The sequence below is a fragment of the Megalobrama amblycephala genome, linkage group LG13, assembly GCF_018812025.1.
Source record: "Megalobrama amblycephala isolate DHTTF-2021 linkage group LG13, ASM1881202v1, whole genome shotgun sequence".
NCBI lineage: Eukaryota > Metazoa > Chordata > Actinopteri > Cypriniformes > Xenocyprididae > Megalobrama > Megalobrama amblycephala.
Genome location: NC_063056.1, coordinates 9,982,600 through 10,054,688, shown reverse-complemented (window position 1 = coordinate 10,054,688; position 72,089 = coordinate 9,982,600). Strand labels below are relative to the sequence as shown.

Genomic DNA, 72,089 nt, shown 5'->3' with positions numbered 1-72,089 from the left:
CTGCTGTCTGGGTTTAAGTGTGCTTCAGGATCTATTGACTCCATCTTTAGTCAATAAATTATGCCCAGGTCGGGCCCACTGCGGAGCCGAGTGCTGAATACGTACGTGATGAACTTCACCTGCATCTGTGCTAGCTGTCCTGGATGCTGGTGGTTTTGCAGAAGTGGTTGTTCAGTAAAAGAAGAAAGAAAGAAAGAATTTCATCTGACATTTGCATGACTGCCAGTTTTTTTTTTTTTTTTAATACATTGGACTGACCGTAGATATGCATACTGTAGATGCCTCATTAGTTGCTGTTTCTAATGGACCGCTATACCGCTAATCCGTCCTCCATATTGCAACCGTCAAAGCCAATCTGTGAACTACGGTGACCAAGAGAGCTCAACGCGCTGCAACTAAAGAAAACACATGCAAATGGAAAAAAAAAAAAACACCAGCAAATTAAGAAATTACCTTTATCAGTTTGACAACATGTGCTGCAAATAGCTACTCACAACACAACCAAAATACAGAAACTTGCTGCAAATAGCATGGAAATGTTTCAAGGGGACCCCAACAAGTGACGAACCTGGTTGGGACATGCTTTTAGTTTAATGTCTACTCGTCAGTGGTGTTGTCGATGACCTGAAATGTGAGTTTTTTGTTTTGATATTGTATTTTAACATCCTGATCATATGTGCGTTGTGAGTATTTGAAGCGCATTTCTGTATTTGGTTGCGTTGTGAGCAGGGCCTGACATTAACTTTTTTGCTCACCTGCCACTGTGGCTAGTGATTTTACCAAGTTACGAGCCACTCAACATTTTCATTGGCCACAATTTTGACATCGATACCATGGGGAAAAACTGCCCTTTGGATATTTTTAATATTATCTCATAATTTGGTGACCTGCTGTCACTTTATACTGTTATCCATTATACTGTTACACATGCATTTTCTCAACTGTTTACTTTCATTTAAAACATAACTGACTGTTTACCGACATTTTGACAGTATTTTGTGTGAATTTGACTGTTTAAGTGCAATAAGCAGCTAAAAAGAATTAAGTTTAGTTCTTAGAGGCGGCTTTATGTGCGTGCACTTTAAGTGTAAGCACAAAATCAGCGGGAATGAGTAAAATTATGCACAATATGTGCAATCCCATGCCAAAATTCTAGCTCTGTAACACCAACAACTGGAGCAAATGAAACGAGTGAGTGAGGGAAGGCGGGTTTGTGTGTCAACTCGCTGTCGGAGAGATGAGAGAGCGAGAAAGAGCAGCTGGTATTGTGTATAGCGGAAAATGGGTAGCGTATTATTAGTATTGATATATATTGAAAAATCTGTATTTTTGACAACACTACATTGCCCTTAGTTTATTATTTCAGATGCCATTTTAAAAGACTACAATTGAAAAAATGTATAGGCCATGTTCACACTGTCAGTTTTTGGGAATGACAACCGCATTTAGGCCTACTTACAGGTGTGAGTCTTGAAATGTCTCGTTCAAACAGCAACTTGCACCGAGAGTCAAGCCTGCATTCTCTTACTAGTAGCCATAGCGATGATGACAAAAGTAATTTCAAAGATGGCGACGTCCATAAAACTGAAAAGTCTTATCACTTTTGACAGGACAGAGTCCATCTGAGCCGTGAGTTCATTCATCAAATCTTCATTAACCGACAGCAGCTTCAAAATAAACATGCGCTAGCCGGACAGCTATAACCGTTGCACTCGCATCTCACGTCCTTTTTAGCTCCTCGCGCTGACGCGCATTGATACAGAAAGAATTTGAGTCGCGCATGGAATACAAAACTGATGGGAGCGGCTCGGGTGGAGAACAGTGACTGGATCTAAAACCTTCAGATGACACACAGCTCATCTCTCCCTCGCTGTAAGTTACCAAAAGTGAAAGCACACACACAAAATCCCTTAGCATAGAGGCTCTCTTGTACTGAATGACGTGACAGACAACTAGTTGTCCAGTGCGGTTCCGTTCACACAGCGCGAATATTTCAAGAATGCGGTTGTGAGTCCTGAAAATTTACGGGTGTGAGTTCGGTTATAGAATGCGGTTGTCATGCCCGTAAATGTAAACGTGTGTGAACGTAACCATATTAAGGACTCAAATACAAGACTGACAACCGTATTCTGCTGCTGTTTGAACGTGGCCTTACAGACCTGTAGCTCTGTCCCTTTTCAGCGCTGTGCTCGTTGTCTTTTGACTTCCGGTTTGTATTTCCACAGTGATCTTACGTATTTATGAATAAACTGCTCGTTTTAAAATCTTCCCGGTCTACTGACATTTGCTTTAAACATAACACTGCTCATGATAACTTTCATTAAATGTACAGAGCTACTGCAAAAACGGAAGTTCAAAGACAATTTTATAAAGATGGCAGTGCGCTTGTTTCTCTGGTTCATATGGTCTATATAGACCTATAAAATTCAACCCACCAAAGTGGCTAGTAGGAGTGACACGCCAGTGCTGAAATACACCCGCATTTGGCGGGTTGGCGGGTGTTAATGTCAAGCCAGTTGTGAGTGTTTGCAGCACACGTGTTGTCAAACTGATGAGGTTGTCTTAATTTGCTGGTGTTTTTTCTGTTGTTTTCTTCAGTTGCAGCGTGTTGAACTCTCGACCACTGTAGTTAATAGAAAGTTGAATATGTGCATCTGTAACCATAGTATGTAGTATACATGTATGAATATCTATATCTGCAATAGACTTCAATGGATGATTTTGGTAAACTAACACAATACAAGAAGACAAAGGCATTAGCTTGCATTATAATGTTACCGTAGTTTAAATGGTTATCCCATTTCTTCAGAAATTTAAATCTCAGCATTTTTTTTTTACAACCAGAAGCTGCACAATGTTGTGGCATCTTGGAAAACCAATAGAATTTTTCCATTGACTTTTGAAATATGGACACAACTTTCATGAATTTTGAAGTGTAAATGCAATCACCAGAAATAAAAAGCTAAATGTAGGTTACAAACAAACAGTCACAACGGTCACATTAAAGGTGATAGAGAGGATTTTTTCGTCAACTGAGAATCCAAAGACTGTTACTGAGTTTTTGAAATGAGCACATGCGTAAGAACAACCCCCCTCCTTCACAACACATTTCAAAGGAACGCCTCCCAAAACTCGTAAACACTCGTATTGGAACACGAGTGTTTACCACCAGCATTCGCTGTGTCGTGTTTTTTGGATTCATTATGTCGGACTCACCGCAACTCATAATCTGCAGTTGTTACTCCTGTCTCCTGACAAAAACATTGCATGCGGCGCCTGTGGAGTGTGGAAAGTTACTGGAGAGCGCAGCCGCGCTCGTCTCTCAAAAGGAACGTTACGGCAGTGATTGACAAGCCAGAGGGCCAATCCGCGCACATCTCTCACAAGGAACGTCACGGCAGTGATTGACAAGCCAGAGGGCCAATCGTTTACGCAATGATCGCGTAAACGATTGGCTGATGTTTTTAAGGCCCTACCTCGTGCACAGATGATGTATATTAATATTATTACTTTCAGTGCACCTAATAAATAGTCTTTTATCAGTTAGTAAAGACAGTTTCAAGTAATATTGCAAAAATGTATAAAACAAAACATCCTCTTTAGCACCTTTAAGCATCCGACAACTCTTATGGTGTTCACACCAGACGCAAATGAAGCGTGAGCGCGAGTGATTTACATGTGAAGTGAATGCAAAGACGCGATAGACATCCTGTGGCGCAAATTGAGCATTTCGAGTGAATCGCGCGAGTTGAAAAATCTGAACTTTGGCGAATATTCGCGCTGCGTTAACCAATCGGGAGCTTGCCCTAGTAGTGGCATGATTACGACGTAGCAGCGAGCGGAGGCAGAAATCCAAAACAACAATGGAGGACAAAATCATCATCGCTGTATGTGGATACCTGGAGCTGTACGATACATCTTCGAACTTTTATAGAAACAGGAATAAAAAGGATCTTGCTTGGAAGAAAGTGAGTGAGGAGGTTGGACAATCTGGTAAGTTGTAAAAAATGCTATATATATATATATACATATTGAGACTACATGCTAGCTAAAGCCGGCAAATTGAGCTTATTTGCCATATTTTACAACTACTTTCACGCTGACGAGTTGATGTGTTTATTCAGAAGTGTGCAGAAAGAAGTGGAAGATTCTGAGGGACACATATTTAAAGGAGAGGGAGAGCCTCTCCCATGACGCAAATTCAAGTCTGTTGTGAAGTGAGTTTCACGCGCGAACGAAGCGAGTAAAATCAAAGCGTCCAACTACGCACGAATAGCAAAATTTATTCGCGCAAGTTGCGTCTGGTGTGAACGCCCCATTAGTCTTTTCGGTCAAAAAAAAAAAAAAAAAATCCCTGAAAGTTTGTGTTAGAATAGTTTGTGTTAGAATAGTTTGCAAGAATGCGATTAACACATCAAGGCTATGAAAGCTATTAGTGAGTAGATGAGTTTCCTTTTTCAGCGTGATGTTTAATGTATGATAACCTCTATAGTCTCATTTAGACACTTGTTAGCAACAGCCTTTTTCAAGACAAGTAAAAGCTATGAAAAAAAATCACAAAGTGGTTTTACTGATGTATTTTATGTTTTAGAATAAGGCGTTGAAATAGCTTATATTAACCATGGACTCTATTTCAGGCATTTAACCCCAAAAAACATTCAAAAAACCAATCGACTTCATGATGATGGAACCATAAGTGCTAAAATGCAACTTGTTTCAGGGTTTTGGCCTACAAAAATACGTCATCCCTGCAGCACTCTATAGAACTGCAGGGATGGCTGGTCTCATCTGATTCTGGAAGGCAAGTAGAATTTGGTTTGGTTAGTACTTGGGTGGATGGGAAAAAAAAAAAAAATCACACCTGAGTTAGAATCTTATAGTCACCTCAGGACAAAATTACAAATGAATCCCTCCACATTACAGTAATGGCAGCCAGATCTACTGTAAATGTACTCAGTGAAGAACAAGAGATATGTTACTGTTTTATTAATCATATAGTGTAGAAAATGCAGGATGAGGCTGATTTGACCATCTTAATCAAGTAAACAGCAGGGAGACGGGCCTCGTGGGAAAATCGACTTGTGATATTTGAGAATAAAGGCGTATGCTAACTGCATTTTAGCTTCTGTATATTGGGATTTGTTTATCTGGTTTTGGTGTCGTTATGAGGAAAGGCACCGTTTTTCCCCAACTATATGCTAATATTGATGTTTGATTCAAATTTGCCTGTGTTTACTCGAGAGTCACTGTGTGTTGATATCCTTGTTAAAAAAAAAACCCCACATGCTAACACTGGTATGTGAACATGATTTTATCATTTACTTTATATATGCATGAGTAGGCTAGATACACAAACTTTGAGTGTAAATAATGAATGTTGCTATGTATTTAGTATCGGTCACACCCATTTTAGCTGTGTCTGTTAGATTGATTGATGTAGGTCATGCGTAAAGCCGTTTTATACTGCGATTAAGGTGAATGTTTAGTGTAATAATTATTTTTAAACTAGTAAACTTTGGCATGTGACTCATCCTTAACTGTTTGTGCTACAGACATGAATGATGCCTCAAATATGCTGCTTGATGAAAAAATTTCTTTATTACCCACAAAGCAACACCCTGGCATCATGGCAATAAGATTTGCATGAGAAAAAAACACTTACACTTTCACTGAAAATATAATAATAGTTTTAATTGTTGTATGTAACCGGTCACGTCCAATAGTGGCAAACACATTGCCTCTGCTCTCAATCTCAAAATCATTACTCTCTTTTGCTCTGTTTTCCTTCACTTTTACTCTTCACCCCACACTTTCTCTTTGTCCAGTGATGGCAGCTCATCTCCGGTGGTTAGCGAACAGCCGGCTTCGTCCGCTCTCACTGATTGCATGAACTGTGAGGATTAATGGACATTTATATTTCATTAAATCCAATGCTTGGTGGAGAATAATGCATCATTCACCGATATTGAAACATATGTCAACCCTATCCTCTTACCCATAATTCAGTTAGACTCAAATGTGATGATCAAGTGTTATTACAGCCCAATATATCATCTCAAACAGGCCAGCGGCGTCTGCATATTTATCCGATGAAAAGGAAGCGATTGTGAGGGTTGTGACTGTGCTGAAGCGTCTGCGTCTGTAGCTCAGCGTGTTGAAGGAGCTCATTACGAGATGAGTTAACTCAGGTGAAGGAGAGAGCCGTGAAGTCCACACGGGCCGTACGCTCAGGTTACCTGAAACATGTACGCTATAAGAGTCTGTTAATATTTATTAACATAATCAATTCATGAGGGTTAGACCTATACCTTAAGAAACAAAATACATTTATTTGAGCATTTTGTCAATTGCTCACTCGCATGTTGTTCTAAACCCATAAGACTAATGGATAATTTACAAAGCATTCAATTATGAAGAATACCTTTTTCCACTATAAAGGACCTTTTGTGCAATGGAAAAATTTAACATCTTTTCCTTTCACTTCATAATTGTTGAAGTCTCAGTGTATTTGAACGTGGTGTTGGTGATTTTTACTGGATGTATGTTCTCAGGTCTCTTCTAGTTCACACAGGTGTCCTAGCAAAAGAACCACAAGTGTAATGCATCACATTAACTATCAACATGATCCACTAACCACAAACACACACGATACTGACTGTCTTCGTGTTCAACACTATACATCTATTGGTTTAGCATTTCAAACCCAACAAACTTTTGTCCAGAGTTTAGTTGACTAAACCAAAACCATAAAAAAACATTTTCCTTTCTTGAAAATAATAAAACTTAAAAGGATAGTTCACCCAACAGTGATTATCCCATGATTTACTCACCCTCAAGCAAGTATATGACTATCATCTTATAGACAAACACAATCAGAGTTATATTTAAAAAATACCCTGGCTCTTCCAAGCTTTAAAATGGTAGTGAAAGGGGGCATGTTTTGAATCCCCCCCCAAAAATGCATCCATCCATCATGAATATAATCCATATGGCTCCAGGGGGATAATAAAGGCCTTCTGAAATGCAGCAATGGGTTTTTGTAAGAAAAAATATACATATTTAAAACTTTATAAACTAAAATAACTAGTTTCCACCAGAAGTCTGTACGCATACTGCGCAAGTCGACTTACGCCACAGGAGTAACCCCTGATGCAGTGTATGACGCAGGATGTAGGAGTGTCGTAAGCTTAGATATGTGCAACAAACTGAAGCTCCTCTTCTCATTTATCGAAATCCTCTGACATTTCTATTTACTTCTAATTTGAGACCGGTGTTTTGTTTTGTTTTATCCTCTGCGTTTCCTCATTCGTTATTATGTCATGCGTCGGGACAGGGGTTACTCTTATGCCGCAAATCGATGCATACGGCTGTTTGCCGGAAATTAGTTATTATAGTTAATAAAGTTATAAATGTGTATATTTTTCTTTAAAAAACCCCCCATCGCTTCACTTCAGAAGGCCTTTATTAACCCCCTAGAGCCATATGGATTATATTTATGATGGATGGATGCATTTTTTTGGGGGCTTCAAAACACAGCCCCCCCATTCACTCATATTATAAAGCTTGGAAGAGCCAGGATATTTTAAAACATATCTCCGATTGTGTTCGTCTGAAAGAACACGATGCTTTAAGACCTGGGGGGGTGAAAACTTTTTGAATTTGAAGATCAAGGCAAATTGTACTTAATTTGTCTTCCGGGAAACATAAGTATCTTCTGTTGCTTCCGAAGGGCAGTACTAAATGGAAAAAAAGTGCATTGTGTTTCCTTCTGGAGCATCAGTGAATTTTTGAATCTTTTTTAATAGTTGTGTTTGAGTCCCTCAGTTGTCCTCAGTGTGAAAAGATGGATCTCAAAATCATTCAGTCACTGCTGGAAAGGTATGCAAAAAATCCTTGAAAACTGAAGAATCCGCAGGACCTGGAGGATTTTTCTGAAGAACAGAGCTCAATTTAACTGCTCAGGACAAACAAGGGACTTATGAACAACCATCACAAAAAAAAAAAAAAAAAAAAAAAAAGTCGTAGATCATCCAGGTAACCACACATAGTATTAAGAACCAATGGTTACCAAACATTTGAACTGGGTTATTTTAATAAATTCAGCTATTTTTTTGTTTGTTTGTTTTGTGCATTATATGTAAACATCTTTTATGTAAAATATCTTACTCAGGACAGTACTAAATAAAAATAACATGCATTTTGTATGATCTCTCTTATTTTGTTAAAGTTATTGACATTTTCACAGATTCTGCAAGTGGTTCCCATACTTTTTCATGCAACTGTACACCTAGAATGGCTTGAGGGAGAGTAAATCATGGGATAATTTTCACTTTTGGAACTATCCCTTTAAGCTTATTTTATTTCAGATAATTGGCAACAAATTTCTCAGTTTAATTTTATGTAAAATAACTAAAACTGACATAAAAACTATATAGACATTAAAAATACACATTTTATTAACAAAATTATTAAAATTAAATGAAAACACACACACACACACACAAAAACTAATTAAAAAAGACATATATTAGTATCTCACTGATACTGTGCTAAAATAACTCTTTTATGTGTTTTTGACACAATACCAGATCAAGTGACATTTTTATTTTTAAATTTAAACGACATTGATTTGTAATGCCCTTATAGGGCACTTTATGTAGCTGAATACAGTCTTGAGTAACTCCCCTCGTGAAATGTTGTTCTGTGTCCCATTCAAACGAAAAGCCAAAAGGCTCTCGTATGACTGCTGCTCAATATTCACCGCTGCCTATGACACTTTTCAGCGTGGGCAAATGAGATCCCATCCGCTGAAGAGCTTGGTTTTGGGACAATGGGCCCCAAACAATGCTTACCTCACCTCCATTTCCAGAGCGAGAGGACGGACTATGACAGCCAGTCAGTCTGCTGTCAGCTTGTGTTCAGTCTGTCACACTACACTCACCTCCTGCTGTTTCCAGTAATCAATACAGGCCTGAAATCACCTAGTGCTCTCCACCTCCCACACTAGCTGTTTTGTCCTGCTATCAATAATGAATTTCGTTCCCCCTTTCTAGTCCACACACCGCCGACTCCACGCAGTCCTTTTTGCCAAACACACCGCGTAGGCGCACACACGCACACTCTCTCTCACTCACACAACATAGAGTCTAACATTTCTATTGCATTTGCTAATCATTAATCAATAATTCAGGGCCCCTCTCTGGTGGTGAAGAGTCTGTGCTTCCTGGAACATATGGCAGAAGGGCAACCGAGTTCAGGTTACAGCCTCATCTTATCACAAAAGGCAGCCAGGGAAAACAAGATGTTTAAAGTTGTTTTTCTTTCATTTCTCTCTCTCTCTCTCTCTATGTCGCTTTTTCAAGAGCTGACTTTTGTTCCTCAGCTTGTTAACATTAATGACCGCGTGACTTCAGTGGCTAAAACAGCCAGTCACAATTTGTTGAATTAGTAGACACGATGTTTATCACACAAGGCACTTTTCATTTCCCGCTCATACTATGCAGTACCTTCATCTTAAAGGGATAGTTCATCCAAAAATGACAATTTCGCCATCAATTACTCACCCTCATAAGACACCTTCTTCTTTGTTCATCTTCTTCCTTGAGCTTCTGTTTACCATATGTGATGCGTTATCTTCACTGATCAATGTTTAGATGTGAATAAAGGCCTAAATTACATTTGTTCATCATAAAAAGTGAACTTGTCTCTTCAAAAGACTTGAGTTAAACCACTTGATTCATATAGATTTATTTTGTGACCTCTAACATTTTGAAGAGTCAGCGTTTTGGGTGAATAGACTTTCAGTGGAGGGACAAAGATTTCTTAAAAAAAAAAAAAATAAAATAATATATATATATATATATATATATATATATATATATATATATATATATATATATATATATATATATTCATTTGTTTGTTCAAAGATGACCGAATGTCTAATGGGTTTAGAACGACATGAGATTGAGCAACCAATGACAGAATAATCATTTTTGGGTAAACTATCCCTTTAAAATAAAGTTTCTAAAAGTTTTTTTTTTTTTTTCCTCGCAGATGCCATAGCACACTGTAAATCCTAACACTCAAAATAATTAATTGGTTTGAGTATGCAAACCCAAATTAAACAAACTTTTATGAGTATTTAGAACTTTCTTTTTCTTATAAGTTCACAAAACTGACACATTTGAATTAATCTAAATTGTTTCATTGTTTTGAGTTTTATGAACTTGTTTCTTTTAATTTAGAAAAACTTAAAATTACCTGAAACTGGACTGGGATTGCCACGACACTCGAAAGAGAGAATTAATGCTAAGATTAAGTGTTTTTGTTTTGTTTGTGGGGGAGCATGGGCTTAATTTGAGAACAGGTATTTCATAAATGTTCTATATTGCCATACTCCTTTTTATAGCTTGCTAAATTTTGTAGCACGCCAACATATAGCAACATTGCACTTGGGGCGACCCGAGTTCAAGTACTGGCTTGCGGACCTCCCCCCCCCTCTCTCTCATACTTTGCTTTCTGTTTGCTTATATAATATAGTTCAGATTACATGATAATTTTAAGGTTAATGTATGAATTAGCTTACTAAAACATTTCAAGTTAAGAGCAATTAAAATGTATGATTACAAAATTGAAATCTACTAGTTCTGCTTACTTAAACTTTGAATTTCTTAACTTAAAACATTTGATTTTACTGATTACCTCTTTTTTTTTTTTTTTTTAATTTTGCCTACCTATTCTGGTTTACAGTGTATAGAAGAACCATTTTTGGTTCCCAAAGAACCTTTCAGTGAACAGCTCTTAAAAGAACCATTGTTTTCTTAGTGTAAAGCATATTATAATAATCTAAAGAACCCTTTTCTGCTGTAAGAAGCTTTTTTGGAATGGAAAGTTTCCATGGATGTTCTTCATAGAACCATTGATGCCAATAAAGAACCTTTATTTTTAAGAGTGTTCTGTTTATGAAGTGAATCACAATAAGTGTGTGTTAAAATATGTAGCTTTTATGTTATCGCTCATTTCCACAATCCGCCGGCGTCTCATTTTTCATCCTAATGTCTTTGGAAAACGTGACCTAACTCATTTCGGCAGTCTGGCGGAGCGGATCCATCTCGCGTGCACTTGTAGCGCGTCCCGTCCGTCCCGTGTGCGGTCTGGAGGTGAGGCTGACCAGAGCGCAGCGGCCTGGGGTTTTGGCTGGGAAAGCTTTACATATGGACGCCTCTGTGGGCATCCATCCCTGGTGAAGGATGGCACCTTTCACACTCACCCATGACCTGCTGGGCTGTTGATAAATCGAGGATGCCACTGTAACATTCTCACAACCAGCCCTGCTCTCGTTCCCAGGGCAAGCTTTTGTTGTCCCACAAAACAGATTCCATATTTGATGATGAGAAAAGACTTCCCACACTTTGTGACCAGTGAATTTCTGTGATAGTTCCATGACCTTTACAGTTGTTTGTAATTACTGCATAAGGATTTCTGCAGAAAATGCAAGGTGAATTTTCATGTGTTTGCCAGCTATCAGATTATCTTTTGAATGAACTCAAGAAACATGTCTTATTATTATCAGTGTTTTTTCAAGATTCTTTTGAAAGTTCAAAAGGCCAGCATTTATTTGAAATAATCTTTTGTAACATTATGAATCAATCAAATTGATCAAATGAATGCATTGTTGAATAAGAGTATTCATTTCCTTCCTTACAGTCAGTATATGTTTCATGTAATGAGGCACTGATTTTGGACTTCCCGAGTCACATTTCTGGGGCGGTGCTAAAAATCAGCCAGAGGGATGATTGGAAAAAGCGCATATGACACCAAATCCCCTGTTATTTTACTTATTTATTTTCCTTTCTTCTGCACCTCTTCGCTGGCTAATTCTAATGAAGAGGCCTCCGATGACTTCATTTGCGAGGGAGTTAATTGGTTTTGGTGCTTCCTGCTGGAGTCAGTCCTGTGTTTCGGAGGCGAGTGGCTGGGCGTCTATGTCGCCCCTGTTAGCTCACACTTTAATTAGATCTGGCAGCCACCACATAATGATAAATGCTGCAGAGATGAATGGAAATGCAAATGCTGTTGAAGTAGCCCCCGCCATCATGGCCCGCCATCATTAACACTTTCCTGCTGTCAAATCTATCATTGTCATGTGAAGGGAGGGGTGCGTGTCCCGCTGTAGCTCGGCTGGGGTACTTAGAGTTAAAAGTCAGAGAGGATGGAGGATGGGAGGAGAGATCAGCAGCACAATGCCACCCGAGTCAAACAGACCATGGAGGCTTTTCCGAAGACTCCCATGTTGCTATACACTCTTAGAAAAAAAGTTCTATATTGAACCCTAGGGTTCTTCCCTCAGTTTTAAAGAACCCTTTATGTCAAAATAGTTCTATATAAGGAGAAATGTCTATGTCATGTTTAGTCCAAATTCTTCTAGTGAGAAAGTATGTTTACAAGCTGTTTAATTAATACAATTTAATTAAAATTAAAAATGAATTAAAACTAAATCTATAAAATTATCCCATGATGGAAAACCCTAAAAGGTTCTACATATGAAGCGCCTGACATTGTACCTTATAATACCTTTTCTGCTATATCTGTAGCAATGCTGGGCAAATGATTAATCGCATCCAAAATAAATGTTTGCGTTTACATAATATATGTGTGTGTGGTGTGTATAATTATTTTGTATATTTAAATACACACACATACATGTGTATATATTTAAGAAACATTTGCATGTATATAATGTACATATAGAAATATAAATATTTGATATATAAATATAGCAATTTTTTCTTAAATATATGCATGCATGTGTGTGTATTTATATATACATAATAATTACACACAGCACAAACACATATATTATGTAAACACAAACTTTTATTTTGGATGCAATTAATTGCGATTAAATGTTTGCCTAGCATTAATCTGTAGCTCAGTCGCAAACATAAACGCATTTGCTGTGAATATTTTGTTTCTGGGTTACAGAAACAGGCAGCAAATTCAAATTAAGATTTAAATGATTGTCAATGTGTACTTATTAGCAGCAATGTGGGTGTTGATGGTTCGGACAAAAACTACTCCAGTGACATTTTCATCTGTATCACTTTTGAAATCCTCAATATTCAATAGAGCTCTGCTCACTCTGAACATTCATCAACCAGGTGCATCATGGGATACTTTTAACACATTTATCTACTAAATAAAGAAATAAGAAATACACAATTTGTACTGTAAGGAAACTGATTCATAAGCAAATTTTTATTTATGTACATAACTTCAATTGTTCAACACAGTTTCAATCGCTGAAGCATAATGCTACTGTATCAAAATTGATGTGCGAATTGATGTGCGACATGCCTTCTGTTGTCTGATTGATAGTTTATATTTTTTTTACAAGTAAAAAAGCCTTTTTAGTATAGCCTAATTGTAAACACGTCCATCTTCAATTCGTAATGCTGATTTTTATAAAGAAAATTTAAGAATAACTTTTGTTAGTAATATTTCAACATAAACACTTACTGGACTGAAGCTTTACTTATTGTCTATACATCATTTTTTAGAATTTTCAAGTTAAAATGTGAGTATCAAATATGATGCATCAGGCTTTTGAGGAGCGTTTATTTGTTCATCTCTCAATCATCATTGTATTACATTATATGTTTTACAACTTACAGAGCTTTGGTCATAAAACTAAGCATTTAAATATCACTTTACTAAGACATGACAACTAATGTTTAAATGATTTTATGTTAGTAGTCTGCTATACTGTTATAAAGATCTCACTGATTTAGAAGCAATCAGAATTTCATCATACTTTTGGCTATATAAATATCAACATCTGCACCAAATATATTTTTGCTCAATTTGGGCCCCAAAATAAAATTGACATGTTTTTCCTCCTTAAATATGAGCTCCATATTCTCACTAAATCATACTATAAGAACTATTAAAGCCTGATGTATCAAATATGCTACTTTTTTTTTTTTTAGAACAAATGCTTTTTAAGATCACATGCCAGTGAAAAACAAGAAACAGTTGATTTGCGAGAAGAGCAATCAGGTTTATTTTCTAAAATGATTAATTTTTGAATGTAAAAATAAATCTGAACACCTCAACATTGCAATAAATCAAGGTCAAAACAACAGCCTTTTAAACACTCAAGTCTCAGTTAAGCTCAAGTGCTCACAAAGGGGATAAGTGGACCAACTTCCTTCAAAAAGGTCTCCTAATTATAACAGATAAAAAAAATAATATTAAGTAAAATAGTCAAAGCCCACTTGCACTGTACGTGCTGGTTTCGGCCTCATCACCGGCTGCAGTCATGTCCTCATCTCATATGAAACACCTGCGGTTCACAACTACCTGCTAATGCACTCACATTTGTGTAAATTAACCTTGTTGACAAGTTTAGGTGAGTAAGGACAAAATGCTCAAGATATAGTATCTTCAATGCCCTGTAGATAGCGATATCGCTTCTTTTGTGGCAGAAATAATCTGCTGCAGAAAAAGTTAGGTGTCATGCAAAATGTAAGGAATAACTGCATTACCCATTACAAATGTATTGGAGTAAAAAGTACATATTCAAAAACGTAGTCAAGTAGAATAAAAGTTACAAAAATCTTTGATACTCTGTAAACCTACCAAGTAGCCAAAAAGTATAGTAACTAATCACATTTACTCAAATACATACACCACTTCTACTCATGCTGGTTTTGTGGTGGTAGAGCTCAATGCTCACTGATATACAAGTAGTTCTATGCGTCTGATAAAACACTTCCACTCATGGACGACATGTTTCGCCTCATTACGGAGCTGCAACAGTGACACCTTAGAGCTGCGCTCGTGTGTTCAACATGCAGGAACTGCTTTACCTCGATGAGGTGGAGTCTTTGATTACACACACACTGTGTGAGTGTGTGTGCGTAAGATAGTAAAATGGATTGTTTTAGTTGTGGGTGTGCATGTGTGTTTGTAAACGAAATACTGCATGACTTTTATTATGCATAGATATTTACTATATATATATACATACAGTATGTGCTTATATAGACGCTGTATGCTTTTGTATATGTGTGAGTGTGTGCACGTAGGCACAGATATTAAATTATAGGTCACGTGTGTGTGTGTCAGGTGTGTAGCGTCTCCTCTCATTGCCTACATTAACTATAACCTTGCCAGTGTTGTCCTACAGGCCACGTTAGGCAGCAGCCACAACAACAAGGGCAACTGTCACACTCGATGGCTCCTCTTCTTTTTTCCCCGCTAAATTATTTACAGCTCAGTGTCGGACAAAGCTGCCCTGGCTCTACTGTCGCATAAAAGAAACCGCTGACAGATTCAGAATGTTCTTTTTTTTTTACCCTCACAATGCAATTAAACATTTGTCAAAGTCAAAGGAACTTGTTAGACAAACAGTGGTATTGTGAATGATTCTCTCTGTGTGAAATGGATTTAATGACAGACAGTAGAGATTCTTGATTCGATGCAAAGATGGTTGCTTAATATTATAGTTATCATATGAAGTGTGTGTGTGTGTGTGTGTGTGTGTGTGTGTGTGTGTGTGTGTGTGTGTGTGTGTGTGTGCGTGTGCACCTCAGAGGACGCTGCACTCATTTGCAAGGTGAACCATATGATCCCCTCTTACACATGCTGTTCAAATAAATATTGCAGAATAATGAACATGACATTAAATGGGTTAGAAGTACTGTGCTTAATGTATTTAATGTATTAGATAAATTATTCAGTTGTATTAGGAAACATATTAATTAGTTGTACTTAACATGTACTCCTTCAATTCAGAAATAATCCAGGTCTTCATCACTTTATCACTTTTTATATAAATTCATAAGTTGTTCCAGTGTCCTCGATATCAGATTCCATCTTAGTCTTTAACTTTCAGAAGCCAGTTCCTTAGTGATATCAGCCAAAAGGAAGTGAAATGATTTTGGAAGGAAACAGCATCACAAACATCAACTTTTTATTTCCATCTCATTTTCTTGCCATTGTTCAAATAATAAAGTTATAATTATTAATGTTAAAGTTTGGGCAGTTGCACAATATAAATCACATACAGTTGTTTTATCACTATTGCACATTGTTTGATTAACGCTTTTTTTTTTTGTTGCCTGAACATGGTGAGCATATTGTGGAGCTGAGACATTTCTTGTGTTGCTCTGGGTTCAGCCGGCCACAGAACATAATGAGAATGCTTAATATCACGTCGCCTGCTGGGATGTTGTAACTGTAGCCTTGTTGGAAATGTTTCTAAGCGCTGAGGAACATGTAGCTACTGATGATTTTGCTCACTGCTGGTAAGTGGTTCCCTCTGCAATTATTGGAGCCAGCTGGTACCGCTGCTAACACCATGGTTTAATCATGGTCGGCAGACGAGAGATAAATAAAAGAGCACTGACATGGCCGTCCCTTCCGGCAGCCATTTGCTCGGGGAACATTCAAAATAGCATGTTTGTTTTGATTTTACCGCAGCGTAAATGTTAAGGAATTAACGTCCAACACAACCAGTCAATAGAGACACTAAGTGTGAACAGGCTACGTTACAGATTGGCATGAGAAGGGTTTAATGGCCGATCAGAGGAGTGCTACTTTCACATTCAGACCTATTTGCTACAGCTGCCCTTCGCAGCCAGACAATGAGATCATCTAATGAGGAACCTTATTTGTAATCAAATCTGTCATTAACTATTCATTGGATCAAAAGTTCAGTGGCCATTGTTGCTGTGTCAAGTAGAGCTTTAGGGCCTTACGGGATGAAACTAAATTAGAGTGGGGGGGGCGAGTGCTTATAAATAATTTCCGCCAGACTGCTCTGCTTACCACCGCCTGTCCAGGTGGAGGTCACCGCGGTGACTAGCAGGGAAGCAGCTTAGCATCACTCACTGGGTAACCCAATCACCGGCCGTGCCCTGGCAGACTGGTCCAGGCCTGGAGCCATACGAGACCGATTAGCAATATGCGTGGAGCGTTATGTCTGTTGTAGCTTTGACGCGGATGATTGTGCGATCGAGTTACTCCTAGACGTGTGAGAACGCTCTTCTGAGTCTTGACGTGATTGTGAATTATGGATTATGGCACTTGAATCCTTTTCAATGAGCCTCTCAAATAGGGTGCACTTGATTCCCTCGCTTGGATCATTCTTTTGTTTGTTTGTTCAAAGTTATCTGGTCTTTAGTATCTGCCCAGTAGCACAAAAACATTATACATAGTTTGATTTTTTTTTTTTTTTTTTAAAAAGGAAGGGTAGGCAATCCCGGAGAGGCTAGCAATAGCAAGCTAGCTTTGAAAGCATGAGATCCCACCTTCCGTTCAGAGTGCTCTCTAAAGCCATGTCTCCTTCAAAGCACATGAACGCACACAGCAGAGTCTGCAAAGATTCACGAGTCTGCAAAGCATCACAAAGTACCACCTGACTGCTGCAGATTAATTTCACTGTTGATAGTGTTGACATAGAAACACATAAATCCGAGTCTGAGGACATACGAGAACTGAGGCTCATCTGAGGCTCAGAGTACGAGAACGTCACAGGGTGCCATATCGTAATTGCGGTTACGACATGGCATGAACGCAGCATAAGCTCGTTGGGACCAAATGCAATGATTTTTTTGGTCCTGAGACTTCCACAAAAGATATATATATGTATACTAAGAATTAAAAAAAAAAATAAAATAAACATTTTGAAAGTTCAGAGAACATTCGGAAATAATGTTTTCATAAAGTAAAGGGAACATTATCAAAACATTCTTAGAATTTTTTTTTTTTTTTTGTTAACTGAGTTGGAGGTTTATTGGGTAATGTGACAGCTTGTGTTTGGTGTGCGTCTGATGAGTTTGAAGTGGGCTGAGTTGAAGGAAGCATTTCCGGTGTCAATATTTAATGGTGTGCTCCGCGGAGGTTTGCTGTAGTGTGTCCTGAGGACAAATAGCCTCCAGCAAAACACTATCCGCCCGCTACAATGCTCCTGTCCGATCTGCTCGGACACCAGCTCCACTCAGACTCATAGTAATGGCCTGCTGTCAGAATGCAGCAGGTAAATTTGTAGTAACTGGAACAAATGTTTAAGGCATGTTGACAACTTTTCAATGTCAAATCGCACCACTAGGAACCTGTGCAAGATTGCAGCCATTTTGAAGTTTGTTTTTTCAGGTTTTTTTTTTTTTCCAGCTATGCCAATCATCTGTGTTTATACTGTAGCATGTGTATGGATGTATAGATTATAATTGTTTTAAATCACTTTTAAATTGTTTTTATTTAAAATGTGAGTATCAACTTGAAAGAAACCAACGTTTTACCTTTGGGGGCTTTTTGTACAATATAAATTCATATTCCATTTCTATTTGATTGTTTCTGGGTTTAATTCATGTAGTAAATAATTTTAGAAAATTGACTGATTTGATCAACTAACTCTCGATAGTATATTAGTAGAGTATGTGCTTAATATTTGCTAACATCCCCCAATAGACATTCCACTGACTATAAGTAATTTTGCAAGTACATGTATTGTAGAAAACCCCTTTTTCTACTAACCCTGACCCTACACCTAACAATCTACTAATTCTCAACTAATTACTCTAACGAGATACTTTAGATCGAAATTTGTTGCCCATTCTCAATGAGAAAGTGCCCAAGCAACATCGCTCAGCAACATTGCCCGGCAACATTGTTCAAAAAGTTGCCCCGTGTACCATCACCTTTAGTTGACATGTAGGTGCAACGTTACACTTTTGGTTCCTGCTGTCACATACTTCTCAAATATGTGACAAAAGATGCTTTTCTTTGTTAGCTCAGGCTGTGTTGTCAGATACCTCATGAATTGCTTAATGTCAAACAACCCCTGAAATATTGCAGGATGAGACACAATTACTTTAGATATCTTAGGGTGACCATATTTTGATTACCGAAAACCAGGACACTTGGCCCGGCAATGAGATACTCAAATGATACTCGAAGTTTACTCAAAGATGCCTTATTTCAGCACATTTAAAGTATGCCTCCTCTGTATGGATAGAAAATTGTTATATTACAAAATACTATCTATAACCAAAGACACAAATTCAGATGGTTCTCAGAGGTTACTCAACATGTTTTATTATGACAAGTTTCAAAAATAACGAATGAAATAATGATAGAAATAATGTCTCTTCTGTATTAGAAAAATAAATTAATAATAAAAAACAAAAAAAAATACCTCTGCCATATTAGCAATCCAAGTTTAACAAAAATAGCTCTCACAAACGTACAAAAACTAACTAACAAAAAATATCTATATCTTTAGTTTTCTTCTTCATCCTCGTTTTCCTCTTCATCCTGTTTTTCTTCCTCATCCTCCTTGTTTGCCCATCTACATTTTGCTGTAGAGCTGATCTTTCCCAGCAGATCTTTTTGTTGCTAAACAAGCATGAAAGTTATAAAGAAATGTATATAGGCTTATCAGCTGTTACATCGCAAGGTACAAAGGAAGAGCACAACGAGCTGAACTCATTGTAGACGACAGCTGAAGGTTGCTCTGCTGTTACACGAAGTATCTGTTATTCAGTTACAGACGACTGCACAAATCGTGCATACTAATGAAAACATATAAACTGTTACCTAGAAGTAAACAACTGTAGTTTAGGCATAAGTCAGCCGTGACGCTGAGAATATAGTTACCTTTATGGAATAATCCACTAATGTCTTGAGATACAATGTGAACTAATATTCTCAGTTGCACGTGCAATCGCGCATGTCTGCGAAACTCATTTATATTAATGTATGCTCCGCCTTCGGAAACCGAAAATCTCGTAACACCGGTCAATTTAATGGCCCAATGAAAAACAATGAAAACCATGACATTTTCATCACTTTATAAAAAACAACCAGGACGGCCAGGACAGTACGTGAAAACAGGACATGTCCAGGGAAAACAGGACGTTTGGTCACCCTAAGATATCTTATTTAGATGTCTGATGCTAATGCTATGCTACAACCACTAGCTCTGTTTTCCCAGGAATGAAGGTTAGAGTTATTGCATCAGAACTGATGACCATCCTAACGTGTTCCTATACAGGCTTCACACCAACCCAAGACCTCCAACCCCCACCAGGTGCGTTTACAGTATACAGACTGGCGAGTGTTTAGCCCTCAGGACACGGACCAATAGAGAAGGAAACACAGCTCAGCATGTTTGCTGGAAATCCAATTATTTGTCCAAAGCTTTGAATTCAAAAGTAGATCTGAAGTCCTAAAGCAATTATGACTCACTTGGAGCCAGCTGAGAAGGTGTAAAGGCCAGCAGCTATAGCTGTATTGTTTTACCCATTTTTATTCACACTGAACGATTATATTCTCGCTTTCCTTCTCCTTAATGTCAATGCTTTGTTTAGCACATAAAGTTTGAAATCAGGTTGCAGTGCTGTCAAGAGGGGCTATTTTCAGAGACTTACCAAAGGGTCAGGGCTTCAGCAGTTGATGTCGGCAGACGGAAGTTGCAATCATCTTTTCTATACTTTTCTATGACATATATATTCGAGTGAACCGGCTACTTGAACTAGGAAAAGTAAAGGCGGGGAATCAAAATTTAACAGATCTGGTCTGGAACATTTTTGCAAAAAAAAAAAAAAAAAGAGGGAAAATATTCCATAGTCAAGATCAGCCAAGCTGACAGACTCCTATCCAAACAGACTGAGTGTTGTAATAAAATCAACGGGTGCTTAGTTCACCCAAAAATCATCTTTTACTCACCCTCAAGTTGTTCCAAACCTGTATGAATTTCTTTATCCTGCTGAACACAAAGAAAGATATTTGGAAGACTGTCAGTAACCAAACAGATCTCGCCCCCCATTTACTACCATAGTAGGACATATAATAAATACTATGGTAGTCAATGGGGGGCAAGATCTGTTTGGTTACTGACATTCACACCAAAAGCAAACTAAGCACCCATGAGCAGAAATGGCAGCAGGAAGGTTTTGGGCTTCCATGGATTGCATGCACCAGCTGAACCGACAGCATTGAGAGTAGGAATGCTGGCGAACAGCACTTTCCTGTTATTATAGACCTCCTTGGCTATCATGTATATAGTTTTAGAAATACTCAAAATTTTTACTAAAAGTTTTAGGCATAAAATCTTTCAGTGGAACAGTTGACGTTGTTTGCATAAATGCAAAACTTAAAACAGCAGTTTCAAATGTTCATATTAGGAGTTTAACCTTTCCTCTGTTACCTGACCTCATTTCTATTTCAAGTAAATGCAGGTTGAGGTGAAAGTAAAGCTGAAACTCAAGCATGAATTGCTGATATGCCTTGGAGGAAGTATGGGACCTGCTCCTCTTCACTGTAGGGTAAAATCAATAGAGTCAGCCGTACAAGGACCACACCGATGTTCCTGTAATGAAGCATTCGCTGTGTGCGTTAAATTATAATGCTCTTATTTTGGAGCCATCTCCCTGCAGACATCCTGAAGCCCATGGTTGTCTTTTCATAGTTCATAGTCACATTTCATCTCCCTCTTCTTGTAACTTTTTGGGAAAGAATTGCACAGCTATATTCTGGACAAAGTTTGAGGTCTTTGTCATTTTGTACTGTTTATTCTGCAAGGGAAGATTTGTGAATATTCTAAAAAGGTTTGTTAGAGAGAGACTTTCATCACTAAAGTGAGACCAAGGACCTCCTCACAGATCACAACATGCCTGCACTGTATTTCACTGTATTTTAAGATTATCAGTCCATATCATCATCATCATATAAACATATAAACTAAAGCCTTAATTGTTGGGTAACTTAATTAAAGTTAAATGAAAACCAATTCAATCATGACGACTCTCTGAATAGTTTTATCATGTTATTGAATATGGCTATGTTAATGTATTTGGACTTGGAGGAATGTGGCAAGCAGGGCAAGGCTAAAGAGCGTCACCTGCGTGCCACACCGGTCTCGAGTCTCACGGAGGAGCTTTGGAGGGATAAAAGGAGGAGTGATGACAATGAAGGATGAGAGTCCGTGAGGTTTTGTTGTTTGTTTATTTTATAATTAAAGTATCTTGTTGAACGTTTGCTGGTTCCCGCCTCCTCCTTCCCTGAGCCTTTAACTTTGTTACAGCGACCTAGATCTGCTACACTGCTGCTGCAGAGCACTTGTGGATGTGCTACTAGTAATAAGTATGAGGAAGATGTGCTGCTGCTGTATAAATCCCGTAGCAGATCTAGCCAGGTGGAGCTGGGGTGGTGGAGGGTTTCAGAATGACTCTGATAGTGTGTTACATGACTGGCCTGCAGCAAACAATGAACCAAACAATTTAAATGTTGATCAAGCAATCTCATTGGCTGCCGGATTAGCAGAGGCCAATCAGCTTGTGCGATGTGGTAATGATGTGACTGTTTGCAGACTGCATGTAAAGGACCTATCAGCCTGCGCCCTCTAGAGTTTCATAACTAAACTAGATATTTATTCAAGTTAAACTAAAAGCATTCATTCAAGTTAAATGAACACCAATGATTTTAGTTCATTTTACATGACTTATTTTATTGGGGTTCACTTGTTCCAGTTTTGTTGAGATAACTTGTTTCAATCACGTAGAACCACTGTCCATGATTAAATCATGATCAGCCAAAGACCTTTTTTTTTTTTTTTTTAAGTGCAGCTCCATGTTGATTTTCTTGTACACCTTCAACTGTGTTTGTAATTCAGTAATGCAATCAAAAGTGGCCTGTAACTCCACTTGTTACAGCTTTCTCAAACATGTGTTTGTGTTTCTCAAGTCAAGTGTGTACTTGACTATTTGAGTATCAGTGAAGGGACTTAAACAGCATCTAAAAGGTAAATACTGATCTTAGATTGGTGCAAATTACACTTTGTTTGTTCAACGTCATTGTGATTACAACTTAAGTACACTACTGGAGTGAACAAGAGTGATGAGCGGATGTGAGCCCTGAGGCCTGTGAGCTTTAGCCTCCCTATGACTGAAGAATTTGCATATCTGTTTAAGGTGATGGAAACCCTGAATGCAGTTCCTCTGAAAGTCACTGGAATATCATGCAATCAGTCAGTGTGACACACCAGACCGCATCAGAATGGAATGAGCTTTCCTACAGTACCTGTTTAACCTTGTTTTCATGCCACAACAGCATAAATACACGTTTCCATTGATTCTTAAGCCAAATACACAAAAACACATCCTAACATCTACATTAGACACTAATTGATCAAAACTCCTGTGAGCACATGCATCACGAAATGTTGTAGCTGTGAGTGAATTGGCATTGTTCACGTGTACATTTAGGCTTAATATGAAATGGCAGCACTATGTTAACCCAACTGATAAAAGAGATTTAATTATTAATATCAAAAGCATATTAATGCTTCAGCATCAAACAGTCCTTTAGTTTCAATAATTCATATGAATGTTCTGTATCCAATAGAATATTCATGTACAAAGATACATCACATGTAATTAAATCATCAGGGTCAGGCCAAATTCAGGAGAATGAGACTTCAGAGTATTCTGGGAAATGAAGTTCTCTTGTTTCACTTGTGTTGCTTCATATTTTTGTGGAAACCGTGATTCATTTTTTTTTTTTTCAAGATTCTTGAGTAATTTTGATGAATAGAAAGTTCAAAAGAACAGCATTTACTTTAAAATCGAAATCTAAAAAAACCCCCAAACTTTTCATTATTAATATCATATAATGTTACTGGAATATTCTGAAATCTGAAAAAGCGAAAAATGTAATTTATTATTAAACACTGCATTAATTTCATTCCATTTTTTATACTTACTTAAATTCTACAAATCCTGTTTGCTCAATTCAAATTCAGGGATATATTGGTATTTTAAAGCACATTCTCATATTCAGTGCACAACCCTGTGAAGCACAACTCTTCTTCCCCCTCCCTCACACTGATTAATATACATTTTTGGCAAGAAGGAGTCTCGTTAACATATTATAGTTGCATAAGTCAGTGTTGGATGTTGGGATGTTGTGCCGTGGTGTGGATGTGGAAGTTTGCCGGCGCACAGGTCAAAGCAAAGGCAGCAGCTACAGCTCTGATCTCTCCGCCGCTGAGTTCCTAAACAGCAGAGAGACGCTGACCGCTGTGCAAATCATAAACCTCTCAGTTTGATGATCAACTGAGCAGTAAATTAATTAATCATCATTTTATGCCTCATCAAGCACTTGGGCGAGTCGCGCCACAGGGGCTCGGCCCAATTAGCCAATGGAGGAGCCAATTGTTTTGTTTAGCTAGGTGAGCACTCGGGTGGTTGGGGGAGGCTGCATTTTAACAAGCTAATAAATATGTCATCCGTCTGTGTCAGTGGAGGAATGCTGGCGCACCTGTAAAGGTGGAGGTGGATGAGCTCAGTGGGACGGGACTCGGGCCCCCCACCCGTCTCTCCGCGGCTCGGCTCGCTGCGTCCACAAATAATGTGCTTTTCCAGCAGTATCGGCGGTGACCTCCCTCCTGCGGAGCCTGCTGTGACGCTCGGGCTTCAGCGAGCGAGTGACTTTTCAGAGACGGTTCCTCTTTCTCTGGATCTGCTATGCAAATGGCTCAGATTAGTTCCTCCAGCTGACACTTGGCCAAGGTTATGTGAGACCTGGAGAGAAAGAGAGAGAGAGAGAGAGAGAGAGAGAGAGCCATGCTGGATCACAAAGAGTGAGAGTGACATATTCACTAGGAATATACTGAGTTGTTGCAGTACAATGTCGCCTGAATACAAACATTGTAATATACAGGTTGACTGTGGCTGTGATCACAATATTACATGATATAGGTCTTATCTTTACACATGATTATTGTGTTGTGATCACTTTACAGCAAAGAAGGAAATGATTCGGAACCGGTTCCACAAGTGATGTGCTTCTCAGAAACACTCATAAATCATTCTTAATCTCATCATTTCATCAGTGAATCATTCCAGTTATACCCAAGTTTTGAGTTTTGTTTTTAATACTTGCTTCTTTAATAGAAACCATAGTATTGTTTTTGTTTACTGTTATTCCATTTATTCTTCGTGAGGTGTAAGACCTGCTCTTTACACAACAAAACCACAGCTGATAAAATGCCTGTTACACCAGTTTACAATATATCCAATTCACACTACCGTTTTTATGGAAGCTTATTTCCGCTACTGAATAAAAAATAAAAAAAGGTAATTGGGACTTTTCATCTCGCAATTCTGACTTTTTTCTCAGAATTGTGTGATATAAACTTGTAATTGTGAGTTAAAGTCAGAATTGTGTGATATAAACACATAATTGTGAGTTATAAAGTCAGAATTGTGAGATAAAAACTCAGAATTGGACTTTATAACTTAAAATTGCAATTTTATTCATGTGATCAAAGCTAAATTTTCAGCATCATTACTCTAGTGTCACATGATCCTTCAGAAATCATTCTAATGTTGATTTGCTGCTCAAGAAACATTTTTTATCATTATCAGTGTTTTATTTTTATTCTGAATTTATTCTGAATAATTTAATGTTACACTATGTAACTTTTTTTGTTCAAAATTAACCAAATTTAGTGAATACATAATCAATCCTTCTTACAAAACGTGTTTTCGTCTTAACCTGATTTACTATGGTAAGCCTATTATATGTGTTTATATTTTAGATCTTAATGGATGGTTTTCTATTGAATATTTTATGAGCTGTAGGAACCATATTCATCCGCAGTCATGCAGAGCCAAAGCACAACCAAAACAATATTCTTCCGCAAAATGCATGCAGTTTGTTTTTAAAATCGCTACATTGTGTACCTTGCATCCTTGCCGAAGAAAAGCATTAATTAAAAAAAAAAAACATGCTGACCCCAAGCTTTTTATCATTCATTCATTCATTCATTCATTCACAGCTTTTTTGACACTTTTATTGATATAGCAACAAGATATGTGTAACTTAAATTGCATAATCTGAATGAGCACCAAGGCTTAATGTGCCTAAGGTGTAATACCACTCAGCTACAGCTACAAAGCTTGCAGTTTCATTTATATTTTCACATATTGTAAAATATATAATTTACTGTTGGAGCTGTGTCATAGTGCGCAAAGAATAAGAGACATGGATACAGTTTCAAATCTGATGTCCTACATGTCCGGATAACCGTATGGTTTTTGTAGCAAGAATAGTAATCAGTAATTGCAAGAAAAGGTTGTGGCCTGTAAAAAAAAAAAAAAAAAAAAAAAAAAAAAAAGAAAAAGAAAAAAAAAAGAAAGAAAAAAAAGAAGAAGAAGCCAAAAAGAGCGGGATTGCTCTTGAAATGCAAGCAGAACGATGTGGGAATAAAAACGTGTAACTCGGCGCTGTGCTCTGGGTGTCTGCTGAAATTGAAGAGAAGAAAGAGTGACACAAGGGGCCGTATCATCTCTGCTGTGTAGGCCGGAGCTGGCAGCAAACCTAAGCTGGCCAAAGCTTCTAAAAGCCTTAACATTGTCACTACAAATTTCTGTGCTCATGACAGAAAATGACATTGTGTGCTCCAGCCAGAGGGAACCTGGAGCCATGCTACAGGCGGTGAGGGATAAGCAGATGTTACTGCCCGAGGAGGGGCTGGATTGTTTGCTTCTCCAAAGGGCCTGAGGGAGGAGGAACCATTGAAAGCATGCACGAGGAGAGCCAAAACAAGAGAAGGTAACCTTGCCTGGAGTCCTCTTCACTGGAGTGTGTGCACTTACAATATTCCACCTTGTGTCTTCGGTGCTCGGCTGACCGTGCTGTCAAAACTGCTTCTGAGATGGAGCGATCCCCAGAAATCCCATGTTTCTTTGCAAAATAATGACCCTGAAACAGATTTTTTCATGTAGACTCCTGGTTTTGCATTTGGACCCAAATTTTATGTTGGACATCAAGTGGTGACATCGAAAATAATTATTTTACAAAAGTAAACAAAAATCTCCTTACATACTATGTATTTTTGTCTTGTTTTCCAATACAAACACTATCTACACAACTAAAAAAGGAAAACTGTATAAGCGTTTTGGCCATTCATTTACACGACAACAACATTTTGGGGGCCTGAAAATGCAAACTTTTGAAAACGGGATTCAAAGTGCAAGTTTTGAAAACTACACCATTATCGTCTTTTTGTAAACTACAAAAAAACGCAATTTTTTGAAAATGGTGACATCATGCACATGCGTGTTATGTGTTCGATCTATAGCTGCGTAGTGTTTCTTTACAAAGTGACATCGGCAACTACTGGCCTGGCAGCAGTATACAGCGTTTTCAATCATTTTCGCGGATCCGTGTGAACGGGGATCATTTTCATAACATTGTCGTCTGTATGCGAAAAACACAAAGGAAAAACTTTTCCGTTTTTAGTACATTGTTGTCATGTAAACGTACCCTGAATGTGCTGTTGAAAGTGGATTGGACTGAGCACCACAACACACTTGTAGCCAATCAGTAGTAGTGGGCATGCCCACTCATGAGGGGGGAGGAGAGAGGGAGATTTGAAGAAAGACTGTAGAAAGAGAGATGGCTGAGAGACATTATTTCACTGGAAAAAGAAGGGTTATGATCAGACAAGATCTTTAGGACCCGCGTTAAAGGATTAGTTCACTTTCAAATACAATTTTCCTGATAGTTTACTCACCCCCATGTCATCCAAGATGTCCATGTCCTTCTTTCTTCAGTCGAAAAGAAATTAAGGTTTTTGATGAAAACATTCCAGGATTATTCTTCTTATAGTGGACTTCAATGGTCTTCGGTTGAAGGTCAAAATTACAGTTTCAGTGCAGCTTCAAAGGGCTTTAAATGATACCAGACGGGGATTAAAGGTTTTATCCAGTGAAACGATCGGTCATTTTCGAAAAAAATGTAAATGTAAACATGCTTTATATAAACAAATGATCGCCTTCCAAGTGCTTCCACCAAAACCGTACTTTCGTGTTCTTCAAAAAGCTTACGCTGTATGTCCTACACCTTTCCTATTCAACTTATGGACAAAGTTTTTTGTGGATCCATCTGAACCGGGATCGTTTTGACAACGTTGTCGTCTGTACGCATAAAACGCAAAGGAAATTTTTTTTTTTTTTTCGTTTTTATCTTTTATCTTTATCATGTAAACTTACCCTAAGAAAACATTTGCTGCAAAAAGAATAATCTAAAAAAAGTTGTGTAAACAGCCCTCAAGTCTTTGTCTGATCTCGTCATATTTACTGTATATGTGATTTGTTCTGTTTCCAGTGTTTTTGTATTCGAGTGTTCTGACAAGTGTTGCTAAGTTTGTTTTCATTAAAAATTTACTTTGTGATTTTGCGATTAGATCGAGCTCCTTATTTTTGTTTTACTTCAACCATTGCTGACAGTTATATGCAATATAGGCATTTGTTATTAAACAAATATATTATTAAAATGCCATATAGAGACATTTTGAATTTTTTTTTTTTTGAGCAAATCATTGAATCAGACTGCTGAATTGATTCACTGATGTGAATATTTACTGATTCACTTCAATGAATCACAATGATGAGTTCAAACAGAAGCGTGCTGTCTGATCTGAGTCTTTAGGTAATGTAGGTTCTTATCGTGGTCCTGAGGGGACACATGGATCTTTCTATTGCAGCTGTGTCAAACAGTGCAGGAAAGGGGACCAGAGGGGGTGTGTGGAAGAGAATCTGTGATTGATGGGTGAAGGGACCAATCTGCTCCATGACCCTTCAAATGGGTGCTGTCTGTAGGGCAATAGCAGGTCAACCGTCAGGGCAGTCTAAAGAAACTCATAGTACAGCTGTAAGAAAGACCTTGAACCTTGAACAGTATATCAGCTCATCTGTCACCAAGGGGAACACGAATAGTTGACAAGTCAGTGCTTGCAATGTTACATATTACTTCACTTAATAATGATTGAGGATTAAACAATATCTACTGAGTGTCATGTGAGCTTGACTTTACAGAAAAACAATGCAACTAATCACATAAAATCTTGCAAAAAATTGAGGCATATCAGATTTTATGTTCCATATCTTTTGTTGTTGAAGTCAAAGGTTGTGTATCCAGTCAAACTTTACAGTAATTTGGCGCAAATTCATCTGTCATTTGGTAGAATCTAGTCAAATTAATAAGACAACAACAAGCATGAGTTTAATGACAAGCTTAGGGTTCATAAACAAAACAATGCAAATTGAAATGAAACATGAGATAAATTACACATGTTGTGCTGTTGAATGCATTTGCCTTTTTAAAAAAAATCAAGTGCACGGTTTTAGACAACATAAATAAATGCTTACACTGCAAAAAAAATTATTTTCTTATTTTTTGTCCTGTTTTTCAGTAAAATATCTAAAAACAATATATATTTACCTGAGAAGCAAAATGAAAGTTTTGTTTTCAGAAAAAAACATAAAAATTAAGTGAGTTTATACATACAACAAGAACACCTATCTGCTGATGGGGTTAGAAAAAATAAACTAGTTTTCTCTTTAAATGAAGTTGATTTTTCTGACCCCATTAGTAGATTTTAAGCATAAACTCACTTCAATTTGATACTTTTTTCAGAAAACAAAACTTAACACCTTAAAGGGTTAGTTCACCCAAAAATGAAAATGATGTCATTAATGACTCACCCACATGTCATTCCAAACCCGTAAGACCTCCGTTCATCTTCGGAACACAGTTTAAGATATTTTAGATTAAGTCCGAGAGCTTTCTGTCCCTCCATTGAAAATGTATGTACGGTATACTGTCCATGTCCAGAAAGGTAATAAAAACATCATCAAAGTAGCTTCTGCTCCGGACAGTGATGCTGATGACGTGTTATCTAGTGCACCCGAGCTTCGTTTACAGTCTGAGGGAGACGCACGCTGTATTCAAGCTATTCTACATTGTTTGTATTTTGGTATTGCTATATTTTTTAAAATGGTGCGTAGGTGTGCATGTCGCGGATGTCCTAATCGCGTCACTGTCCGGAGCAGAAGGGGGCGGTAATGCACCAATAAGCTGGATGCCAACCGCCGTAAAACAGGAAAGAAGAAGAAGAAGCAGCGTCACTGTGGAGTGAAAGCGGATATACAACAGACCCGGAAGAGAAGACAATGCTGAATAAAGTCGTGGTTTTTGATATTTTTGGACCAAAATGTATTTTAGATGCTTCAAAAACTTCTAACTAACCCACTGATGTCACATGGACTACTTTGATGATGTTTTTATTACCTTTCTGGACATTGACAGTGCACCGTACATACATTTTCAATGGAGGGACAGAAAGCTCTCGGACTAAATCTAAAATATCTTAAACTGTGTTCCGAAGGTGAACGGAGGTCTTGCGGGTTTGGAACGACATGAGGGTGAGTCATTAATGACATCATTTTCATTTTTGGGTGAACTAACCCTTTAAAGGTGCAGTAAGCGGTTTCTGAGAAACACAGTTAATATTTGAAATCAACCCAAACAAACACACCCCTCCCTTCATTGCATTTTTTCAGGGAAAAAAAGGGAATATGAAGAACAAAAAATTAACATGCAGTTATTTTAATACTTATTAAGCACATTTCTTTTTTACAAGGGCAAATACCTCATATATCAGTGCCTTAATAAAAACAATTAATAGCTTAGCTTATCCACTGTCTGTTGAACTGAACTTTTTTCATCAGCTTAGCCTAGGTTAAATATCACAGTAAGAATGTTCTATGTTTTGACAGAAATATTTAGAATCATATAGTGACGCGCCTGATCGATGCGTGTTTGAGCCGTGAAGAAAAGCCTGTCTGACAGCTGACTAATTGCGTGTTTCTCATTTCCAACAGTTAAACTCACACGTCTCTCTTTCAGCAGGCTTGCCTTTGACTGACAGTCCGACGAGACGTTCGGGGAGAAAAGCATCTCTCGAGCATCCTTTTAATGTTTGGGTTATTGCCTTGAGAATTTCTGCGAACGCCCTGCAATGCCATCTGCGATATCTCTTCATCAAACATCCAACAGGAGCTTGCAGATGGGAGGTTATCAAACCAGGAGTATAGGCAATGTTAGACACAGTCAAACTATCCTAATGCCCTGAGTACCGATTTGTCAAAATGAATTGTGGTCAAGAATGCTATTAATAATTTGAAGGAAAAAAGCGTTCCTGTGTGAAAGCCGTTCATATTCCTCTCTCTCTTTCTCTCTCAATTCCCCAGCAGGCACATCACAGAAGCCTGATAAATCACAGCCCAGGTGCTGCTCTAATTTGTCAAATTCTCTCACTACAGTCGGTATTAACCTATCTGTCATTGCTTCGATCCCACCAGCCGACTTGGATGTTTTCACTTGTGTGCTTACTCATATTGCTGAGAGTATAGTGTTTTGACATTGCTAAATGAGAAGCCTTGGGTGATTAAAGATTTCTTTTGAAGGCATGAGTCACAAGAGCGTTTGTGTGAAGCGGCCTTTGGGGGACTTATGAGGATTGTGTTTAACCACGGGTCATTTTTGATGGAAAGAATCTGTATTGATTGAGGCATTGTGTGGCAACTTCTTTGTCATTTGATCATTTTGAGCGCTGCACTGAAGGCCTTCCTTCAGCTGCATTTACTATCAACTTCTGTGGTGTAAATCAGAAAGTATTTAAATCATTCTGATGATATGTTGATGATATTTCCTTATTGAAACCAGAAAAACACGTTGTTAAACCTGACATAACAGGCCTTATAGTTAATACTTTACGAGTATGTATGTACATACGTTGTATGTACTGTAGGTACACCTGGAGTGATTGAATTTTGTGGGGTAGGTTTTCCCATCTTATGCAAAAGAATGTAGAGGTGTCATAACTTGTCGTAAAACCACAGGATATATTGCTGGATTAACCTGTATGTATGACTGATTGTTTGTCAATTTTCTAATGAAGTCCGTTTGGTGAATCATGTCGACTCTTAAAGCCTGTGGCAGAAATGCTTTCAGAGCCTTGATTGTTCTGCAGTTTGGTTTTTAACATTACTTCTTCATTCTCTTCATTCTTTTCCTTTTTTTTTTTTTTTGAACACTTTGTTCAAAATGTTCACAACACAAATTCAATGTACTTCCATTTATTTGTATTTACTTGGCTCCATCAACTATGTTAAAGGGTTAGTTCACTCAAACATGAAAATTCTGTCATTAATTACTCACCCTCATGTTGTTCCACACCTGTAAGACCTTTGTTCATCTTCAGAACACAAATTAAGATATTTTTCATGAAATCCGAGAGGTATCTGACTCCTCCATAGACATCAATTTAATGACCACTTTCAAGGTCCAGAAAGGTTCTTAAAAGTCCCATGGCATGCTAATTTTTGGATGCATTTATATAGGCCTAAGTGGTCCCTAGTACTGTATCTGAAATTTCTTTCCCGAAATTCAGCCTTGGTGCAGAATTTCAGCCACTACAATCCAGTCCCACAATGAGCTTTCCTCAGGACGTGCCGTTTCTGGGTCTGTAGCTTTAAATGCTAATGAGGAGGAGAGGGGCGGGGCAAGGTGGAGGGTGGGTGTGGCCTTAACCAGCTTGCAGCTACGGTAGAGTACCATGCGCTAATGTTGACAGTGGATGAATCGCAATGGCTCGTAGACACGCAGTCGTTCATTCAGTTTGACCCAGAATCTGATCCAGATGAAGAATTTGCAACTCAGCGGCTACAGCAGGACTTGTGGTTAGTTTAAAACATTGTGTCTGGATATGGTACTTTAGTTGGTTTATGTATGCTGTTACATGTAGCTAATGCTAGCCTACATTGTTGGCTCTTCATGTTGCTCTGATTTGCTATCGTATATATATTATATATATAATTATCAGCTATAGACACTAACCAGCGCAACTAAATTAGTCAGACCTCTGCCATTATCAGAAATACCTTATTGGATAGGTGCCGTTGTGGAAAATGTGCTACCATGCCAACATCATTTATTTGTTTACATATTTTATATTTCATAAATCTTAAAAGTTTTTACAATCTTATTAAAATTACATCAAGCTCTGCAATCTGGAAATGTGGATATCGCGTGCGCCATAACACCAACAGCAGAACGATTATCCAAACAACAAAGAAATGTACAACACTCTAGTTACAGTGTGTGTATTCACACACACATACTTGATGCTGTCTACCTTTACATTAGCGACAGTAACTGGGCTGTATTGGCCCACGTTGAGGAAACAGTCGTCGGTGAAATGTGGAAAAAAAATGTATGCATACACATGCATCGTGCTACTCACATGAACAGCGTCGGCCAATAATGAGTCGGCGTTCTGACATGGAACCTTGAAGCTCTGAATGTAAACAACTTACGATATTGACACAGAAGAAAGGATTTTGTTGTTAAGACGTTAAGTTAAGTCATTATTTTTGTTTTGTTTTTGTGCACAAAAAGTATTCTCGTCGCTTCATAAAATGAAAGAGGTTGAACCACTGCAATTTTAATGATGTCTTTCGTACCGTTCTGGACCTTAAAAATTGGTGGTTATATTGCTGTCTATGGAGGAGTCAGAGAGCTTTCGGATTTCATCAAAAATATCTTAATTTGTGTTCCCAGCAGGACCCAAGGTTTCAGAGCAGAACATTGCCCAAAGCATCACACTGCCTCCGCCGGCTTGCCTTCTTACCTTCTTCCCATAGTGCATCCTGGTGCCATGTGTTCCCCAGGTAAGTGACGCACACGCACCCAGCCATCCACGTGATGTAAAAGAAAACATGATTCATCAGACCAGGTCATGTGCCCACTGTTGGCACTTTTGGCAGTGGACAGGGGTCAGCATGGGCACCCTGACTGGTCTGCAGCTATGCAGCCCCTTACGCAACAAACTGCAACGCACTGTGTATTCTGACACCAGCATTAACTTATTTAAGCTACAGTAGACTACACGGGCCAGCCTTTGCTCCCCACGTGCATCAATTAGCCTTGGCCGCCCGGTTCACCACTGTTCCTTTTTTGGAGCACTTTTGATAGATACTGACCACTGCAGAACAGGAACACCCCACAAGAGCTGCAGTTTTGGAGATGCTCTGACCTAGTCGTCTAGCCATAACAATCAATCTCGGTCAAATCCTTACACTTGCCCATTTTTCCTGCTTCTAACACATCGACTCTGAGGGCAAAATGTTCACTTGCTGCCTAATATATCCCACCCACTAACAGGTGCCGTGATGAAGAGATAATCAGTGTAGTTATTTATTAAAAATACATGCGTGTAATTAAAGCTGTAATTAATTTCTGTAATTACATCTATAATTACATTGTTGACCCTTCCCCTTCACCTTAAACCCACCCATAATCCTAACCAGACCACCAAACCTGCCCCTAACCTTACCTGTATCTCACCTCCATGCAATATGAACACAATAAGTACACTGTACTTATTTTCTGATGTAACTACATAGTAGTTAAGGACATCTAATATAAATTGTGACTGAGTTTGATTTGCACTGTTTTCTGTTCAGCTTTCTGTGTTAGTTCATGTTTCCTTTGTCTTAGGCCACATTTACATTACATGGTTCAAGTGGCCCAATTCCAGTTTTTTTCCTATGTGGCACAGATCGGATATGACACACGATCCTTCAAGCAGGAAAAAAAATCACTTGGATTCTGATATTCACAGATCGGTTTCAGGCCTCATTCATATGTGGAAATAAATCTGATATGAATCTGATACGAGCATTTGCATCTTCTATGTAAGTAGACAGATCGGATATTCCCGTCAATGCGAGTCATACGCCATTGAAAAAGCAATGGTGGTGAATGACTTCATCATAGATGGATGCTAACCACAGCGATTACAGCAGCAGTCATTGCAATTACAGACTGCAAAAAGCACTGTCCTCCTTAAAAGACCAGTGTTTTGACCTTTAAAGATGGTGCGGAAAGCAAAAGCTTGTATAATCAATTCCTCTGCATCTATTGCAAATCGCTGCGTTTTTACTTCCTTTTCAGGCTAAGCTTTTCTGGGTCAGTACATCTACAGTAGTCAACATTTGAAGTGGATCAAATCCTTTCATCAAAGTTGTCCTAAAACCTTCTTCTTAGGACAACTTTGATTAACTTTTTTTTGATCCACTTCAAATGTTGACTACTGTACTTTGGGTTGTTTCGCTAAGTGTATAGTGAAAATGCAGATATCGGATATGGGTCACTTTTAAAAGAAGATGTAAGCTGGTCGTCAACAAAATCAGATATAGTCAACAAATCGGAATTGGGCATCAAGACGGTGTAAATGTGGCCTTAGTTCATTAGTTGCTATGGTTTTTTTTTTTTGCCTTCATGTGTTACACCTGTTTCTTGGTAATTATTTTGTTTAGTCTCTAGTGTTTCTCTGTGTATATATACAGTAGCCCTCATTTTCAGTTGTTCTTTTTTCAGATCTCATCTTACTTTAGTTGTTGTTCTGTTCGTATTTTGATATTTTTGAGAATCCCAAATGTTTTGTTACTTTTAGTCATTTAAGTAACAATATTGGGAAATAAAGGATGTGGCTTGAATTTCAGTTGATAACATCTTGGTATAAAGACTCATTTCAGACAGAACTTACTCAAAATTATACAAAACTCTGTCCTATATTTGAATCGCATCAAATTTCTCATCCAATCAAACCAATATCAAACAAATACAGTAATGATTAACAGATTCAATGTTCTTTAGTTTGAGAGGAAGCTGCTTATTGAGTGTTTTTCACCCACAGTGTTGCGATTAAATGTTGTTCAGTATAATTTTAACAGGAAGTTGGAATGAACACTTTGTAGTTTGGTGTTGATCTACATAGATGAGGCTGTGGAGGTGTAAAAGACAAAAAGGTTTAAAAAAAAAAAAAAAAAAAAAAAAACCTCCGTTAGATCATTTCAGTGAGAAAAGCATTTAATAAATCCAACAAGACTGATATCTCAGGATTATTTATAGTTATTTTTTCCTCACATCTTATGACTTGCTTTCTGCCTCCATCTCTCTTTTTCAGAAGTGTCTTTTTTTTCACCAAAGTACAAGCCCACAAATTATGTTGAATACACACACACAGGCACACACACACAGACTGTTCAGTATCTCCCCAAAACACTCAATCAGTCAAAAGCTGCTTTCCGTAGTTCCATATCAAAGGCTTGCCCATGCTTTCTGAGAAGAGACGGTTGAGGCAGAATAAGGGGTTGGTAAGTGCCATCGAGATGCTTAATGCATGCCTGCAGACAGTCTTTGGCTAGTTCAGCCAGCACGTTATCAGTGGAAGCCGGTAGATCCCCCTCCCCAAACACTAATTCCCAGCCTGGGCAGAGAGACCCTAGTAGTCGAGCAAATGGATTTACTGCTGCCAGTCGCAGGCCGGGATCTGCATTGCAAAACACATATGTGCTCAAGTCATTGACGGCAGGGAACACAGACTGGGCTGGCACAACTGCCTGTGTTTGTGTTTGTGTCGTATTTGTGCCATCGCTCACTGGCTGTCAAGAGCATGACTGCCATTCTCAGAGTGGATTTGTCTGTTGCACAAGTGACCAAAACAGATAATAATTCCTGCGGTTGTGCTGTGACGTTAAATATTTCCTTTTCTCCCCAAAAGTATTCTTAACTTGAGCTAAGATTAGTAAATGCTTTATAATTATTTTTCATTGTTAGATTGTTAACTAATGGGACATTATTGTACAAGCTGCAATGCTATTTTTTGTTTTTCATTATTATTATTTGCTGCTTTTGTTTCACAAGATACAATAATACCTGAATTGACACAAAAAAGTACTGTTCAGTAGTTTGCACAATTTAGATTCAAGCATTATCTTGGACATGATTGTTTGTAGCCATTTTTGTTCTTGATAAGGATTTCTTGAATGCTCTACATGTTTAAATAGTAAGGCCAGCAGGGGGCGCTCACCCTGTGATCTGTGTGGGTCCCAATGCCCCTGTATAGTGATGGGGACACTATACTTTCAAAAAGCCTTTGGATGAGAAGTTAAACCATGGTCCTGACTCTCTGTGGTCATGCAAAAATCCCAGGATATCCTTTGAAAAAGAGTAGGGGTGTAACCCCAGCACCCTGGCCAAATTTGCCCATTGGCCTCTGTCAATCATCATGGCCTCCTAATCAACCCCATATCTACTGATTGGCTTCATCCCTCTCTCCTCTCCACCAATAAGCTGGTGTGTGGTGGGCGTTCTGATGGACTATGGCTCCCGTCACATCACTGGTGGTGGTTGAGGAGATTCCCGCTTCCGTATAAAGCACTTTGAGTGTTGAGAAAAGTGTTATATAAATGTAACAAATTATTAAGTTCTTCCTCACTGTGTCTGTATGATGTTGAGATCCTACTTTGCTAGACTATCCCATTACTAATGGCATTACTATTAAATGAAATCTGTTACAATATTGCGTAACTTTCTAAAAAGTAACTAATTGAGTTACTTGGTACTTTTTATGGAAAGTAATGCGTTACTTTTTGCTTGCTTGTTTTTTTAATAACAAAAAATGATATAGAGAATTTTTTTTTTGACAAATTTAAAGGCCCATTCACACCAAAAGTGAAACGAGTAAGCCTCAGTTTGAAGGAAATACAAATTCACACCTGTACAGTAGAGGGCGCAGCTCAAACAAACCTTTCAGCTGTGCTGCCATACTGGATTGTAGAAGAATAGGGTGCACTTATTTTAGCCATTTTTGCATAGTTGAGTTGGATCATCGAAGTTCAGCAGCAGACACATTGTCTAATAAAGTGAGATTAAATATATAAAGCCTCGGTTTCACAGACAAGGCCTAAGCTAGTTCCAGACTAAAATGCATGCTTGAGCTGTTTTAACTGAAAGAAACACTGACATATCTTAAAATATATCAGTGTCATTGTTTTGTCTCAAGATGCACACAAGTCATGCTGCTTCTTTTTTTTTTTTTCTAGTGAATGTTTATAAAAGCTACTTGAAACCTAATTGAACTAAGGCCTAATCCTGGTTTAGGCTAAGCCCTATCTGTGAAACCAGGCCAAAGTATATATTTAATTAATGCCAGTTTACGTAATATTCTGTTTGTATTTTGCTGTTTTATTCATTTTGAGGAATACTGAATCTGTTTTTGTGCAAGTGAGATGAGTAAATGCTCACATTTAGTCTAGAACTACAATAATAACCATCATGTTCACACAGCGCACACAACACCTCTGCATTTACTCCTGATCTCTGTCAACATGGGGACAGGAGAGCTGTCAGTCAGTAAATGGAAAAACAAAGTTACTTGTGTCACTTGTTTGAAAAGTAACTCAGATATTTTGTTGTAAACTTAAAAGTAATGTGTTACTTTATTAGTTACTTGAAAAAAGTAATCTGTTTATGTAACTTGCGTGATTTGTAATGCATTACCCCAACACTGTGCACGATTGCAAACTTTTGAAAAAGATCATTTGTGCAATTTCAGTTATTATTTTGTCTTGAAATATGTCAATGTGTTATTCGGGTTCTTAAATGCCAAAAAATGATTACCTTATTTAAATATATTATTTAAAATCCTAAACATACTCAGCTTCTGCAATGGGTGTGTAAACTTATGGGAAAAGAGGGCCTTTTCTCTCTAGCAGTGCTGTAGTTCAGCTGTATTGTAAATATGTAGAGACTGTGAAGTGTAGAACAAAGGCGCCCTTCCTCTCGTTTCTTTAATATGCTCTGACAATGGATGAAGGTTTCATTTGCACCTAATCAGATCCAGTAAGACATGCCCAGATGCATCCACCAATAACTAAGGTCATATGACAGAGAGGCCATGAGGCCAATTCCTGAGAGAGACACCCTCACATCTCATAAACGTTAGGAAGTTCCCAGCATAGCCCTCTGGGCCCCAACAGTTCCAGTGAAATATTAAAGGCTTGCATCTGCCATTATGCACATCATGCATTTGATTAAACCTGATGTGTTCACAATTAAGAGCGTTTGCTGCAGTCCGTGTTAAACAAAAGAATCATTTAAAAGTTTATCATTTAAAAACATTCTGTAATGTCAGTGTCAAAATCTGAGAAGTTCAAAACCTTCAAATGAACAAATACTCCTGCAAAACAATGTAAAACACTGACATACCTTGACATCAGGTTCCCCCTTACAACCTACAGTACACTTGTTTTACTTATTTATTTATTAAATATTTTACATGAGTGTAATATTTTGGGGGGTCATGATGTATTTGTTACTGGTGTATTAAACTATGATTATGTGTGTTTATGTTGTGAAATAATGTATCGATGTACTTCTCTTTTTTGTTTTATTGATTTAATAATAATTTAAATATTTAAATAATCAATGTAATTCAAATAAACTAAACTAAAACTAAATATGTAATTTAGAATGTTAAATATTTTTTGAATGCATATATGTCTTTTGCATTTGGGCAGCAATGGTATGACAAGATTGGGTTTTTTTATGTTTTTGATTGAAGTATTTCACCAATGCTACATTTGAAATACAGTAGACGGTAATATCATGACATATTATTACAACTAAAATAACTGTTTTCTATTGTAATATATTTTAAAATGTAATTTATTCCTGTGATGACAAAGCTTCATTTTCAGCATCACATGATCCTTCACAAGTCATTCTAATATGCTGATTTGCTGCTCAAAAAACATTTCTTCTTATTATTTTTCAGGATTCTTGAATACATTTAATGAATAGAAAGTTCAAAAGAATAGCATTGATATAGATTTTTTTAATATTTGAAATATAAATCTTTTGTAAGATTATAAATGTCTTTACTGTCACTTTAGATTTAATGCAAGTATTCATTTCTTAAAAAAAAAAGTCTTATTGACCACAAAACCTTTGAACAGTAGTGTAGATGAACAAGTAAACTTACATTTATAAACTTAAATCATGACTTAACATGGTTATTGATTTAATATAATACGACCTGTTAGAAGCAAGTTTACACACTACCACTAATTATAGTTTAACTTGGTGACAGGCCTTAATTGTTTGAGGAAACACTTCTCTATCTATAGCAAGCTATCTAAAGTTGTTCTTAACTGCACTAACTGCTATTGTGTGTTCTGCTGCTAAATGTGGCACTACATGCTTTATTCTCGTCCATGACAAGAGACACTTTTGCTTTCCAGTCTGACGTACTTGTGTGGTTGCTGTCTGCTGCTGGTGTGGGAAGTCTTGACCAGGGTTTTTAAAAAATGAAATGAAATAAAATTAAATAAAATTAAAATTAAATAAAATTAAATAAAAAAAAATAAAAAAATAAAAAGTCTTGATTGGAAGCTGTCGGTTCACTCAACATTCATCTTGATAACACCACTGGATGGGATGCAAGTGTCCTGCTTGGATGGGGAAAGACATCTGAAACATATTTGTGTGCTTAGCTCATTAATACTTGTTCAATAAAACACGGCTCTCTGGAATACTGGATTTGTCAGTCATGGCATTCACGAAATGGCTGACTGGAAATGTTTTCATGCCTTCCTCAGTCATCAAAATTATTATTAAAAATTAGGTCACCCAAAAAAAAAAAAATGTTAGGTACAATGTATTTTGTTGTGTTCATATTGTATTGCAAAACACTTGTTATTGACGTGGGACATGGGTAAGGTTAGGGACAGGTTTGGTGGTCTGGGTAGGTTTAAGGATGGGTTAGGGTGTAAGGGAAGGGTCAACAGTGTAATTATAAATGTAATTACTGAACTTAACTGCATGTAATTACATGCAAGTATTTATTTTTTTAAATATAAGACAGTGTTAAATACATGTTCTGCAATAAGTCCACTGTATTAAATGATTGGGTTACACTTATTTAAGGTGTCCGTGTTACAGTGCAATCATACATTTAAGTACTGAGTAAATAGAACTATGTGTACATACTATAGGCTTAGGGTTAGGATTGGGGTGTGGTTTAGTTGCATGTAATTATGCACAATTTATAGTAATTACTATAGTAACTACATGTAACATGTGTAAGAAGGACACTTAAACAAAGTGTTACCAATGACTGTATCAGATGTTCGTACATATTAAAGACAATATGAAGTGAGACCAAAAATTGCAAAATGGAGAAGAACAGCACATATGATGGCATTGCTTTTTACAACAACATAGAGGCATGATAAACCACACGATACCCGAAGGACATGTTGAAATACCAGAAATATTTGAATGCACAAATATGTAACTGTGTCGCAGGAATCCACGCCATCAGTGTCTGATAATTATTGAATGGAGGAGCTTTCTAGTGCCTTAAATTTGTGTTCATAATATAGTGATTCATGTCATTGGGAACTAGAGAGTGGAATAAGAGACAGCCTTTCTATTGTCCATGTCCTGCCCCTCATACTGTCTCTGATTGTAACATTTTTGACCAACACACTGACCAAAACATCATGCAATTGCTATTTGCATATATGTGGGTCCCTCCTGACTTGGCTGTGCACGCCATGAAGACAGAATCCTTTTGTAGTAGCTTTTTGAGACTCACGTTTCAGCTCCACAATAGATACAGATCACAAAACTGAAATATGAATGAGGATAAATGATGTGTTTGGAGAGCAGCCACAGGGTGAGAGCGCGGTCACGAGCAGCAAACAGTCAGAGAGTCGAGAGCTCCTTTAAAGGTGTCATGAAACGGAAGTTGCGATTGTTTTTTCTTCTTGATTGTGATGTATGTCCAAGTCAAATGGCTTCTCAAACAAGAAAAAATGTAATTTTTTTTTGATTTTGTCCAATGTGAATTGATTGGATGGTTGTGGTTTGCTATTGGTCGATCTCATGTGAGTGACAAGTTGCCCTGCCCTCATACCAGTAAACACATCATCAGAGAAGAGAAGAGATGTTGCTGCAAGAGGGAGGGGATATTATTTTGGCTAGAGAATACAAGGGGCACATGAATTAAAAAAATAAAAATAATGATAATAATGTTCACAGATAAATCTAATAAAATAAGAATTGTCGATTTTTGATTTCATGTTGACTTTAAATCCCACTGTAGTTGCGAGTGCTGTTATCAACGACACAGGCCAAACTCAAACTCAGTAAGGCCTGCATTGCATTCCCCAGAATCAGCTGCATTCCCAAGCCATCCCGCCGCAGACGGGAGTCAGGAGGGGTTATTTCGCCCAGGTGAAATTGTACTGACAAGCTTTTAATTAAAGTTTTCCCACAATCCCCTCCCGCCCCGTGCCCCGGGAGTACATTCCACATTCTGTGTGGCCCTTGCCAACCGACTGAAAGTCAAAAAGGAAGTATTTTATTTTCCAAATCCCTTGCAGACAGCAATAGGACACTGTGTTATACAATCTGTTTAGTTTCTTTAGTGTGCTGTGAGGCAGAATGGGCATGCATGAAGTGGTGTTTATAGCAATAATTAAACACATCTGCCGTCAGAGGGTGGGAGAAACACCCAGCCCTGTGTGCGGTTACCCCTGGGCCCGTGGCAGCCCCAATCTGTGTCTTTATTACTAAAACAGGTGTGGTGTATCAAGGCCAAGGGCACCGAGTCAAGAGACATGCAAATACACATGCGAAGGAGAACACGTAGGAGCCCGTCTGCACGGACACCGAAGTGTTTTATTTTGATCTTCGGCTTGTCATAATTGTACGTTTCACGAAGCGTACGTGATGCAGAACATAGAGCAGGAGTGAAATCCTACACGCCGACGGCCGAGTGCAGTGTTGTCATTTCAGCTGTGCTGTTCATTCATACTTCGTTTTCTGAAGGAGGCGAATGTGTTCTTTCATTTTCAGATACAGCACAGAGGGGGCAGTACAACACAAGTGTGGAAATGGACGCTTTGCTTCATCTGCCGGGTTTACAGAAATGCTGTGGATGAGTTTAAAACTTTTGACTCCAACTGAACCTTAACCTTCCAACAAGTATTGTTTAATAGGGTCCCACTTTATATTAAGTGTCTTTAACTACTATGCGCTAACATTTTAATGAATCATTTGAAACAGTGCTTTTTTTGCATGCATACATACATGTTTTTACATTGTACTTTTATTTTTTAAAAATCCTTTTCTCTATGTGCATACTACGTACTTATTATAGTAATTACAATAACTGGGTAATAACTAGGTAATAACCCTGAACGTAGCCCTAAACCCATCCTTAACCCCTGTAGTTAGCTTATATTACCCAGTATATTCTTAGGTAAGTACACAGAAGTGCGTGTACTGTAAAATAAAGTGCAACCAAAATACCTTCATGTAATTACAGTTTTAATTATTTTTTGTAATTACATCTGTAATTACAATGTTGACACTTCCCACCAAACCTGTCCCTAATCCTCTCACCTCAATTGCAGACATTTTTGCAATACAATATGAATTGCATTGTGCTTATTTTTTGATGTAAGTACATAGTAGTTAAGGACACTCTGACCTTTAATAGTTCACCCAAAATGTCAATTTTGTCATCTTTTACTCACCCTCATGTTGTTCTGACCCCACATTATTTTGACACTAGTTTTCAACATAAACCGATGGTGGATGCATGGTGATTTATACTCCAAAACAGACAAAAAGCACAATAAAAGCAACATAAAAAAAACAAATTCATGATTATATTATACACTGAAGAAAGAAAATAATACATGAGGTGAAAAATCGTTGGGTTGAATTAATCTTGTAATGTAGCAAGTAGAAGTAAACACACACTTATACATACCTTTAAACCTGAAGTGCACTCCCTTCAGAATGCAGTGTTTTTAATTTTAATTTAACTAATGTTTGTAATTTAATTGCTTTTGAAACGCTAGCAGTTATTTTCATTCACAATTATTCCTTCAAGCAGCAGGTTCCTTGACCTCTGTACACTCTCGCTTACAACAAAACCGACCATTATCTATATTCCATAAATGCTTTAGGCGTGTGTCCAAGCATCAGACTTTTCAGACTTTTTCAGACTTTTCACCTGTGAGAACCGAACATATTTTCATTAAGTTCTTTCAAGAATCCCTTTCTTTTGCTTAGAACAAAACAACCAATATTTAAATCTATTAATAGAACAAATCTGACTAACATTTAAATCTCTGGTTACACTTTATTTTAAGGTGACGTAGTTGCATTGTACTTACTCCAGTACTGAGTAATATTAATTAACTATATGTACTTACTATAGAGTTAAGGTTTAGGTTAGGTACATTTACAATTAGGGTTAGGGTTAATTACTTGTAATTATGCATAATGTTATTACTATAGTAAATACATGTAGTAATGTGTAACTACATCACCTTAAAATAAAGTGTTACCAAATCTCTTAATATAACCAAACCAAACCAACTGTCTCTTAATAGAACAAAAAAAAGACCAGTATTTAAATGTTAATAGAGCAAAACCATCCAATATTTAATTCTCTAAACAGAACAAAACTCAAATATGTGCTAGCTAGACAATACTATAAATACAATATATCAACCAGCCCTAAAACTTGCTCAATTTAAAGCACTAAGGCATTATAGACATAACAATACGACTTTCTGTAAAGCTGCTTTGGATTGATACTGTGAAAAACGCTTTACAAATAAATTTGACTTGACTTGACTTCTCGAAGACTTTTCAGTTGTATGTCGAAAGTGGATACAATACAACAGTGCACACATCTGAGAATCGGTGGAAAACACAGGCCTGTATCATTTGAATAGTGCGCTTTGAGCCCCGAGGTGTATTGAAGGCACTTCCGCACCTGCTGCTCTCATTTACACCTCTTGGACTCTTTCCTGTATTTTTGCTCTGAATGCACAACGAGTGCGGAAATAGTCGAGTGGCGACGGATTCGGGGATTTCAAGGGTGAAAGCTTTCCTGTCCTTTCAACACGAGAGAAAAGTCAGCAAAAATAGGGCACAATGTATTGTGTTAATATGAATGAATTTTCCATATTGATTTTTGCACAGGTGTTTTCCCATATTTTAAATGACGTATTAAGCTATGTTGTGTTTTACAGTTAAAGGAAATGTCTCATGGAAATTTAATTGACAATTCTTGTTTTTGTATTGAATATTGGAGTATTTATTATAAATGATTTATTTGGGCACATCATATTTTTTATTTTATTTTATTTTATTTTTAATTCATGTTAAAAAATAACGTTATAATATAGTTATAAAAATAACTTCCCCTCCCTCTTGCAGCAACATCTCTTCTCTAATGCAACTTTACTGGCACGAAGGCGGGACATCCCGTCACTCACATGAGAGCGACCAATGAATCCACATCCATCTAAATCAATTCCCCGTTGACAAAATCAAGTCCCGCCTTACATTTTTTTCTTGTTCGAGAAGCCATTTCACTTGGATATACACCACAATAGGGAAGACGATCGCAACTTCCGTTTCATGCCGACTTTAACGGGAAATATCTTGGCAGAAAATTACCTATTTTTCTACTGATTTTTTTTCCCCTTACAGTGTGTCCTTTCTATTAAGAAACTGCTGTCAGGTACGCCGCTCAACATGGGAGCACCATCAGCAAGTTGGGCTTTATTTGGACCTCACCAGATTATGCCTGAGTCAATATTTTATCAGGCATGCTTAGCAAGCACATGCAGATATATGGTTGCTTCTCGATCCCCTTAAAGTACTTCCCCTCCTCCCTTTGAGAGTGGAACACTTCTGTCCAAATCAGACACAATACATCTCGTAATCTCCCTGCTCTGATATCCAGCTTAATGTGTCTGCGCATTCCTCACGCAGACAGCCGCTGCAACTTATCATTTTGAAAAGAAAAAGCAGACTCATCCCTCCTTTCTTCTGGCCCGTCCGTGTCAGAGCTGAAGTGAAAAGTGTGAGTCCCGCAGACGCGTGGGTCTGCATTGACCTGATTGAATTAGTGTACACAGCAGCCCGACATTACAGCTCTAATAGAAAGCTTTAAAGCGCTCTGCATAGAGCACAGCCGAGGCCGATGCCGTGGATTGGGTTGCCTGTCTTTCTTCACCTCGTTCTCAGCCAAGCGGCAGGAAACAGCTGGCTTGAATCGCTGAGTGCTTCTAATGAATTGAAATCTTGGGGCGTAAGGATGGACTGATTAGATGAGAAAAGACTAATATTCCTGTGTGACTTGGCTGAGTGCTGATGGTCTAGAAAGGCATGCTCCGCTCAGAGAGATGCCACGATAAACACCCTCTCTCAGGCCGCAAATGGGGAGGAACCTTATTTATAGAAGAGGAGGAGGGTACAGTGGAATATCAACATGAGAGGGTTGCCTTTTCAGTTGTGGGACTGGGCAGGGACAGAGACAGACAAACATGCTGCTGTGTTAACCTCAGGCAGGAATCTCAGTTGTATGGTTCTTTTGCTTGTCACTACATGAAATACTTCTGGGGAAAATAGTTTTCTTAACCAAACATTTTTACACATAATAAATAAAAGATTCTTGCACTTTTTTCATTATGACCTTCAAAGACCCCATACAAAATAGGCCTGACAAGTGTGGTTTTGCATCATGATGGTTTTCCTGTTTAAACCGGACATTTAAAGTGAAGTGAGTGAAAAAGTGAAGTGACGTGTAGCCAAGTATGGTGTCCCATACTCGGAATTTGTGCTCTGCATTTCGCCCATCCAAACGCACACACAGTAGTAAGTATTGAACACACACACACACACCATGAACACATACCCGGAGCAGGTGGCACACATAAAAAAAAAAAAAAAAAAAAGCTTTCAGGGTGAAGGATATCTGTCTTTTGTGCTCATTTTACAGGAAAGCTGTACATTTTTCATGCATATGTAACTCGACCCACTCCAAGCAGGATTCGAACCGGTGTCTCCAGCATGGGAGGCGAACACACTGACAAAGACGCCAAAGACCACAGCCTCTAGCATCAGTCGCTAACGCACCTCTTGAGGCCAGGGGAGTGAGGTTTACACAAACAGCTCTTACTAGCTTGCTTCCGTTATAGTCACTCCCCTAAACCTCACTCCCATCCGGGTCATGGCACCAAATGGAACTGGTAACGCGCACACACACACGGGATTCGAACCAGCATAGAAGGCGGACACCGTATAACAAGGATGCCAGAGATCATAGCCTCTAGCGTCAGTCTCTACCATGCCTCTCGAGGCCAGGGGAGTGAGGTGTACACAAACAGTTCTTACTAGCTTGCTTCCGTTATAGTCACTCCCCTAAACCTCACTCCCATCCGGGTCATGGCACCAAATGTAACTGGTCCTATTCGACCCACTCCGAGTGAGATTCAAACCGGCGTCTCTGGCATGGGAGGCGGGCGCGCTAACAAGGATGCCAAATACTGCAGCCTGTAGCGTCAATCGCTACCACGCCTCTTTAGGCCAGGGGAGTGAGGTTTACACACACAGCTCTTACTAGCTTACTTCCGTTATACTCACCCCCCTAAACCTCACTCCCATCTGGGTCACGGCACCAAATGGAAACTGGTAACGCGTAAACACACCCGGGATTCGAACCGGCATAGAAGGCAGACACCGTATAACAAGGATGCCAGAGATCGTAGCCTCTAGCGTCAGTCTCTACCATGCCTCTCGAGGCCAGGGGAGTGGGGAATGAGGTTTACACAAACAGCTCTTACTAGCTTGCTTCCGTTATAGTCACTCCCCTAAACCTCACTCCCATCCGGGTCATGGCACCAAATGTAACTGGTCCTATTCGACCCACTCCGAGCGAGATTCGAACCGGCGTCTCTGGCATGGGAGGCGGGTGCACTAACAAGGATGCCAAATACTGCAGCCTGTAGCATCAATCGCTACTATGTCTCTTGAGGCCATGGGAGTGAGATTTACACACACAGCTCTTACTAGCTTACTTCCGTTATACTCACTCCCCTAAACCTCACACCCATCCTTGTCATGGCACCAAATGTAACTGGTCCTATTCGACCCACTCCGAGCGAGATTCGAACCGGCGTCTCTGGCATGGGAGGTGGGCGCGCTAACAAGGATGCCAAATACTGCAGCCTGTAGCGTCAATTGCTACCACGCCTCTTGAGGCCAGGGGAGTGAGGTTTACACACACAACTCTTACTAGCTTACTTCCGTTATACTCACCCCCCTAAACCTAACTCCCATCTGGGTCACGGCACCAAATGGAACTGGTAACGCACACACACACCCGGGATTCGAACCGGCATAGAAGGCGGACACCGTATAACAAGGATGCCAGAGATCGTAGCCTCTAGCGTCAGTCTCTACCATGCCTCTCGAGGCCAGTGAAATGAGGTTTACACAAACAGTTCTTACTAGCTTGCTTCTATTACACTCACCCACTCTAAACCTCACTACCATCTGGGTCACGGCACCAAACGTAACCAGTCCTATTCAATCCGCTCCAGGCAGGATTCAAACCGGTGTTTCTGGCATGGGAGGTGGGTGCGCTAACAAAGACGGCAAAGACCGCAGTCTCTAGCGACAGCCTCTCAAGGCCAGGGGAGTGTGGTTTACACGCAATGCTCTTACTAACTTGCCTCCATTACACATATATCTGCTAAAAAATAACCGTGTCAACTTTTAGTAATACACTAACACCCCAGCTAACAGAGAATGTTCTCAGAACTTTGGTCTACATACTGGTAAGGTTCTCTCAAAGTTATGAACAATTGTTCTTAAGGTAACGTTAATAGATGTACATTTATACATTATTTCAATAGATTTATTCAAAGTTATCTGCTCTTTAATTATGTTCTCGTGCAAAGACATTGTTCATGGAACAGTTGAATATATATTTTTTTTAAATGTTACTAAATGTTTCAGAATGTTCAGAGAATATTCAAAAATAATGTTCCCATAATGTCTGCAAAACGTTAAAATGAAATGTTCCCTTAAGATTCACATAACCAAGACAAAAATGTTTTTAAAACATCATTAAAACTTTCAAAAATAATGTTTTCGTAACTTAATTGAAATATTTTATTTGATTACATGTTTGTCATGTGACCAATAACCAACATTAGAGAACCATGAACTTGTGAATGTGTTACAATTTTTAAATATTAACTAAATTAAATCTCAGGAATTCTTCAAGTAAATGATTTAACTCAGAGGGGTTTGGCTGACAAAAACATTTGAGTCCTTGCACTAGCTTATACATGCATTCAAATGTGATTGCCTTTATATGAACTGCGTGAATGTCTCTTTTTGGTGCTATGCGAAAAAGGCACTGTTGCTTACTGTTCAGGGCAAGAATGTTTATATATTATCTAAATGCCTGTAAATAGAGAAAAATGCTCTTTTGTAGTCAGATTCTGTAGTTACTGCATCTACCAGCAGAGGCAAACGGCGCCATACTGATTTGACCCCTTGTTTCAAGCACAGAATAAGTTCATTTATCTCATGAGAAGTAAATGATTTGACTGAATCATCTAAACCAGTCCTGTTTCCCAGTCCTGACCAGTAAACCCATTTTATATCCTCTTGGGCCTCTAAAATGAAAACAGTGCTGTTGATTTCCCTTACCTAACCATTTCCTAACATAAACATCAGTATTGTGAGGACAGTCTCTGCTATCCTTCCAATGTGATGAAGTAGATGAAAAGACACAAACAGCTACTATATCATCAGTCTTTTGAGAAAACAGTTCTTAAATAATTTTTCATGTGTTTTTTTTTTTTTTTTTTTTTTAAAGGAATAGTTCACCCAAAAATTAAAATTCTGTCATCATTTACTCACCCTCATGTCGTTCAAAACCCGTGAGACTTTCGTTCATGATCTTTTTAATGAAATCCAAGAGATTTCTGTCCCTCCATTGACAGCTACGCAACTACCACTTTGACGCTTCAAAACGTTCATAAAGAGATTGTAAAACTAATCCATATGAATTGAGTGGTTTAGTCCAAATTTTCTGAAGAGACAAGATCACTTTCTATGATGAACAGATTGAATTTAGGCTTTTATTCACATGATAAATATTCAACTCACACATCAGTTGTGGTAAACGGAAGCTCAGTCATGTTCGCTTGACGTGCGAGAACCAGTGAGGTTCATTGTTGTGTGTTACGCAGCATGTTTGAGCTTCTGCAAAAACCAATGAGGTTCATTGTTGTGTTAAGCAGCACGCCAGAGCTTCCGCAAGTTTTTTTCTCACGCGTCAAGCAGGTTCGTTTGAGCTTCTGTTGATGTTCGCTGATCAATGTTTATATGTGAATAAAAGCCTAAATGAAATCTGTTCATCATATAAAGCGATCAAGTTTTACGATTTCTTTATTAACTTTTTGAAGCGTCAAAGTGGTGGTTGTGTCAATAGAGGGACATAAAGCTCTCAGATTTCATGCCAAAGATATTGGCAGTCTGATCAAATAATGAGTGAAAAAAGTGAATTGCATTGCATTTATGGGGAAACAGTGTGTACTGCAGATATAGTAAGATAAATATGGGTGTTTGCTGTGCTGAACACAGTTGTTGCTGCTGTTATGCTGCTCTGAGCTTGAGTGTGGACTGATATGCATGTATGTTTGTGCGAATATGTGTGGGACACTATTACATTGCGTTGATGTGAATCTGATCCCAGACCTCTGGAAATTTATAGCAAGCAGTGAGTATTCTTTTCTTTTAAACTGGTGATTCACTTCTTTTTATGTTACTTATCAAAAGCACAGTTGACAGTTTATTGCATGGCTGCACTGTGAAAATATGAAAATTTGACAAACAAACAAAGAAAAGAGCAGCCTATGACTACCCCTGGAGATACATTTTTATTTCCTCCCATAATACATTACAAAGGCAACACAGCAGCTGCTTTCGTCCTCGCATCTGTGGCAATTAATCGTGCTTTTAAATGTACTTAAGAAAAAAGTAATTCATGAAAGATCCTTGGTTAATAACTCTCGTTTTTCTGTATAAAAGTGGAGTGCTTCGCAGGGAATTAATCTGCACATTTTTCAACACCATTATTGTTATTAGTGGACTTAAAACTGGTGTATCCTTAATGAGATATGCAGATTAACCTTTTTGAAGTGGTTCATCGTTTTATAATCCTATCAAGAGAATCATTTGCCTCCTTGTATCTTGTACTTTGGTTGCACTCTCTAATCACTTTTCATTTTGGATAACTTAATAACATACTTAAATACAGTCTCTTGATACTTTTTTCACAGACACGTCGAAAGTAATTGAGAATAATCGTCACGAGAACTCTCAGACAATAAGAAACGAGAAAGCGCTGATTTATGTAGCGTGTGTAAGCACGGCCGCACGGCCAACTGCAACAGACCAAAGTAAACACTACTTTTCATACTTTTCAGCTGTTTTAAGCTTCTCGGCTTTGAATTATATCAGCTTTAGAGGGTTTCTGAGGAAAAGAGCTGAGGCTGAACTCTTGACATTTCCACTGCTGAAATATGCTAAATAATGAGAGAAAATACAGAGCCCCAGACCATGTTGAGGAAGCATTTTGGCCGTATACTATTTCAAACCTACCAGTTACACATATTTTCACACAGGCAGAAGCTCGGCTGGCTGCAGTTGTTGGCACTCCACTTCTCAATCTTTATGACAACTCACCACATGCCGTTGTCTTCAAATTGACCTCAACCAAAATATAAATAGATGCTCACAAGGACAGAAGATCAATGTCTCTTCTTGTTTTCTTCGTTTTCTGAAATGTCAAGTGGTCTGCCCACAGTTTTTGCTTGGTGAGCAACTTGTTTATGGTTGTGCAAATTAGCTGTGGAAAAAAACAATTTTAACAGTTACTTAGCACAGTTACTTTTTCTATGCTATAATTGCATCCAAACATGATGATTTGCCTAAAATATGAGGGCAAGATCCCATTTCTGCTGTGTAAGAAAATTAGGAAGTTTATTTGTCATTATACTAAGGCCAATATATATACATACACTATATTGCCAAAAGTATTGGGACACCCGTCCAAATTATTGAATTCAGGTGTTCCAATCACTTCCATGGCCACAGATTTATGAAATCAAGCACCTAGGCATGCAGACTGCTTCTGCAAACATTTGTGAAAGAATGGGTCGATCTCAGGAGCTCAGTGAATTCAAGCGTGGTACCGTGATAGGTTGCCACCTGTGCAATAAGTCCATTCCTGAAATTTCCTCACTACTAAATATCCCACAGTCAACTGTTAGTGGTATCATAACAAAGTGGAAGCAATTGAGAACAACAGCAGTGGGGTCAGCACATTCTGAGGTGCACAGTGCACAGAAGTCGTCAACTTTCTGCAGAGTCAATAGCTACAGAACTCCAAACTTCATGTGGCCTTCAGATTAGCTCAAGAAGAGTGTTTAGAGAGCTTCATGGAATGGGTTTCCATGGCCGAGCAGCTGCATCCAAGCCTTACATCACCAAGTGCAATGCAAAGCGACGGATGCAGTGGTGTAAAGCACATCACCTCTGGAATCTAGAGCAGTGGAGATGTGTTCTCTGGAGTGACGAATCACGCTTCTCTGTCTGGCAATCTGATGGACGAGTCTGGGTTTGGCGGTTGCCAGGAGAACGGTACTTGCCTGACTGCATTGTGCCAAGTGTAAATTTTGGTGGAGGGGGGATTATGGTGTGGGGTTGTTTTTCAGGGGTTGGGCTTGGCACCTTAGTTCCAGTGAAAGGAACACTTAATGCTTCAGTATACAAAGACATTTTGGACAATTTCACGCTCCCAACTTTGTGGGAACAGTCTGGGGATGGCCCCTTTCTGTTCCAACATGACTGCACACCAGTTCACAAAGCAAGGTCCATAAAGCCATGGATGAGTGAGTTTGGTGTGGAGGAACTGGCCTGCACAGAGTCCAGACCTCAACCCGATAGAACACCTTTGGGATGAATTAGAGCGGAGACTGCGAGCCAGGCCTTCTCATTCAGCATCAGTGCCTGACCTCACAAATATGCTATTAGAAGAATGGTCAAAATGTCCCATAAACACACTCCTAAACCTTGTGGAAAGCCTTCCCAGAAGAGTTGAAGCTGTTATAGTTGCAAAGGGTAGGCCAACTCCATATTAAACCATATGGATTAAGAATAGGATGTCATTAAAGTTCATGTGCAAAGTTCAAAGGCAGGCATCCCAAAAAAAACTTGCCAATATAATGTGTGTGTGTGATCCACTTCAAATGTTGTCTACTATATAATATATATATATATATATATATATATATATATATATATATATATATATATTGGCCTAAGTGATAAATGATACAAATTGTTAGAATATCGTTCTCCATCTCTAAAGGCAGGAACACACCAAGCCGACGGTCGGCCGTCGGGCAGTTTTTCTTTGTCGACCAACTAAGTTGAAGTTGGTCCTCGTCGGCTTTTTTCAGCTGATTCGAAATGTTGAATCTGCATTGGATCTCGTCGGTCCGTCAGGCCATCTGATCATTCTGATTAGCTGTTCAGATACTGCCGCCTACTGGTACGTAAAGGCATTTCATCTTGCGCAGGCGCAGAACGGACGTGTGTATGTGTGTGTTAAATTTAAATTTTAAATTAATGTCATTGTACAGCATATTTATAGAAAACAGTATAAACAACCACTGTGGAACTGGTTGAAATAAATAAATAAAATTAAAATGTATTTCTATAACATTTTTTCACAATAAATGTCATTCCAAATCAGCTTTACAGAGAACAACAATAAACAACATCTGTGGTACTGATTTAAAAATAAATAAATAAATAGAATTCAAATGCATTTTTATATATTTTAATAACAACCGTTGCACTTATTTTAAAAATAAACATTTTAAATCTAATTAAAATGTATTTCTATAGCATTCTTTACAATAAATGTAGTTCCAAAGCATGTAAGCATATCCCTGCATTCTTTTCAGTCTGCAGAGTTTTCATTTCAGTATTTGAAATCTCTTCATTGCTGTTGTCGTTGAGTTTGAGGAACATGAATCGAAATGCAGTTGGCTTCTCCAGGTGATGATTTTGTAGTCTTGCTTCACAACAGCGGATGTTGATTCTGCGTCACATTAAAGAGCTCTGAGAGTTGCTCCTGTGCCTTGGCTTTCCCTAGACATTGTTCCGAACACTCTAATAAACTCTCTTCAAAAAAAGACGACAGGCAGGGGAAAGACAGAGAAGCGCTTTAAAGGCAGCCGCTGCTAATTAGCTGATAAACCTGACAGATAGCATTTAACAAGAAAATCTGGCAAACGCAACTCGAGGGAGGACACGGGAGGAAAAGGTATGAAGCTCTGTCATGCTCGTTTTAAATTCCTCACAACAGAATTGAAAGAGAAAGCATGTCGTTTGATTGTGCTCATCCACCTGCTGATCTCTCTGTGTCTCTGTCTGAAGGCCAAACGCCACAGCTGGGGCCGCAGAGCAACTGTTGGAGACACGACACAGCAGCACCATCTCTGAGGTCAGATGGTTCTCCTCACGTGTCAATCTGCTTTGTGAAAGATCCCCTGCACCATCAGGAAATGATGCACAGACATGGCAGTGTGATATGATGACTGTGGCTACCGGTTTTACTGGAACAGTCAAAGGTTCACTTTAATTGTTGACCTCAAAATGCATGAAGAAGGTCTTTAATGGAAAGGTTTTATCTAACAAATATTTGCAAGCTCCAAAAGTGTACAGAACGTTTTACATTTTTTTCCTTTGATCTGACTTGCCCACAAACACCATGTATGTGAGGGTGATTTGTTTGTTAGATTGGTGTTTTTTTGCATGTGGAAGTGAGTCTGTACACTCTCAGAAAAAAGGGGGGAAAAAAACGTCCCTGAGGCCGTAACCTTTCAAAAGGTACACCTTTGTACCTAAAGAGTGCATTTTAGTATGTCAAAGGTACATATTGGTACCATAATTGTACATATTTCGACTTTCTTAAAAGGTGCCATCCCAGTGACAGCTTTTGTACCATTTTTTTCTGAGTGTATAACAAGATATTATTAAACAAATTTCTGGAATACTTGATTCTGATTGGTCAGTTGCACCATTCAACAGTCAAATTAATTCATGATAATGATGGTACCCCTTACCAGTGGAAAAAATCCTTAAAATGCATCACTTCTCGTTGCTTATGTAGTAGGCCTATTTCTCAACAAAAAATAAAATCATCCTAACCATATAATCATGTATTGTTAGTTGGTATAACATTACAAAACTGTAACAAGTTGGACGGGTTGCGACACGCCTTTAAAACCACAAACACTGTGCAAGAAAATAAGACTAAAAATGGGTTCACTTGCAACACAAATAAACAGGGTTTGAGTCGACCACAGTGTGTTGTGAATTATTGCTTCCGAGAGCATGAAACACACAACCTTAGACAAGCTTTATAAAATATTAGCCCAATGTTTGTTTCTGTCTGCTGCTGTTTATGCATTTCTAACAATTCATTGTCAATTTTCCTATACTTATGTTAATACATTTTCATGTTATTGGGCTAATGCAGTTTACGTATGAATTAAAGGATAAGTTCAGATAAGATTAATGTCAGTGGTATATGTAAATGAACAATGTGTACTCTTTCTCCCTGTTACTTGCACCAGATCTTCCCGTTTATTTGTCAGCAAAAAGTCCACAGGATGACGCAAAACATGACATTTCTCATCATCCCGTGGATGTTTGACAGCTCCAGGGCTTTTGTTAAATCTGTAGATCGAACTTCTGCATTTTTGTATTCCTGCCCACAGACAGTCGGATCAACAGACGCCACCAAAATCAAAAGTGCATTATTAGGTGTTGAAGATTTTTGACAAAAGATATTTTTTTCCTGCCTTTTTACAGCATAGACAGCCATGTTTTATTAAAAGCCCATCTTGCCAGCAGTAAATTACATTTTTAATGAATTTAAAAGAACATTTTGTTACTTTTGTATGCTAAAACTCTTGGTTATGTGTTGGGTCGGTTGAAGTCCTGAAGCAAAACTTGACTTATTACTTACACACATACACATCAATTAGTTAGCATCCTGCAGCAATAACCTTCAGTGAGTAATTACATGGAAAGGGTGGAGGGTGAAGAAAGATGATTAGAGAGTATGAGAAAATCAAGATCTATAACTTTCCTTCAACCAAAGGAATGTGTGCCACATTCAAGTCTCACTGAAAGATATGTGAGATAGGACCATCCCATCTAGTTTCCCTCAAGCCTTGGATATCATAAAGCTCTGGCAGGTGGACCTAGGGTAGGGGTATCAAGCTAGAGCCCTACAGATTTTAGTTCCAACCCTGCTCCAACACACATACATGTAGTTTTCAAATTAGCCTGAAGGACTTGATTGGCTGGTGTGCTTAATTAGGTTTGAAGCTAAACTCTGCAGGGCTGTGGCCCTCTGTAGGAACTGAGTTTGACACCCCTGAACTAGGGATACTGGGTCTTGTGGTTTCCACTTAAAAACGGGAGGCTCCCTCCTCGAATCTTGTCGAAACTCGACTTAACGGTGTAAACTTCTGTGTAAGCAAACTCACACAGAACTTCAAAGGGTCAAGAATCCTGCAAGGATTTGGCCGGCGAGATGCTACCCGATAGATCCTGATCTTCCAGTCGCATTAATTCGGGGCTGCTATATTTGTCCGGTGGAAGCGCGGGCATCGGTGAAGTCTCCAAGGGAGGGGATAGAGGGTTAATGCCGCCTTGATCCCCTAGGAGAGTATTGGCTTCCAAGGGAGCCACAAGCAGCCGGGCAGCAGCCGGGGGAGATCTAGTGCCTGAGCCCTGCACAACTTGAGAGAAACTAGCAGAGTAATTTGAGCTAATGACTTAGTGGCAAGCTCTGGCCTGACCCCGAGCTTGGCTAGAGCAGATGCTATCAGCTGAACACGGCCCTCTAAAACGTGAAAAAGCGCTCCGGCTGCCCCGTCTTGCTCTTTAGTCGACGAACCGCGGGTTAAGGCCAACTAGCCCATTTGCATTCCGGCCGGGACCTGCTAAACAGAATTTTAATTAGTACCGATATTGGTGCAACTTCATTTAGTGCCCTAATGGCCGCTGTCTGCAACATTCCCACGCGCACACGCGGCTCTTTAGGGATATTGTGTTTGTCTGCGAGGCATGACCGAAATGTAATGTGCGACGCAAAGAGAGGCACAGATGGGAAAGAAAACTGGCGGGAACTGCTTGCTTATTTTAAACTTTAGCCTCGGTTCATTTGATGCTAATGTGTTTGTGTGAGTATACTCATTAACGCGGCCATCTTTCTTGAACTATATCCCGGTGTTAACAGTGAGAAATGTGTGACGTGGAAGATCACATGAGATCACATCAGATCATTGGACTGGATTCGTCCTATCTGACGACGGCAGTAAATATGATAGCCTGCCTGTGTGTGGAAAAAAAACATTGATTGTGTCAGACCGGTGAAATGCTCGTAGTCCAAGCTGATAGCTATAAACTAACCAGGAAGAATAGCCTATGCAAGACACTAATATTGCATCACATTCTTTAATATTATGGAGTGTGCATCACTTTTTATAGGCTATAATACACAATAAATAACAAAGGTATATTATATGATTGTATATATAAAATGTGTATAGATTGTCTTTTTAATAGATGGCACATTTTAGTACATCTAGCAGACATTTCGAGTGAAATTTAAGTGCTTTAAGTGCTTGTAACCACATTTTTAACCTTTTAATATATTGTAGCCTTTAATTAAAAAACTATTGAGCGTGTGAGAGAGAACATTTAAAGATATTCAGTTACCTCTCTTATTAGTCCAAACAGCGACATATTAAAAAATAGCATTCCCCAGGCCTGCCCTCATCTTACAGCGCGTTACAGAGCCATCCACACCCTTCATTAACTCTCCACCAATATTTTGCTTTCTTCTCTCTCTGCTTTCTTTGTCATTTTGCCACTATTTAGGTTAAGTCAACCTTCCTTGATCATTCATGGAAATGCTTTTGCTACAAAGTAACACACACATAATACATAGCCAACCAGGAAAAAAAAATCTTAGCATTAAGGGCATTAAACACTTTCCAAAAGCACGTTTTATTCTTTAAGCTGACATGTTCACAAAATCATAAAAGTGTTAGATGTGTTAACAACTAAACGTGAAACATTTTGGAAGATAAAATGAACAGATATCGCACAATAAACAGCAGATACTAAAACAACTTCCTTGAAAAGCAAATAGTCGATGGGTTTAGATGAGATCTATTTGGCTTCTCTTGGCAGGAACAGCACAGTCAGTTAGAGGCCGAATGGTAAGCTGACGGCTCTAATGATCTTATTTAGAGTCTGGTGTGGACAAACTCTCTCTCGTGCCTTGATCAGCCTAATGGGAGGACATCTTCTATGACACCTTTATGGAACAACCGACCCAATACTTACTTTAGAGCTTCGGAGACTTTGATGTATCTTATTAAACCCACATGTACTCGATTTGTTAATACTTTTTCTCTCCTTTCCTGACCTGAAATGTTATTTACGACCAGACTCTAATGGTAGATTAAAGTTGTAAAGATAAACGGTTCAGAATAGAGGGAGACCATTAGAGGCTGCTTTCAGAAAGTGTCTTAATGTGCTTGCCCTCTCCAGTTGGATTTACTGAACTATGTGGGGTCAGCATATGTGTTGCACACACATACATACATACACACACACACACACACACACACACACACACACACACACACACACACACACACACACACACACACACAGAGAGAGAGAAACAGGCGCTTTTTTAAAATAAAATAACTATCAAATAAATCAGGCTTTGAGCGTTTTCGTTTTGAATATATTATTGTTAACAAATCCTAATAGCTGCATTACAAGATCGATCGTTTTAGATTACTCGTAAACGCAATATTATACGGAGCCTATATAATATATATGAACAACTTTGTCACTATAACAGACAAAAAAAAAAAAAAAAAAAAATCTGCAGTTGTCAAATATCTTATTTAAAATTGAAATCGTCGACTAAAATATCGTCCCATCTGTTTAATAGAAATGCCGCGAATATAACAGGCTTCTTGCGCTCCTTTACCTCACCTTTACCTGATCCCAATCAAACAGAGGTGGCTGAACTTCTTTGATGTTTTCAAAGGCTGTTTTACAGAAACAATAACTCTTTTTATTGAGAACAAATGTTGACATTTGAAGGGAGTATGAATGGAAACCGCCTGTGGTGCTATTTTGACAACAGTGGTCGATCCCCCCCGGGATCCCACCTGAGATTAAAGGCTGAATTTCAATAATTCACCTCTAATAATGAAGCCTTTCGCTCAGGCCGATATGCACAAGCGCAAAACACTTCAAATGACAAAATAAGGCGTTATTTTATCCAAAAAAAAAAAAAAAAAAAAGAATCCATCACAGCACTGACCTGAATTCAATGCGGTACAATGTGTTTTAGGGCATTAAACGCGCGTGAAATATTACAATCAACTGAATTATCAACTGAAATAAAAATCAATGATATGAGTAGGCTAATGGTTATTTAATCATTAATCCTTTAAAATCTGTATTTACAATATAGCCCACGATTAGCTCTCTGACATTATAATTATTATACTGTATTTTATACTATATATTGCATTATTATTATTATTATTATTATTATTATTATTATTATTATTTAGGAAAAATAGTTTTTAATTTATCGAAAGGTTGTTGAGGTTAACACACATGAGCCGCAGTAATCTGTTTAACTAACGCCTTTACAATTTTAACGGGGTGGCCCGTAAAAGAGAGACGTCATTGCCATCACAGAAGCGCGCGGGCCCCATTGGAGCTGGCAGATGTTTAGACACGATTTTATGGATCGTTCAATATCGGTCTATAATGAAGCCCGACTGACCATCTTAAAACCCCGCCGGGAGCTCATAACGCTTCCTTTCCAGCCCTGTATTCATCATGCTGAAAAATAGATGAAGGCCTGGATTATAAGCAGCCTCTATTATTCACTGCCATCAAGACCACATTCAACATTCACGCTTCATATTCAGAGACACCAGATATTTAAAATAAAAAAATAAAAAAATCTTTTGTAGCAATTTAAAAAAAAAAAAAATGAAACGTTTTGATTTTGAAATGATGCGCTACATTAAAGATGCCATTTCATTTGACGTAATTTTATGATCTGTATGTCAGGTCTGAATTTGTCTGCTGACATACAGTAGGCCCACGACACGATACGTATCATTTATGATTGTACTAATCATGAAAAAATTGAGATACAAATACAATGTCAGTTTTCACGTATTCAAAAACAGTCCACTCTATGGTGCCAGTGCAGACTAGCGCATTTTATTTACAATCAGAGATATAAATTAGTAAAAGTCTTCATGTTAACAACATTGTGTAACTTCGGCTTTTTTAAATAAAAACCCATCATAATTTATTTACAAAACAATTTTCAGTTACCATTGCAATACAACTTGCATAAATTATAGGCATTACAAAAATAAATATCAAATGTATTCCACTCTTAGTCAAGTTTATACCAGTCCCGAGTTCTCGTTTACACTTCACACCTCTAGCACATAAAGTCTTATAGGAAGTTATAATGTCCCCGCGTTTATACTGTAACCGGTGGCAATGAAGCTACTATAAGGATCCTGAGAAATAAGTTTCCTCATCGAAAAGTCACATATGGGGGGGGAAAAAAAAAGTACTTCATCAATAAATGAAAGTTTCATCCAAACCAGACTGGCTATTGTGCCTTTTCTTTTCTTTTCTTTTCTTTTCTTTTCTTTTCTTTTCTTTTCTTTTCTTTTCTTTTCCGTAATCGTACGTGTTATTGTTATATAGGAAGGTGCTCTGTAGTCCGTGGGTGTACAGTGGCACACAAAAGGATCCGCGTAAAGAGCAAATGTTAGTTTAAAACAGCTTGGGGAGAGAGAGAGAGGTGATGGCTTGTTCGCTTTGTTCAAAGCAATTGTGACACCTACCTGTGAACCAAGGAAACAAAACCTACATCAGTCGAATTTCGATAGAAAAAAAAAAAAAAAAAAAAAAAAAAGAATAAAACTAGTGCGTAAAATGAAGAATCCACACATATTCTTATAAAGTATGAGTAGATCGGAAGGCCTCATATTCCTCATAACAGTGGAACATTAGTTGACAAGAACAATACGACTAATAATGAGGAAGTGGCCTCTGGAAACATTCCAATATTGTAGTAAAAACTGCACATAACCTGACCTCAAATGCTCATATTAGCGACTTACTTGAAAGATCTTCCTCGTCTTTCGCTTAACTCGACAGGTAAGACTGGGGTCTTACTGTGAAAACCTCGGTGGGGTCTGTAGAAAATGCAAACCCATTTTAGTAAAGGGAAACAGACTACACCGTTTTGACAGCTTAAATATTTCCTACGGTATATTGTAGCCTTGACGCTACCGTTCGATTATGAGAAAAAAATAAATAGTTGAGAAAAATAAATGCCACGTTCAAACAATAAAATTAAACTCGCGACGTGATCAACAATGATTCTATAATAACAACACCAACAAGACTACCAAGGAAATCAAGTTCGCGATTACATTAAAAGTTTCTCAACTAATTGCATTTGATATAGTTACTTAATTAGATATGCATTTCGTTAACCATGTAATTAGTTAATATGTCAAATTCAAGCTGGCGAAGATCAACAGTATATATGCACCCTTTACGCACCTTTTTTGGATTCTGCATTGGAGGCCCTGAAATGTTGTTCAGTCTGGTTTGGATTAGTCTTTAGTAGGGGGTCGCCACTCTGTTTGTGCAGAAGTCCCTCGCCAGCTGAATTATAGCGCAGTATCCCTTGGCCCTGCAGCGGGCTGAAGTTGCCATAGTTTGTGTAATTACTATAAAACGGCGACGTGTAATAAAGAGGTCTTCCTAATATGGAGGTGGCGGGGTAGACTGCTCCCGCCGGGGACGCGCTGGGCGCCGTGGAGGTCAAAAGGCCAACGCCCGGGGGACAGTTCTGTCCCAAGTGCTGCTGCTGCTGATGCTGCTTTGGGTCCGAAGTGGCGATCTCGGCTAATGACCATAGTTTAGGTTTGACGGTTTGGTTTTGACCGTCCAGGCATGTTTTGTTGCTGCTGTTTCGGGTGTCCTCTCGGTGATGGTGGGTCAAGAGAGGGGCCTCCACCCCAGTCAGAGGGGAAGAGGTCACTGGCTTGGGTGACGGGCCTCTTTGCCTCTCCTCGCGGCCCGTGTCGAGATCGCTCGCGTCGCATTTGTCCTTGGTATCAGGTCCAGAATCACAAACCAGGTCTCCGGTCCTACACGTGACCTTCTCTCCGTCCGATTCCACTGAGCAGGAGTGATCTGTCAGGGCATCGACGTGCAAGCTGATGCCTGTAGACAAAAAAACAACACAACCATGAGTTACTGCGGTCTCGAAAAACTTAGAAAACTCTTAAAATTGCTTTACAACGTGAAGGTCTTTAATTGTACAATTATGATATAACGTATAGTTTTATAATATATAGATGTCAAGTCGTTTCACATTACAATAAATGCAGTATACATTTTATAACACATGCAGTATACATTTTATAACACTGTCCATTTTAATGCGATGCATTTAAATTAAATCCGCCTATAATAATAATAATAATAATAATAATAATAATAATAATAAAGTACCTTCATCCTCCGCAGACGCTTCGCTGTTGTCCATGTTTTTATCCGTGCGCTCGTCTTTTCTCTCTCCATCGCCGTCGTCCTCATCCTCGTCTTCACTTTTATTCCGTGGTGCCCATGTCATTTTGTTCTCCTTCTTGAGTCTCCGTCTGGCATTAGCGAACCAGGTGGACACTTGCGTGAGGGTCATTTTCGTGATGATGGCCAGCATAATTTTTTCCCCTTTCGTGGGATAAGGGTTTTTCCTGTGTTCCTGCAGCCACGCTTTTAACGTCGCTGTCGCATCCCGCGTGGCATTTTTTCGGTAAGCGGGATCGTTCAGCTGGTACGGATAACCGGGACTCCCGTACGGGTGATAACTTATGGCTCCTGCCATCCCCGTAGTGTGCGCGTCATACGGAGACCCCTTCAAAAATATATACATATTTTTTTTTTTTGTCAGTCATCTGTTGTTATTATTATTATTATTATTATTTGTAAAACACTTTTTTTTTTTTTACAACTTCATAATTCATAAACAAAACGTTGCATTTTAAAATAAATATAGTCAACGCAATATATATCCAACGCTTACATTTGAATGCACATTAACTAATGATCTGTTCTGCATTATACAATGTTAATGTTATTAATGAATGTTATTATAAAGTGTAACCAAAAATATAATAGTAATAATAATTAAGCCAATAAACAATGATTAATCCTTCATGCAATTATCAGAATGCACAATTACATGGGACTGGGGTGGATAACAGATAATGGGTAATTGCAGCCATTTTGCATAATCACCAGGCTGACTTTCCCAGTGCTCTTTCAGTGTCAGAAGCATATCAGTGAAGCGCAGCATTACAAATCCTATTAGAAAACCACTGGATATGGACCGTTTTTACCCGCTTTCATGTGCCATGTCATTAGCATTGCAATTCATCAATTGACGATTAAATAACGCCTATTTAACTGCACATCATTCCAAACCTCAACTCAATAAATTTATCCTCTGCATTTTTTTTTTTTTTTTTTCTTTTTCTTTCTGATAATTTTAAAAGATCGCAACCAATAGTTTCAGCTATTGTCTAAAAATAACGCGGTGTAGATCAGGCCTGTTACCAGTGTAAAAGTCATCTGTAAAAGTGGGCCTGAAGGTATTCTAAGAAAGAAATATTTAGACACGCTGTTATTGTTTCTTTTAAATAAGCACGCATTTACATTTTACATGCTGTGCATTTTATTCGTGACTTAATAATAACTTTTAAATTGTGGCCAGCTGTATTCTGCACTAGAGTAACACAGAGCCGTGCGGCATTTGTATTCATGACCTGCACGAGCTTCCCTTTGAAACACACACGCACACGCGCGCTCGCGCGCACATGCATGCAACTCCCGAACCCACAACCAAAACTATAACCGTGCTATCATACAATATTCATGCATTCCTATCAAGAACAATGACTTGTGAATGGCGACGGCTCAACATCCACAACAGAGCTGTTTACCATGTAGGACGGGAATCCCGTGGCCGGATCTGTTGAGTAGGGCAGAGGGCTGGAGAATCCGTTGGCCGTGGCTGTGAATGCAGCTGATCCGGGGTACGGGCTGAACGCTGAACCGGACGAGGACCGGGCCAGCTCCTCACTCCTCGGGGCGGCCAGCGGACAGGAGTACAGCGCCAGAGAGCCCGGGGGCTGGTAGAGGTAACCCTGAGGATAGGACATTATTATAGTTTCTCTCCAGTAGAGGAAAGGCAGAAAACGGGCTGATCGATAGAATCAGCGCATTTAACCGCCGAGCGCAGGGATAAACTAATAAAAGAAAATAAATAAAAGCGCAAAAGAGGAGCGATCAGCAGAGTGCCGTCATGAAGATCCCCTAGCGTCCGTTTGTTTGTAGTGCTCGGGAGTGGAGAGTGAAGAGTTGCTGGAAGGAGCAGGCGAGTTTCTGAGAGCATTGGAGAAACAGGAGCTGTCAATCACAGCTCATCTAAATATTCCATCTCCGCCCCCTCTCTCGCGCTGTGAAATGCAATTCCGGAACAAAACCCGCACAGAAAGCAGCCCGTGCGTTCTCGTCGTCGCGTTTCCGTCGTTTATCTATTGCATTTTTCTTTCTTTTTGATTTATTTCAGTTGCTGACGGATGACATGATGCCACTTCATTTGTCATTTAAAAAAATAAAAAAATAAAATCCCACCATAGCTGAAGAGGTTTTGGTTGTACATTACAGTGTATTTGCATAACCACACAAGAGTATTAATAAACTACATGTAAATATGTACATAGGGCTACTTGTAATTGCACATTGATATTGCATTTGTTATTACTTGTAACGCCTATAGAAAATAGCTTTTTCTTTCTTTTAAAACGTACGCTATAATGTAATGAATTCAATAAATATCCAAAGAAATTATGTACAATTAAATTAGCTATTTTTCCTTCCTTTGTTTTAAAATACATATCAAAACAATACACACATGATTATGATTATCATTATTAACATTATTATTATTTTTACATATAGGATCAATAATATATCCCAATATGCATTGAGTGAATTGTGCAGTAATGATTCATAAACAGTAAATACAATAAGCTGTATCTTACTTCGCTCCACTGATCAAGTTTTACTGTCAAAATCTGTTATTTCATTTGTAATTATTTATTGTAACGCGCAGCTCTGTGATGTAAAATGCACTTTTTAATCAAAGACTAATTGCAGTCAGCAGCATGCTATAGTGAATGTGTCGCGCTGCTGCTAAACATTGTTTGGCTCTTGTATTAATTGTTGAAGGAGCAGTGCGCGCTCAGGCCGGTGGGAGGTGTGAGTCTTCTTTCACTCAGCCCGTCATATTTCTCCTCTCTAATCGCAGGAGGTCTTCCGTCCTGACAGCACGAGTTTGTCTTCCACATACCTGTAACAGATATTTAGAATTAATTCAGCAGTAACAGTTTTTCTTCGACACATCCCTGTTCATGACACGAAAACACAAACACACACTGGAAAATTATAGCTGAAAATAAATAATGTGATAGCGACCGGGGGAAAGAGATAATATATATGTATAATATATGCTTATTTGACTTTGACCTTTATTATTTTTATTTTATTATTATTATTACAATTTCAAAATAATATAAATTTCTCCGAGTTGTTGTAAAAACGGTGATGAGGAAATGTGTTCGTAAAACCCGGATCCATTGTGGTATATTTTTTTCTTGAATTAAAATGATTGGAACTCTCTCTCTCTCTCTCTCTCTCTCTCTCTCTCTCTCTATATATATATATATTTATATCACTTTATGTATTAAATAAAAATGTAAATGCAAATAAAATGCGTAAAGTTCTCTGTCAAATAACATAAATTAAAAAAAAAAAAAAAGTTTTTTTTTTAAACGAAATTTTAAGATTTATTCAAAGATTAGTGGAAATTAAGAAAAATGTCAATTAACTGGCATTCAAGAGGAAATTGTTGTCATGCTATGTTAAATAATGGTGGTAGTGGTGAGAAAAATTCGAATTAATACAAAACATTTTTATTATTTATTGCATAGGCTACAATTAATTTAAAAATAAAATGTCTTTATTAAGCCCTACTATTTCTGATATAGAGATGTTTAGCGGGTCTAATTTGTAAACTATATTCCGCACTGTTTGTACCACCTTTCATATTTTCTATGGTAAAGTAATTAGTAAAGACTGGAATTCATTTGGCGATGATGGCTCACAGAGGACAGATAAAGCACGCGGGACTGAGAGCGAGAGCGCGCGCCGCACAGCAGGGGGCAGTAGGTTAACTAGGTTAACTTCCATACTTAGAAACCCTCGTGATATTTTAGTCCCAGCAAACATGATAGAATTATAGGAGATTCAGCCCAAGACTGCAGCTAAGTATCAGTGAAATGCCCTTATCCAATTCACCGGCAGAAGCCTTTAAACATGAAATTATGGAATTAACTGACAATAGGCTTGCATGATGTTTCAGACTCATGTGTCTTTTATACACACACACACACACACACACATATATATATATATATATCCATTTTCTTTATTTTGGTGAACAGGCCATTGAAGTGTGTATAATTTCCTTATTTACATGATCATATCATGCATTTGAATGCATAAAATTGAAATTCATGCAATAACACATACCCTAAAGAAATAATTTTATTTATTAAACATGATTATATGAAAATAAATGTAACCTATAGGCCTTTAATAATCAGTTTCCTTCATTTAAAACAGCTGATATAATAATAATAATAATAATAAAAAGCATTGCACAACATGAAGTGAGTGAGTTTGTCATGAACAGTGAATACAATCAGCTGGATTTCCCAATAGAACATTTACTCACTGGCCTTTTAGACCATTGATCAAGTTTTACTGACAAAATCTGTAATTATACGGGTCCTTATGCTCAATAAAGCTGATTACACTGGGAGCGCACACACACACACACACACACACACACACACACACACACACACACACACACACACACACACACACACACACACACACACACAGAGACTCCTTACCGATTCAGATTTATGATGCATGCCATCGATTTGGATAGAAGGAAACAACTATTGATTTTTCATATTTTTCTTTAAACTTGTTTACTCAAGGATAATACAGCTCGGCTGTGGCAGCTCCAGTGAAAAGCACAGGGATTAGCAGTACTGCCTTTTGATGAGATAAATTACTCAGTGCAACTTCAGTGGCCAAAGGGTATACTTTGATCTTATATTACTTCATTTACCCTTATGACTAAATGATTATTGATTTTTATATTCTTAACTCTGAAATGTGAATGCCGGGCAGCTGACAGGGTTTGAAGTGCTATTTCTGTGAAGTACAATTCTTTTTGGCCCACACTGTATGCATGTATTTGTGCGCATAAATCTTGGAGAGCGTGTGTTTGTTTATCTTCCCTCATGCATGTGTGTCTGTTGGTACTGCAAAGCAGTCTGAGGAGGTACAAAAAAGGACAGTCCCTAAATAGTAGGTTGTTATATAGAATATTTTAGAAATATATTGTTTTGTGTAGTATAACTGTCCTGAAAAATAGCCATTTTTATTAGGGTAAAATTAGCTAGTTATAACAAGCTAATTCAGAAAATTCTAACTTGCTAATTTGCTAACATGTTGCAATAGCATAGCATAGCACTTGTTGAATGAGTACAGCAATATAAAGCATTTAACATACTTGCTCTCAAACCAAACAGCATACGCCACTTGTTTGATGGTAATTTTCCAAAAACCAACATTAACAGAAACTCTTCTAAATTAGCATAACAAAACATTAATCACTACTAAATCTCCCACTTAACAATCTTGCACACACATACAAAAAAAAAAAAAAAATAGTGATACATTTTAGTGATAAATTAGTGTAACATTATATAACACTTAATTTTAGCATTTACTCTCCCTTTTTGAGTGCCATGGGCAAAGCATGCTGGGAAATAGAAATCCCAGCCCGGTTTCAGTTAAACTTAAGTTTGTCTAAATTAAAAGAAACGAGTTCATAAAACTAAAAACAATGAAACGGTTCAGTTTACTTAAAATACATCAGTTCTCTAAACTTGAAAGAAAAAGAAAGTGCTGAATACTCATAAAAGTTAATTTGACTGAACTAATTTGTTTAAAGTTTGTCCTACTCAAACCAATGAATTCTTTTGAGCGTTAGGGTTTATAGTGTGCCCATAGGCAGAGCGAGTTAGCAAAAGGAGTCTTTACACATTCTTTGTTTAATGGTGAATCTGTATTCTTGTTTTCAGAAACTGTGTACCCTGTGCTCCATGGAAATATAACATGAGGCAGCTAAAATAGCCCGCATCAACTTACGTTTTCTTTGAGCATGGCAAATGTCGGCTTTGAACTTTCCTTTGAATGCCCACAAATCCCAAAATGTAAGAAATAGACGAACGTTTGAGTGTCTGTAGGCACCTTAGCAAAAGCTACATTTGCTGTTATTTCATCATGTTTATACAGCGAGTGAGATCTTTCACAAGAGAAAAAAGTCAGATACAGAATATCACAAAAAGCAGCAAATTTCAGCTGAGCCAGAGCAAATGAGAGCACAGATAAGCATAACACAAAAAGCAATTTGTCTCTGCGATAATTCGCGTCTTTTTCAAGGTGCCGGTGCAGCGTGCAGATACTGCTCTCTCAATGCTCTGACCCTAGTGGTTTGGGGCTATGTGCTATTCTGTCAGGGGAGAATATCTTTGGTCTTCTCCAGTGGGCCCTACGGGGGTGAGGAAGGGTGGCGACAGCCGTCATCTCGCCCGACTGGCATCGGCGAGCTCGCCAGACCTCTAATCAGTAGCTATCCATGTGCTTGGCAGCGGAGGGGGTTTCGAATCAGTACCTCGCCCCCAGTGAAAAACCCTGAGCCCCATCACTTTGTAAGCACGTTCCTCTGGGCGAGCAGCGTTTGTGCCTCTGATGAAGTGTGTGGAGGAACACAGATGTTTGCTTCCTCGGCCGCTCTGCACCTCCGAGTTGAATAGAGTCGTGAAGCGCCGCACACAGTCTCAATTTGTTTAACATGCTGCAGAAAGCCATGGATGTTTCGGCAATGCCTTCCGAGTGTAAAAAAAACAAGAGCGATCGAGCTGCGTTTTTACTCTTACTCTGCGACTTTTAAATGCTGGAGGAAGAAATCAGAGGGATGTGGATGCTGTATCAAATGACATATTGTGTTCGACAAGAGCCAGTCTCTCTGTCGATGAAAACTGAAAACATCCACCACACTGTGGCAGTCTGTGTTGTTTAGGTGGACTGCTATAAGTGTAGGTGGGTGGAAGTCACTGTCCAGCCAGAGTTGGTGTCTTCAACCATCGTGTTCGTATCGTCCACAGACATTTATGGGTCAATGACAAATAAGGATGTCCAAGACAATGAAAGGGAGAAAACTCTTCTGCCACTTTTTTTTTTTTTTTTTTTTTTTGGTGACAAAACATGTTTAAAGAATGATTCAAACTTAAGGTCCTTTGTTGTCATTTCTGTTTTATGGTTTTCTTGTCACATGACAACTGAATGGTATCCTTCATGCTGGGTTGATTTGTTGGGAAAAAAAAAATAAAAATAAATAATAAAAGATTTTATTATTATTATTCAGACAGTTACACCACATAGGGCTCAATAACATGACGTGCATGTTTGTGTCCAAGGGCATTATTTTCTTTTAAAATAATTTGATACATTCATGACATATATCACTTTATTCTATAAAACATATTTAGTTTGAATTCATTTTTAGTACATTTGAATGCATAATATTTTATGTTTTATTATCTTAAACCCCAAACTGTCAAGTGGTGCAACTGTCCGAACAAATGAACAGACTAAGAAAATGTGTCTTAATAATAAAAAATTAAAAACTAAATACTATGGCATCATTTTAGGTTTGAAACCTTTCATAAAAAACAAATTGTACAAATATCAGTAGTTTTAAAGCTGTTGGGATAAGTGAAAAACTTTTGTCCAGCAATTTGTATATTCTCAAATGTCATGGTGGCACATCTGCAAATATGGTTCTTTTATTATAAGGTATAACAGTAAACATGATAATGCATCATCTAGAGCAGTGGTTCCCAAACCTGTTCTGGAGGACCCCCAGCACTGCACATTTTGGATGTCTCATCTAATACACCTGATTCAACTCAACAGCTCAATAGTAGAGACTGCAAGGCCTGAAGTAGGTGTGTAAGATAAGGGCGACATACAAAATGTGCAGTGCTGGGGGTCCTTCAGGACAGGTTTGGGAACCACTGATCTAGAGGACCCATCTGATTCTTAGTGTAAAAGTTTGTAGATCTCTCTCAAATACTGGTAAAAACAGCTCATTTCAAGAATGGGTAGGTTGGTCAACTTTCCATGTCAGGTGGTACAACTACAGTAACTATTTGGTTGTACTGCCTGACATAAAAACAGTCATAAAAACTTTTAAATGTTATTTACCAAGTGAAATGTGTTTAAACACATTGTTCATGATTCATGATTTAAAAAAAAAAAAAAACACCTTTGAAGCTTTATTTGTCAATGACCCATAGACATTTTTCATTTTAAACCACTCAGAAAATGACATTCAGAACATGAAAACATGTTTATCATAGAGGTGCATTCAAAGTTGCATTTTTTTATGTATTTTTATTTAATAACTAAATAGATCCAGCCAAAAAAGTGACCCTTATACATTATAAATATGTGGCTTTTCTTGAGATAATGTGGAAAATGCTGCTTACGTCTGCCACCAGTATTCATCATTTTGCCTCTGAGTGACTGTAATGACTGGACCGCTCATGCACCCTGTCTGATCAGGGATTTAAAAGAGAGAAGACTAAGAATGATCATTTTCAAATATTTGCAGGGCCAGATAGAGCACACTTGCTGGCTTTATGATATACGGCGGCTTAATGATTTAAATTACCCTCTTCCATCGCCTGAGCTGAGTTTAATCAATTAAAATGACAATTTGTCAAGAGGTTAAACGGTGAGCTCCAGTGATCTGAAAGCATGATAAATGCCACACTTGCATCTTCTCAACAACTCTAATTTTGCATAGGAAAGAAGGTTTCAGAGTGTGAGATCTACTGTATATGAAGCTATATGATCACTCTGTCCTGTCCAGCTGCACAAGAACATGAACATCTTCAGATGTGTGAAGTAATGCACAATTGTCACGGGCCGAACTACTCATTCCTTAATCATTCAATGTCTGATCTTTAAGTTTGTTGAATTTTCATGTTCTGGGGCTGCATAAACACAACCACACACACATGAAACGGAAGTTGCGATTGTCTTTTCTTTCCTATTGTGATGTGCATTCAAGCAAAATGGATTGTAGAACAAGAAAAAAAAAAAAAAAAAAGTAGGGTGGGACTTAATTTTGTCCATGGGGACATATGCGCCGATTTATGATTCTTCCGGTGGGTGCCCACACTCTATATAATTAATTATACTTCAGGTTAGTTTTTCAACAGCACTGTCTTTTTCTCCATGCGATGGTGCGCTTGGTGAATTCATTGTACAAAAGTTAGTCATGCCTTGTGAAGAGAAACAAACTGACAGCCAATACAATACGCAACCAAACAAAATCACATATTCTTTCCATGAGTCGCTCTCTCGTTGATATACCTGATGATTTTGCAGTTAATTACTTAAAATACAATTCATCATCATGCAAAACATACAATTCACACAATTCTACCGTTATGTTTTGGATTACAACATAACAGGACCGTAACCACAATAGACATTGAGGGGGACAAGTCCCCTCCAAGTCCAAATTGTCCCCCCCAATATTTGAAATTCTTGCACTGCTCTGCTGCACTCCATTACGCAACGCTCTGTATGTTGTTAAGATGACAAAAAGGTTTAAAAGTTACAGTTTTAGTTTGGTCGGCCTCGGCGATCTAACAGCGCTCGTCAATGTCAAAATGATTGTAATGGCCAATCAGATCAAAGTAGGCGGGGATTACTGTTTACAGAAGAGTGAGGTAAGATGTAAATTGCAAAACATTTAATACGTCAAATGTTTTACAATAGAAATGTTAAATTTGTGTTTGTATTTATTATTTATAAAGCACATTTCAATACAACCGAAGTTGTCCAAAGTGCTGTACATTAAAATGGGGAAAATACAAGGCACAATTTATATAAAGCATACAAAACATAAAACACATACACATCTAAGGACCAATCACCCGAAGATTTAAAAG

At 38.3% G+C, this 72,089-nt stretch overlaps 1 protein-coding gene and 2 long non-coding RNA genes across 3 annotated transcripts in view; 1 reads left to right on the top strand and 2 right to left on the bottom strand.

Annotated features, from left to right (window-relative positions):
- LOC125243737 overlaps positions 1 to 1,869 on the bottom strand; it is a 2,983-nt gene extending 1,114 nt beyond the window's left edge. The window contains exons 1-3 of the long non-coding RNA XR_007179102.1: positions 1,460 to 1,869; positions 259 to 395; positions 1 to 146 (exon numbers count right to left, since the gene is read on the bottom strand). The exon at positions 1 to 146 is cut by the window's left edge and continues 1,114 nt beyond it. This is a non-coding gene — a long non-coding RNA (uncharacterized LOC125243737). The remainder of the gene's footprint in view (positions 147 to 258; positions 396 to 1,459) is intronic.
- A 31,662-nt stretch (positions 1,870 to 33,531) lies between these two features.
- LOC125243738 lies at positions 33,532 to 54,482 on the top strand. Its single transcript, XR_007179103.1, has 2 exons — positions 33,532 to 33,590; positions 54,118 to 54,482. It is a non-coding gene; the product is annotated as an uncharacterized LOC125243738 (long non-coding RNA).
- A 5,524-nt stretch (positions 54,483 to 60,006) lies between these two features.
- irx2a (iroquois homeobox 2a) lies at positions 60,007 to 64,891 on the bottom strand. Its single transcript, XM_048153559.1, has 5 exons — positions 63,855 to 64,891; positions 62,365 to 62,767; positions 61,405 to 62,073; positions 60,957 to 61,031; positions 60,007 to 60,677 (listed from the first exon to the last, which is right to left on the bottom strand). The coding sequence occupies exons 1-4, from the start codon at positions 64,071 to 64,073 to the stop codon at positions 60,982 to 60,984; spliced, it is 1,341 nt and encodes a 446-aa protein (XP_048009516.1). The 5' UTR covers positions 64,074 to 64,891; the 3' UTR covers positions 60,007 to 60,677; positions 60,957 to 60,981.
- Between the last annotated feature and the right edge of the window lie 7,198 nt (positions 64,892 to 72,089).

What these genes read in the sequence shown, in the direction of transcription:
- irx2a (XM_048153559.1), bottom strand. Translation starts at nt 64,073, where the DNA reads ATGTCCTATCCTCAGGGTTACCTCTACCAGCCCCCGGGCTCTCTGGCG. An exon ending in AGCGTCTGCGGAGGATGAAG is followed by an intron (nt 62,074 to 62,364) that starts GTACTTTATTAT and finishes TTTTGTCTACAG; the next exon opens with GCATCAGCTTGCACGTCGAT. An exon ending in CAATGCAGAATCCAAAAAAG is followed by an intron (nt 61,032 to 61,404) that starts GTGCGTAAAGGG and finishes CATTTTCTACAG; the next exon opens with ACCCCACCGAGGTTTTCACA.